General features: G+C 39.2%; 4 protein-coding genes across 7 annotated transcripts in view; 2 read left to right on the forward strand and 2 right to left on the reverse strand.

The window, feature by feature from the left end:
- Positions 1-18,996: 18,996 nt before the first annotated feature.
- Positions 18,997-22,508, reverse strand: LOC126822363 (leucine-rich repeat-containing protein 40). Its single transcript, XM_050551227.2, has 2 exons — positions 22,355-22,508; positions 18,997-21,616 (listed from the first exon to the last, which is right to left on the reverse strand). Exon 2 carries the CDS (start codon positions 21,572-21,574, stop codon positions 19,814-19,816), a length of 1,761 nt encoding a protein of 586 aa, XP_050407184.1. The 5' UTR covers positions 21,575-21,616; positions 22,355-22,508; the 3' UTR covers positions 18,997-19,813.
- A 396-nt stretch (positions 22,509-22,904) lies between these two features.
- Positions 22,905-34,447, forward strand: LOC126822368 (leucine-rich repeat protein SHOC-2). Of its 2 annotated transcripts, none has more exons than XM_050551234.2 (2): positions 22,905-23,056; positions 32,017-34,447. In XM_050551234.2, the coding sequence occupies exon 2, from the start codon at positions 32,147-32,149 to the stop codon at positions 33,734-33,736; it is 1,590 nt and encodes a 529-aa protein (XP_050407191.1). In that variant the 5' UTR covers positions 22,905-23,056; positions 32,017-32,146; the 3' UTR covers positions 33,737-34,447. The 2 variants fall into 2 exon arrangements, with proteins under 2 accessions (XP_050407191.1, XP_050407193.1); XM_050551236.2 differs by lacking the exon at positions 22,905-23,056 and adding an exon at positions 30,610-30,763.
- Positions 34,448-34,915: 468 nt separating this feature from the next.
- Positions 34,916-43,837, forward strand: LOC126822365 (leucine-rich repeat-containing protein 40). Of its 2 annotated transcripts, none has more exons than XM_050551232.2 (2): positions 34,916-35,184; positions 41,836-43,837. In XM_050551232.2, the coding sequence occupies exon 2, from the start codon at positions 41,860-41,862 to the stop codon at positions 43,474-43,476; it is 1,617 nt and encodes a 538-aa protein (XP_050407189.1). In that variant the 5' UTR covers positions 34,916-35,184; positions 41,836-41,859; the 3' UTR covers positions 43,477-43,837. The 2 variants fall into 2 exon arrangements, with proteins under 2 accessions (XP_050407189.1, XP_050407188.1); XM_050551231.2 differs by lacking the exon at positions 34,916-35,184 and adding an exon at positions 40,798-40,964.
- Positions 43,838-47,476: 3,639 nt separating this feature from the next.
- Positions 47,477-72,089, reverse strand: part of LOC126822339 (dual 3',5'-cyclic-AMP and -GMP phosphodiesterase 11A) — a 147,416-nt gene continuing 122,803 nt past the window's right edge. For both annotated transcript variants that reach the window (XM_050551180.2, XM_050551179.2), the window contains 9 exons: positions 70,313-70,459; positions 68,580-68,687; positions 64,618-64,727; positions 63,521-63,611; positions 60,988-61,088; positions 57,855-57,996; positions 53,015-53,089; positions 51,806-51,889; positions 47,477-50,715 (listed from right to left, as the gene is read on the reverse strand). In XM_050551180.2, the coding sequence (XP_050407137.1) occupies positions 50,590-50,715; positions 51,806-51,889; positions 53,015-53,089; positions 57,855-57,996; positions 60,988-61,088; positions 63,521-63,611; positions 64,618-64,727; positions 68,580-68,687; positions 70,313-70,459 (984 nt within the window). In that variant the 3' untranslated portion in view covers positions 47,477-50,589. The remainder of the gene's footprint in view (positions 50,716-51,805; positions 51,890-53,014; positions 53,090-57,854; positions 57,997-60,987; positions 61,089-63,520; positions 63,612-64,617; positions 64,728-68,579; positions 68,688-70,312; positions 70,460-72,089) is intronic.

Consider the following 72,089-nt stretch of genomic DNA (forward strand, 5'->3'; position numbering starts at 1 on the left):
AAACAGCATAGTCTCGATTATCCATTTAATCGTTTAATCGAGAAGGAAAGTTATGCAGTAAATCGGCCCACAATCCACTTAAGATCGCAGGCTAGCGATGCCATCTAGAGTTGATTATGGTCTGGATAAGTTAATTAATGTCTAATTAACAATTTAGATAACATTTCAGGCCTAAAGAAAGACCTGAAATAGGCAGATTTAGCTCTTGCATAATGTTTGTTTAAATCACGACTTGATGTTGTTTGATTTATTTTTCAGAATCTCCCAATAGACTTTCTATAGAGTTAACGAGTTGGCCGAATGATATCATTATTGTTTTTTTAGTTGTATATATGGAATTTGTCAAGAAGTATAATAAATGTTTTATGTCTGTTAGTCTTTGTTTCTGCCAGGTGAAACTCACGTCATGTTGCTGGTGGTGGAGTTTTTGTGTTGGTCCTGATGATGGCTGGCCAGGTGCTGACCACAACAATAGCAGGGGATTAAACGGTAGCTTGTGGTCTCCCTTATCATAATCCACATATCAGGGTAGATTAGCTCTAATCCTTTAATGGTCATTTTGTTCTCCAAACATCAAGTATAAAGTCGACCCCCTGACCGAGTTGTCTAAGCTTACATTGGACAATTATTCTTATTTGGTGGTGATATTCCAGGGGACGCGTCAACTATGGACGTCAGCACGGGACCATCTTCAATCGTGTAATGAAATGGGTGAACAGTGCATTACGTAGTTCATTTTTAAATTTAAACCGCGTCCTTCTGAGAGAGAGAGAGAGAGAGAGAGGGTGTTAAGGGGTTAAACGTCAACTTAACACAAGCTAAGTTATTTAGAGACTGACATGGTACAATTTTGTTTTTAAAACTTACGTAGGAATCCTTTAGCTGTGGTAGGAAATCGAAAGACCCAGAGAAAACCCACGAGCTTAGGAAGCTGACCCCACTCCGTGTCACATGCACGCTTGGGATCGAAACCACACCGCCTGACTCAACATAAACTAAGGTTTATAGAGACTAACAAGGTAGAATTTTATTTCAATAATTCGCTTGCACATACATATGAGCCTTTCGCAGTGGGGGATAACCGGGGGATCCGGCGCAAACCCACTAGGCTAGTGTGGGGTCGACACCACGCCACTTGACTCAATGACAGACCTAACGATATAAAGGGCACATGCGCCTTTCGCAGTGGGAGGTAACCGGGGGACCCGGCGCAAACCCACTAAGCTAGTGTGAGATTAACACCATGCCACTTGACGCCATGGTAGGCCTTATGATGTAAAGGGAAAACACGTTAGACCCCACCCCACCACCCCGGGGCGCTTACTACCCCACCACCCCAAGAACGGTTGAAATGCAGAGCCAATATGTCTATTCAAACAAAGCAATTGGTAAATATCACCAATGATATGTCCCTTCAATACCTTCACCAAATCCAGACGATCTATCTGAACCTCTGACCCCTGTTTCTCAGTATAAGAGAAAACATCCCTAACGAACGAACAAAAAACTCCCAGAAAACACTCACAGTTACATTACAAGTCTGATCAGATTTTTTTTCTCCATTTGAAATAAAAAGTCCTTCTATATATTCAATTATCTATAAGAAACGAAACGAATAAAAAAAAACTGGACATGGAAGCCAGATGATGAAATTGCATTAGGGTCGATTTATTGATTGTGGACAAATTAAATTAATTTGATCTCTATTTATTAGTTAATCATATCAGATCAATCTTTGTTATATAATTGAGACGCATACAAACTTCATAATAGCATAAAACCCAGAAAAAATATCTCAGCAAATCCTATTACACTCGATGAAACAAATATACAAAATTCGCTTACGTCCACATTATTTTAACTCCCCAGTGGAAAGACCCGGTGTCATCGATTTTTGTCTAACTTCATTTCGAAAAGACATCAGTTCTTTCAGCGGTATGCCGTGGTATTTCTTTCGCATAGTGGCTACGACTGACGAGAAGACATGAAACTTATTAGGGAAAAAGAATATATTTCCGGCTACCTTCAAACTCCTGAAGAGTTTCAATTAAATGATGAGAATCGACTGAGACCACCTTCTTTCATTCTTAAAGCCGATTTCCGGTCCAGTTGGGTCGATGGAAATATTCTAAAGTTTAGCATAGTAAGGTGTAATTTGTTTTGACCAAATTTTTGTTATTTTTGAAATGCTGTATACAATTTTGTGGTTGATATTCAGAGTTGGGGTTCGTCAAATTTCTATCAAATTGCTTCATTCTAAGCCGAGAAAAACTTATTTTAAAATATCTGTAGCTTCGATTGTCTGGTTAGCGCTGTCACGATAAGTAACAAAGTCTCGATTATCCATTTGTGTGTTTAATCATCAACGGACGTTGAACAGCAGATTGGATTCAAATCCATTGAAAATCGGGCAGATAAGATGGCATCGAGAGTTGATTATGGTCTTTTCATGTGAATAAATGTCTAATTAATAATTTAGATAACATTTCAGGCCTAAAGAAAGACCTGCAATATAGCTCTTGCATAATGTATGTTTAAGATTATAATTATTCATGTTGCAAGACGCACGTTTCATCCAGGATTTAAAATTCGTCACCGAAATGCAATGGGATTTAATATCATGTCCGTTGCATCATATTTAAGGTCTGTCATTGAGTCAACTGGTGTGGTTTCAATTCCCCGGTTGTACGTGACAATGAATAGGATCGCCTGTCCTACCTCGTGGGTTTTTCTCCGCGTCCTTCGGTTTCCTCCCTCTGCTAAAGACCCCTACGCGCAAGCGAATTACTGAAATAAAATTGAGCCATATGTTAGTTCCGAAATGACCTAGTTTGTGTGTGGGTGTGCGTGGGTGTGTGTGTGTGTGTGGGTGTGTGTGTGTGTGTCTCTCTCTCCCTGTTACGAATTGCACATTTATAAAACAATATGACATATGGCATTATGGGAGATTGGGTAAAGAGTTGACTGGTCTCGCTATAATAGTCAAAAAATAGATAAAGTAAATAGAATATTATGTTGAAAATATCTGGACTTATAAAGACAGGTTTTGGTGAAAAAAGATGGTTTGATGAGACAAGCATGACCTCAGAATTTCTTCCTTAAAGGCTCAATACCACTCTTGTTGTAACTGAATAAAATGTCCCAATCTTTATTCTGGTCAACAAATTGTACTATTTTACAATATTCCAATTAATTGATGATACAAATTTCATCTTAACACACCTAATTGTAAAAATTGGAAAAATTCAACTAAATGATTTGAAAAGCCTGACGTAAAGCTTTTCAAATGTGACTTGGATTTAAAAATATTTTTGAACCCTTTGGACAAGTAAATGGATTTAATGGATAATTTACACAACAGGTAGGACACTAACACATCTAGTATACAGAATAAGTGTTATTGTCCCTTTAATAAAATGATATTATATGAGTTATATGACATATCTATAAATCATACATTTAGTCTTGGTCGTGGATTTTATATACAGTTCATCCAGTGTAAGTTATAATTCTTCCCCGTCGGTTAGTGCAAGTTATAGGCAGAGGCGGATCAAGGCTCTTGTGGGCCCTAGGCAGTTCGACCAACTGGGCCCTTTGCGGAACTGGTTTGTCGTAGTAAAACTAAGACCGCTTAAATTGCCACTTTTTTCAGCATTTCAGCTTCATGTTTTTTTTCTGTTCTCTCTTCTCCCATCCACACTTTTGCCTTTGGGCCATATCAACGGCGACTCGGCCTACGTCGAAATGATGCGGCCTTCACGTAATGAAAGTAAATTAAGACAAATTTCAAGAGAAAATCGCAAAAACTTTTTTTAAAATGAAAGCGAAACCGGATGCCAGGCTAATGCAAGGCGAGCGAGTGACCAGTCTCCCAGCTGGAGCGATCGATTACACTAAAGCTCATCTCGAGCGTTATGGTGCCACTGACCGTGTGGGCTTCTTCCCTCAAAGTGAACGGTCGGTTCGTGAGGTTCGTCAAATTTAAAAAAGGTCGTTAAAAATGTTATGGGCCCTAGGCAGCTGCCTACACTGCCTATGGGGTAATCCGCCTCTAGTTATAGGCCTACCCCGTCGGTTAGTGTAAGTTATAATTATCCATTATTTTGCACTACTTATGGCGCTTTTGACAAATTAACACTCTGGCCTGTTCTTGTCGGTGATTAGGAGGAGCCAAAACAGGGGCCTGGGGTCAGGGTTCATATTCCCCATCAATGCAACATTAAATCCGTTAACATTTTGTTACTTTGCCCTAAACTCACTTCTTTCGGAATTTTGCCCGACGTCCAAGGTCTTCAAAACAGAACAGAACATATAATGTAATATTTCGAAATTTTACAAATCTATTTATAAGATTAATTTATTTTTTCAGCTCTTGCCATGGCCGGTTTAAATTCGTACGGATTAAAAAGAGGCGCATGAAAAGAAAGAAGTTAGCCAACATTGTCTTCAAGGGATATGAAATACTGCGATATTTTCAATTCATCATGGGGGTTGGGGGGGGGGATGGCCGAATGGTTAGCGCGTGTGCGTTTATTCATAAGGTCTTTCATTGAGTCAACTGGCGTGGTTTCGAATCCCCGGTAGTACGTGACAAGGGATAGGTTCGCCTGTCCAACCTCGTGGGTTTTCTCCGGGTCCTCCGGTTTCCTCCCACTGCTAATGACCCTACGCGCAAGCGAATTATTGAAAAAAAATTAAACCATATGTTAGTCCCGAAATGACCTAGTTTGTGTCGAGTGGACGTTAAACCCCATCTCTCTCTCTCTCGCATGACCCGTCAATATTGCACAAGGGTGTGATACAACGGGATATTATGTAATATAATCATTGTTTGGTGTTAAAATGTAAATTAAGCCAACACTTCATCTTATCTGTTGAACAGGATATAGAAGAATTATCAGAGCATGTTAAAATGGCGGTGTTTATAATCAATATTACAATAATTAACTGTCTGTCTGTCTAGGCTAGTCTGTGCATGCATAACAAACCCTATATCTGATCTTGACAAACAAACAATTAATAGTCATATAATATAGTCTAAACATTCAATGAGCAAGGTGTTGCCAGGAAGTCCATTTATTTCATATCTAAATCGAACTTGTTAGTCGACAGAATCAATTCTTGCCATCATGTCACGTGGTTATGAATTAGCAACCTGCAAGTGGAAAAATACTTGATCGGTTTTTGACCGCACGGATAAGTGAGAAATCAAATTAAAGCGCAAATTGATATTATCTATAGGTATGGATTGTTTATGAGTTGATGTTGCTATGGTAACGATGAACATGTAATATATATGATTTGGTCATTTTGAAACTAACATATCACAACAGGATAGGAAAAAGAGAGAGGGAGAGATCTGCGGTAACTCGCTGCAATGCTGAGAGGGAGAGAGAGAGAGAGAGAGAGAGAGGGCTTAACGTCCACTAGACACAAACTAGGTCATTTCGGGACTAACATATGGTTCAATTTTATTTCAATAATTCGCTTGCGCGCAGGGGGTCTTTAACAGTTAGAGGATAACAGGGGGTCCGGAGAAAACCCACGAGGTTTGACAGGCAATCCTACTCCTTGTGAAGTACAACCGGGGAATCGAAACAACGCCAGTTGACTCAATGACAGACCTTATGATGCAACGCGCTAACCATTCGGCCACGCCCCCCCCCCCCCCGCAACATAATAGGAATATGCTCTATCATAGAGCCTCTATTTCGATAAATTGAAACATGAAAAGGGCAACAACAAGAACATTTCAACATACCGTTAACTTATCCTGGAATCCGCTGCCTCAAAGTTCCCTACGCGCGAGCTAGTTATTGACATAAAATTGAACCATATGTTAGTCCCGAAATGAACTAGTTGTGTCGACTAGGCGTTAATTCCCCCCCCCCACACACACACCCTCTCTCTTCTATTTGTGTTTAACGTCCGCTTCCATCGATGGTGATATCGCAGACAAGTTGTGTCTTATTTTATTAATATGCTTAGCGCACCCGAAGTAAACCCACGAGGTTGAGAAGGCCCCCTTTCTCCTACCCACATACGCGTACATCGGGGATCGCGCAGCCACGATCGCAGGCCAGAGATGACCGGTCAGCTATAGAAAAAACCCCAAAAAACCACACACACACTCTTAATACACACGGGGGGTTGGATGGCCGAATGGTTAGCACGTGCGCGCTGTATCATAAAACCTGTCATTGTGTCAACTGGCGTGGTTTCGAATCCCTGGTTGTACGTGACAAGGAGTAGGGTCGCCTGTCCAACCTCGTGGGTTTTCTCCGGGACCTCCGGTTTCCTCCCACTTATAAAGACCCTACGCGCAAGCGAATTATTGAAATAAAATTGAACCATGTGTTAGTCCCGAAATGATCTAGTTTGTGTCGAGTGGACGTTAAACCCCATTTCTCTCTCTCTCTTTAATACACACCCACGCACCCTCGTAATTTTTATATATCGCATCATAGATTGAGAGTAAGCACAGGAGAGAATTTCCATTAACGTTCTCCAGTAAAATATAGAACAGGCCAACAGGGACAAAGTTTTGTTTTTCACCGATTTGCCCTCAGATTATTTAGCGTTATTTAATCTGCCTGTCAGAAGAAATAAGCCTGATGTCAATTTCTGACGAACGGCTGGCAGGTGCGGGGCTTTCCACGTCCAAGATTAAGCCAAAAGTTTGTCAGATTCTGAATAAGATATTAAAAACAATTCCATCCCACCGGTATACGATCTATCAAATATATAAAAATATTAACGAGGTAAGTTTAAATCTATTTGATAACCTTTATTGTACATAGATTAGACATGAAATGGGGCAAATGGGGTTTAACGTCCACTCGACACAAACTAGGTAATTTCGGGATTAACATATTGTTCAATTTTTTTTCAATAATTCGCTTGCGCGAAGGGGGTTTTACTGTGAGTGGAAACCGCAGGACCCGGAGAAAACCCAGGCGATCCAACTCCTTGTCACGTACAACCGGGGAATCGAAACCACGCCAGTTGACGCAATGATTTCACGCGCACGCGTAAACCAATAGACCCCCCCCCCCCCCGCCCGCGCGCCTCCCAGAAATGAAATGAAATGGGGGTTTAACGGCCTACTGTTCTGCTCCGACTGGGCTATTGAAGACGGGAGGTTTTTATGAGTCAGTACTAAATATTATTGTCCACTATATATTCCTGATAAAACGGTATTAAATGACAAACATTGCAGATGTATGTAATTCGCGAATTTATAAAATAAAAACAAACAAAAAAACAAAGAGAAAAAAACTATAAATACGCCCCCCCCCCCGAAACAACAAAACAATTAAATAAAAATAAATATTTACTACTTGTTACACGCAGTCTCTCTCGTTCCCCCTCCCTCTCTTTATCTCTCTCTCTCTCTCTCTCGTCCCCCTCCCTCTCTTTATCTCTCTCTCTCTCGTTCCCCCTCCCTCTCTTTATCTCTCTCTCTCTCGTTCCCCCTACCCTCTTTATCTCTCTCTCTCTCTCGTTCCCCCTCCCTCTCTTTATCTCTCTCTCTATCGTTCCCCCTCCCTCTCTTTATCTCTCTCTCTCTCGTTCCCCCTCCCTCTCTTTATCTCTCTCTCTCTCTCGTTCCCCTCCCTCTCTTTATCTCTCTCTCTCTCGTTCCCCCTCCCTCTCTTTATCTCTCTCTCTCTCTCTCGTTCCCCCTCCCTCTCTTTATCTCTCTCTTGTTCCCCCCTCCCTCTCTTTATCTCTCTCTCTATCGTTCCCCCTCCCTCTCTTTATCTCTCTCCCTCTCGTTCCCCCTCCCTCTCTTTATCTCTCTCTCGTTCCCCCTCCCTCTCTTTATCTCTCTCTCTCTCTCGTTCCCCCTCCCTCTCTTTATCTCTCTCGTTCCCCCTCCCTCTCTTTATCTCTCTCTCTCTCTCGTTCCCCCTCCCCCTCTTTATCTCTCTCTCTCTCTCGTTCCCCCTCCCTCTCTTTATCTCTCTCTCTCTCTCGTTCCCCCTCCCCTCTTTATCTCTCTCTCGTTCCCCCTCCCTCTCTTTGTCTCTCTCTCTCTCTCTCGTTCCCCCTCCCTCTCTTTATCTCTCTCTCTCTCGTTCCCCCTCCCCCTCTTTATCTCTCTCTCTCTCTCGTTCCCCCTCCCTCTCTTTATCTCTCTCTCGTTCCCCCTCCCCCTCTTTATCTCTCTCGTTCCCCCTCCCTCTCTTTATCTCTCTCTCTCGTTCCACCTCCCCCTCTTTATCTCTCTCTCTCGTTCCCCTCCCCCTCTTTATCTCTCTCTCTCGTTCCCCTCCCTCTCTTTATCTCTCTCTCGTTCCCCCTCCCTCTCTTTATCTCTCTCTCGTTCCCCCTCCCTCTCTTTATCTCTCTCTCTCTCGTTCCCCCTCCCTCTCTTTATCTCTCTCTCTCTCTCGTTCCCCCTCCCTCTCTTTATCTCTCCCTCGTTCCCCCTCCCTCTCTTTATCTCTCTCTCTCTCGTTCCCCCTCCCCCTCTTTATCTCTCTCTCTCTCGTTCCCCCTCCCCCTCTTTATCTCTCTCTCTCTCTCTCGTTCCCCCTCCCCCTCTTTATCCCTCTCTCTCGTTCCCCCTCCCTCTCTTTATCTCTCTCTCTCGTTCCCCCTCCCTCTCTTTATCTCTCTCTCTCGTTCCCCCTCCCTCTCTTTATCTCTCTCTCTCGTTCCCCCTCCCTCTCTTTATCTCTCTCTCTCGTTCCCCCTCCCTCTCTTTATCTCTCTCTCTCTCTCTCTCTCGTTCCCCCTCCCCTCTTTATCTCTCTCTCTCTCCCCCTCTTTATCTCTCTCGTTCCCCCTCCCTCTCTTTATCTGTCTTTATCTCTCTCTCGTTCCCCCTCCCTCTCTTTATCTCTCTCTCTCGTTCCCCCTCCCCCTCTTTATCTCTCTCTCGTTCCCCCTCCCCCTCTTTATCTCTCTCTCGTTCCCCCTCCCTCTCTCTCCCTCCTTCTCTCTATCTCCCCATCCTCTCTCTCCCCCCCCTCCCTTCCCCACTATTTACTACTTGTTACTCTCTCTCTCGTTCCCCCTCCCTCTCTTTATCTCTCTCGTTCCCCCTCCCTCTCTTTATCTCTCTCTCTCTCGTTCCCCCTCCCCCTCTTTATCTCTCTCGTTCCCCCTCCCTCTCTTTATCTCTCTCTCTCTCGTTCCCCCTCCCTCTCTTTATCTCTCTCTCGTTCCCCCTCCCCCTCTTTATCTCTCTCTCTCGTTCTCCCTCCCTCTCTTTATATTTCTCTCTCTCTCGTTCCCCCTCCCTCTCTTTATCTTTCTCTCTCTCTCGTTCCCCCTCCCTCTCTTTATCTCTCTCTCTCTCGTTCCCCTCCCCCTCTTTATCTCTCTCTCTATCTCGTTCCCCCTCCCCCTCTTTATCTCTCTCGTTCCCCCTCCCTCTCTTTATCTCTCTCTCTCTCTCGTTCCCCCTCCCCCTCTTTATCTCTCTCGTTCCCCCTCCCTCTCTTTATCTCTCTCTCTCTCGTTCCCCCTCCCCCTCTTTATCTCTCTCTCTCTCTCGTTCCCCCTCCCTCTCTTTATCTCTCTCTCTCTCTCGTTCCCCCTCCCCCTCTTTATCTCTCTCTCGTTCCCCCTCCCCCTCTTTATCTCTCTCTCTCGTTCTCCCTCCCTCTCTTTATATTTCTCTCTCTCTCGTTCCCCCTCCCTCTCTTTATCTTTCTCTCTCTCTCGTTCCCCCTCCCTCTCTTTATCTCTCTCTCTCTCGTTCCCCTCCCCCTCTTTATCTCTCTCTCTATCTCGTTCCCCCTCCCCCTCTTTATCTCTCTCGTTCCCCCTCCCTCTCTTTATCTCTCTCTCTCTCTCGTTCCCCCTCCCCCTCTTTATCTCTCTCGTTCCCCCTCCCTCTCTTTATCTCTCTCGTTCCCCCTCCCCCTCTTTATCTCTCTCTCTCGTCCCCCTCCCTCTCTTTATCTCTCTCTCGTTCCCCCTCCCTCTCTTTATCTCTCTCTCTCTGTCGTTCCCCCTCCCTCTCTTTATCTCTCTCTCTCTCTCTCGTTCCCCCTCCCCCTCTTTATCTCTCTCGTTCCCCCTCCCTCTCTTTATCTCTCTCTCTCTCTCGTTCCCCTTCCCTCTCTTTATCTCTCTCTCTCTCGTTCCCCCTCCCTCTCTTTATCTCTCTCGTTCCCCCTCCCCCTCTTTATCTCTCTCGTTCCCCCTCCCTCTCTTTATCTCTCTCTCTCTCGTTCCCCCTCCCTCTCTTTATCTCTCTCGTTCCCCCTCCCCCTCTTTATCTCTCTCGTTCCCCCTCCCTCTCTTTATCTCTCTCTCTCTCGTTCCCCCTCCCCCTCTTTATCTCTCTCGTTCCCCCTCCCTCTATTTATCTCTCTCTCTCTCGTTCCCCCTCCCCCTCTTTATCTCTCTCTCTCTCGTTCCCCCTCCCTCTCTTTATCTCTCTCTCTCTCGTTCCCCCTCCCTCTCTCCCTTTCCCACTATTTACTACTTACATTACTCGCGCAAATTTTAAAAATAAAATTGCACCATGTTAGTCCCTGAATGACTTAGTTTACCCCCCCCCCCTCTCTCTCTGTCTCTCTCTCGGAGATCAACATCTTCCTGTATGATAGAAGTCTGACTAATGACTATTAATTCTTCCGCCTTACACTACGATAAAGTTATTATTAACCAAAAATCCTCTCTTTAAATTTATATTGCATTTTAAAATAATTTATAAATATTTATATATCTTCCCTTCGATGTATATATTTTGTAATAGGGGGACTTATGCACGAAATAAGTTTAGTTTCCTCATAAAATAAAGTTTGTATTATTATTAGTAGTAAATAAATGTTTAAAAATATAATAAAAATAAGATATATTGTTAGCCTGAGTTATAATAGGCCCAATATCATTTAACACAACATATTTAATACGAATACACGCCATATTAACTATTGATATTCATATCAAAATCAACAACACCCATGTGTTTTTTTCTTTCGTTTTTAATTCAAGTCAGACATAAATAATTATGATGTTTACCGTAAAGCGATGATGCGTTTCACACACGTTCTCTCAGCATCAGTGATCACAGCTCGGGCTATTCCCAGCTATTACGTCTGTATATATAATGAACTCTGACCCCTTATAACCTCATGACATACATTTTCCCGCCAAAGATTGACGGTCCGGTTTAATCCCCACGTGACAGTAACGGATGTTACGATTTGTACTTTTCTTAGGTTGGAACTTTCGGCTTGTTTCTTTTGATACCGTATCGCGAGAAGAAATCTACGTCTGTCACTCAAACATAACGACCTGTCATAATTAATATTCATACCAACGATCAGACATGCGCTCTCAAGTTTCAGTGACCTCCGTTAGGTTCAACTACTAACGCTCAAGAAATTTGAGTCTTGTTATATGTTGCCTATAAATACCGAAATATCCTCCTATGTTTTTTATTTTTTTTTTAGTTTTTATATTCCCCAAAATTAATAATAATTTTCTTTTATTTCTGAAATCAGATATCGGCAATCAAACCTCACGTGACGGACATATATGCGGTTTTATTTTAATTATTATTCGTTTAAGTTAAGTTAAAAATAGAAGCCGGATCTTCGTTGAATGTTGCGGGTAGGATGTATCATATTACATAACATTACGTTAACAGAGAATCAATGGAGGAGTAGTATTTAGATAGATAATAATAGATCACAGTTATTGACCGTTGAGCAATATTCAGCGTGTTGCTGCACATCAAAACCCGTCATTCGAGATATGAGTCAAATAATTCACTGTTGGACTTGTCTGTACCCTAGAGAAAAGCCAAGCTACCGATTGAGTAAGAAAGTAATACTGCACTGCAATTAACTCGGCGTTTCTCTTTCACTTGTGACTGACAGCCACCGTTCGACCCAACTGTCAGCTTTCTCGCGAGCATGTGCGCTGGAGCTTGCGAAGGGCGAGCCAATCATCGAGTGCCGACACCTCTGTGTCCTTATGAGGTCATTCATTTACAGTCCACTTGGGTTGCGCAAATGCTCTCCGGTAGGGTCACTTTACCGACGAGTCCATTATGTAAGTCAGGGTAACAACTGTCGATAAAACAGGTCAATGGCGTAACTGGGCGGGCCGCGTTCTTTCTGCTTAGTTACGTAATGGCAGTTGTAAACCATTAAGCGCGCGCTCGCTCGCGAGTCAATGAAGAGTTCATGATATAACTGCATGCTGTAGCTCGCCATTTACCTACAAGGATGGCCAGCAGTTGTGTTAATGTGATTAATCAGTCTTTGAGATATACACATAAAAAAACTTTTGTTTTGCGTCTTTGATAAATGAAATGGGGTTTAACGTTCTACTGTTCTGCTCCTATCTAATGAAAACGGGCATACGCCATACAGTGTGCTAGACGAGGTGAAAATTTTCCCGGGCAGCGGCAGTATGGTCTACTCTTATATCGAATTCCAACTGCCAAGGGGTCTTTCAAGTGCACGTCAATGTATACACGAAATCTCGATTTTTCGTCCCATCCGAATGACTTCACAGCTGTCTAGTCGTTTTGCACCACAAACAAGGAGAAAACACGTTAGAGAAATCCGATGAACTTTCTCGGCCAATGCAGGGATCGAACACGCGACCTCCAGGCTAGTAAGCCAGCGTCTCACGCATCTATCCACCGTGGCTCCCTCTTAATAAACACTAGGATAACTGTCATAACAAAAAACAGATATGGCAAACAATACAATAATATACCCATTTGGAACATCAAAGACACACTAGCTACCATATACCCACAACAGCCACAGTAGATACACAATTATTTCAGAGGAGGAAACAGAAAAAGATCTGGAAAAATATATTGATCAACGAACAAACGAATATTGTCGATATCACAGAGAGAGAGAGAAAGAGACATAATTCTGTGGCGCTGTGACTCGATCGTGCTAGTAAGAGAGAGAGAGAGAGAGAGAGAGAGAGAGAGAGAATCACGCACGGATTAATTCTGTGACGTGGCTCGATCGTGAAATACATGAGACCTCGGTTTTTCGTCCCATCCGAACGACTAGACAGCTGCCCTTGTCAGGCCCACCCTCCTGCATCAATGACAGGGGGAACCACGTCGGAAAACTGGATGAACTTTCTCGGCCAATGCAGAGATCGAACACCGACTTCCTGCAGTCTAGCGAGCCAGTGTCTTACCCACATAGCCACCGTGATCCCAGAGAGAGAGAGAGAGAGAGAGAGAGAGGGGGGGGGGGGTAACGTCCCTTCGACACAAAATTTCCCTCATAGCACACTGTATGGTGTATGCCCGTCTTTATTAACCCAGTCGGAGCAGTACAGTAGGACGTTAAACCCCATTTCATTTCATTTCATTTCATTTCGACATCCCCTGAAGACAATGTTCGCTAAATTCTTTTTAATCCGCATGAATTTAAACCGGGAGATTATGTATTATCCATACATTGATTTTATTTTGGGTGCCTTGCAAGGCAAAGTGTCTAGTCCTTCGGATGGGACGAAAAAACCGAGGTCCCGAGTACATGTTGGTGTGCAAGTAAACGAACCATTGTCAGTTGGAATTCAATTGCTATTCGCTAAAAAGTCGTTCGCCGATCGGAGGGAAAGCCGAGGTCCCGGGTACACGTTGGCGTGCACGCAAAAGAACCATTGGCAGTTGGCGTGTCCGTTTTCATTATCTCGGATGGGGCAGAACAATTGGACGTTAAACCCCATTTCATTCATAAAATTAAAGATGTCAGTATGAAAACCCCAGGATACTCTTTTTAGCACATGTCCTTAACCTCCTGCCAATTAGGACCTGCACAGGTCCACAAAATGGACAAAGAAAAAAATGTAAAGAAGAAAAAAAAACACATGCCTAATTTATGGTCTCGGGTATCAGACAGGCGACATTTTCGTTTAATTTGAGTGTATGTTTATCTAATAAGAAGGTTAAAAGAAATTTATCTTGGGTTTGATCAAGCAGGTCTACTAAATGCGGCTATGTCAATTAGATGAAGAAATTCACAAATAAATGGGTGGGACTATTAACGTCCTACTTTTCTGCACCTACCGGGATAATGAAGGCACTAATGAGAGAGAGAGAGAGAGAGAGAGAGAGAGAGAGGGGGGGGGGAGATATTACTAAGGTTCTTGGTACCCTAGACTGGAATACAAGTCTCAAAATTTCTTCTTTTAATTTGAACACTCGACACAAACTAGGTCATTTCGGGACTAACATATGGTTCAATTTTATTTCAATAATTCGCTTGGGCGTAGGGGTCTTTAGCAGTGGGAGGGAACCGGAGGACCCGGACCCTAGTCCTTGTCACGTACAACCGCGGAATCGAAGACACGTCAGTTGACTCAATGGCAGACTTTATGATACAACGAACACACGCTAACTACCCCCCCCCCCTCCTTACAAGAATTAGAAAAAGAATACCCATACTAGAAATGGTAATTGACATGTGTTAATGTACAAATATAATATTATACTTTATTATTCTATAAACTCTTGTCAGTGATAACAACTGTCTAGTCGTTCGGATGGGACGAAAAAACAAGGTCCCGTGTACATATTGGCGTGCACGTAAACGATCCCTTGTCAGTTGGAATTCGATTTAAGAGTAGGCCGTAGTGCCGCTGTCCGGGCAAAATTTCCTTATGCCCGTCTTTATTAGCCCAGTTCGGAGCAGAACAGTAGGACGTTAAACCCCATTTCATTTCATTTTCACTGATTCTATAAAGATTAATAAATCTGTGCAAACTATTCCACACCATCTTATCATGCCACCATCTTGAATTTGATATTTAAAATACCCTTAAACATAGAACGAAAAGAAAAGTCGTCCATTTTATTTTTGATCAAGCTAATAGATGTCGTATAAAGCCTTTGTCCACCAATTGTATCGCTGTGTTGTCAAATGTTTTTAACAACAGTCACGTGACGAAGAGTATGTAAGAGTGATATATTATAAGCTCACTACCCCTTTTGGCTAAATACACCCCCTCCCCCACCCCCATCACATCAGAAAAAAGACAGACAATTCGTTTTAGAATTAATTCTTTATAATGATTAATAGCATAGACAGTGTATAGGCGGACGTAAAAGCAATATTAAAAAAAAAAAAAACAAATCCAAAAAAAAACTAACGAATTCTTCATTTCCATTTCAATGTTTTCTCTTAAAATTGTTTTAATGTATTTTATAATATGTTTCAATGATAAAATATGAAAATATAACAAGACAACATATACATGTACACAACAATACTTGGTCAATGCTGATCAAACCAGATTTACCGTTCTAATACTATACCGGCATCCCATCCATCGCGTTAAAGGCTCAATACCACTCTTGTTGTAACAGAATAATATGTCCCAATCTTTATTCTGGTCAACAAATTGTATTATTTTACAGCATTCCAATTAATTGATGATACAAATTTCATCTTAACACACCTAATTTAAAAATTTGGAAAAATTCAACTAAATGATTTGAAAAGCCTAACGTAAACCTTTTCAAATGTGGCTTGATTTAAAAATATTTTCGAACCCTCTGGACAAGTAAAATAGGATGTAATGGATAATTTACACAACAGGTAGGACACATAAACATCTAATACTTAGAATAAGGCTATTATTTATTTACTGGAGCTGTCAAGCCAGCAAGAATGTTATTGTCCCTTTAACTAAAGATAAAATCCAAATATTAGTAGATATTTCAATTTTGATTGGCTAAGCACTAAAATCAATCTAATATTATCCAATCAAATTAAGAAAGTAATATTGGTAATAACCCTCTGCTTTTCGTATTTTGTAATTGACCTTGCCCCGAATTCACAAAGCATTCTCAGACTTAAGTTAAGAATTTACTCAACTTTCAATCACTGTTTATGAGAAATATCATTGATCCAGAAACACAAAACTTTGCACAGAGTTTCTTAGAGATGTATTTGATACACTAAAACAATAAAAGTTTTATAAAGGGCTATTGTTTTAGTTAAAATAAGGCGAACTATTTTGAGTAAATACTTGACTTAAGTCTGAGAATGCTTTGTGAAACCGGGTCCAGTATTCCAGTTCAATTACTAAATGCTATGGAAACAATTTATCATACATTTGTATGGAGACGTGGCAGTAAAACTCATCGATCAAATACGAAAAAAAGAAGGTAAATATGTACATGTATGTAACAATCATACTTTCTTAATGCGGTGGTCCTCCGGTTTCCTCTCACTGCTAAAGACCCCTACGCGCAAGCGAATGATTGAAATAAAATTGAACCATGTGTTAGTCTCGAAATGACCTAGTTTGTGTCGAGTGGACGTTAATCCCTCTCTCTTTTTGATTAAATGAAAAGAAAAGTCCACCTATCTGCACCGACTGGGCTAATAAAGATAGGCTCCTTTATTTTGATTAAAGAACCAACAAAACTATCTATTAAATATGTCTATTAACACAATTTTGGGCCACCAAGTCCAACAATATCTCTCTCTCTCTCTCTCTCTCTCTTAGACAGAATTAAAAGTTATATTAAAAAAAAAAACCCCAAAAAAACCCAAAAACAAAAAAACCAAAAAAGACTTGTCTAATCCAATTTCACTATTTTCCCCTGGAATGTATCTTTCTTAATTGTTTTGTCTCTTTTGTATTATTAGTCAAAACTGAGTCACTCAATTTTCTGACGGTATGTTATAAATAATGTATGGATTGTGGTTTTTTTTACCGGTATAATTATTTATGAAATGTGCTTTCCTTACTTTCTTCATTTTCAAACAGAAAACACCATGTGGTATCTTGCAGGTTTCGTATTACAGGGGAGATAACTCCAGTTTTCAAAGTCAAAATACAACTTTTGAGGATTATTTCACATGTTTAATTTAATCAACAAGGAAAGAAATTGAACGGAACTCATAGCTGCAATATTGTTGCGGCGTCTTGTCTAGTGAAGAGTGGAGCGCTGAAATAGTTACCAAACAGTTTTTCTACATTAAATCGCGAATTTATGTGGTAAGGTTTCTGCTTTATTTCAATGGGAATCTGTTTATTATACATTAAGCTATGTGTAGTACGGTTTGGGGTCAGTTTATCTGGAAATTAAGGGAGTTATAGGTCAGTGATTACAAAATCCTTATAACTATCCACTACTGTGGCTACAGCAAGACGGAAATGAAGAAATAAAATGGGGTTTAACGTCCTACCCCGACTGGACGAATGAAGACAGGCATACGCCATACAGTGTGCTATGAGGGAAATGTTGACCGGGCAGCAGCACTATGGCATACTCTTATATCGAATTTCAATTGCCAAAGGAACTTTTACGTGAATGCCAATGTATACACGGGTACTCGGTTTTTTGTCCCATCCGAACGACTAGGGGAAACCACGCCGGAAAATCCAGATGAACTTTCTCGGCCAATGCAGGGATCGAACACTTTTCCATCTCCAACAATGATAAATTACATTGCAAGGCCAAGTACAAGATGAAAGTTTTTTTAGGCTGAGTGAGACACTGTTATTGATTCTAGAAAGAGAAATGAGTTTTAACGCCCGCTCAACAAAAACTATAATATAATTTAGAAACTCAGTTCACTTACTGGTAGCTGTCTTTAGCAGTAGGGGGGTTGGATGGCCGAATGGTTAGCACGCGCGCGCTGTATCATACGGCCTGTCATTGAGTCAACTGGCGTGGTTTCGAATCCCCGGCTGTACGTGACAAGGAGTAGGGTCGCCTGTCCAACCTCGCCAGTTGACTCAATGACAGGCTTTATGATACAGCACGCACGTGCTAACCATTCGGCCATCCACCCCCCACCCCCCCTCGTCCAAATCCAAGCCACCTTGACTTAAAGATACATTGTCAAGAAAGTATTTATCGGGTTGTTAATTCCAATAAAAGTATGGCAAATTTGGTATATATGGAAAGTATAGACATCCAATCTTACTAGACAAATACTGGATTACCCGAAAAACATCAATGGGGCAAGCACCCGACGGCTTATTGTATACCAACTTGACTGAGGGAGTGGTTGTTTTTTCCTGATCGAATGGATTAGACGTTTTGGGGAACATTGAGGGGTGTAAACGTATAACAGACTGCAATTAAACGGCAGATAAAGAAGTTGACACAAAATAATTCAAGAATTTACCTAAGTCTCAATATATAGGGTAAATAGACAGTAAGTAATGACATTCTGAAAAAAGGACCCTCCCTAAATCTAAAAACAGATTTTGTCATAGATTGGGGTATCTACCCGCGAATACAAAGTTTTGAGAGCGATTTGAAGCAAATTTTTGATAGATTAATTAGTTTGAATATGTTTTTAGTCCAAATATGTCATCAAATCACCCAGTTTTACGCAGGAAAGTATCTTTAATAACAGACGTTATAATCCAAATCGACCGAAAGTTCCTCACCGGTTGTACGTGACAATGGTAGTGTCGCCTATCCAACCTAGTGGGTTTTCTCCGGGTCCTCCGGTTTCCTCCCACTGTTAAAGCCCCTACGCGCAAGCGAATTATTGAAATAAAATTTGAACCATACGTTAGTCCCGAAATGACCTAGTTTGTGTCGAGAGGACGTTAAACCCCATTTATCTCTCTTATATTATTTAAAACTGAACATGAGATCGAAAACAGGTTTGCCATACAAGGGAAATAACTCCTTTTATCGACGTTTCTTAAGACCAGAATATGAGCGGGCCGGTGGAGAGGTCATTTTCATCCATCATGAATTCTGGATCAAGATCAACAATACATGTCCCTAATTCTTGTGGGAAATACCAATCTACTCAAAAAATTGAGAAAGGGAGACATTTTATATATGTATAAAAGACGAAATAGCCCTTTTATTTAGCTTGAGTAGGGCAGCATGTACAAGAAAGTTATTATAATTTTACTCTTTGATGACATCCCCCCTCCCCCTCCTGAAATGGATGCCAGGGAACGTCGCCACCTCTGCCCCACCCCTTGTACATTCCCATAGAGATAAAAATATTGTTTTCTTTAATAAATATTTTTATTAAAACAAATAAAACGACATAGTACATTGTTAACATTGCAGTCACCGCGTGTAACAATATATCTTAAAGTCCCCCTTGTCAGTGGTGCAGGACGGAGGGCCTGGCAAGGACAGCTGTCTAGTCATTCGGATGGGACGAAAAACCCAGGTCCCATGTACACATTGGCGTGCACGTAAAAGATCCCTTGACAGTTGGAATTTGATATAAGAGTAGGCTGTAGTGCCGCTGCCCGGGCAAAATGTCTCTCATAGCACTCTGTGTGGCGTATGTCCGTCTTCATTAGCTCAGTTCGAAGGAGAACAGTAGGACGTCAAACCCCCATTTCATTTCATTTCATATCTTAAAATCACATTAAAATCTAAAACTATTAATCATACAAAACAGAAATATAGAAATTGAGTCTATTTGTCTTAAATCTTTTTTTTAACACATTGCCCTTAATGTAAAATCTTGCTATTTTTAGAATTATATAAAAATAAATACAGTAAACAGATTACTTGACCTACTGTCTCAATTAGCCCTGGCTGGATGGCCGAATGGTTAGCACGTGTGCGCTGTATCATAAGGCCTGTCATTAATTCAACTAGCGTGATTTCGAATACCCGGTTGTACGTGAGTAAAGAGTAGGGTCGCCTGTCCCTCCTTGTGGGGTTTCTCCGGTTTCCTCCCACTGCTAAAGACCCCTACGCGCAAGCGAATTATTGAAATAAAATTAAACCATATGTTAGTCCACAAATAACCCAGTTTGTGTCGAGTGGACGTTAAACACCATTTCTCCCGCTCTCTCCATTAGCCCAGTCGGTGCAAAAAAGTAGGACGCTAAACCACGTTTCATTTTATGTGATATTTATATATTTTCGACAGTGTGTCAATACATACTCTACGTCATAGTCTGTGTGACATTCATGCATTTTAAAATAAACTTCACTGGAGAAGTTCTTCTGACAAATATGGCATGAAATCATTTTGAAAACGTCTCTTTGGGCCACTTCCTGTGTGATAAGTCTTTTATACAATGGCGGCATTGACGTCATCTGTGTTGGTAAACTCATTTTATACGTCAGTAAAGTTTGGAGACACAATGATTTTAAAGAATTAACCTCCAAATTACAGTTAGCACCTTCAGCATCATCGTACCAGGCTTTGAGAAAGGCATCTTTATTTCTTCGACACGAACGCAGTAGTTTTAACTCTGTGAAAATGGCGGATAAACCAGACGAACAGATCTCCATTGATGGTGACGTCATGTTGGTTCCCGATACGTCGAGTTCTTCAAGTCGTGGTAGATTTAAGAACGACATAGGTAAGTGAGTTATATTGTTCGAGGCTAGATTTAATCGCCTTAAAGATGATAAAAACCCGACACAGGGTGAAACTCTGCAGATGAAATTATTAGAAACATCTAGAATTTCGAGTTTTTGGAGATGAACAATTTCTTGTGGTATGGATGCGATCTGATTGTCCTGAAAGTCAGCCATTCTTAGATTAAGACATCGACCAATTGATTTTGGAATTGCATAACATCTGATGCCGCGAATGCAAAGTTCTTGGATTATTTCTGGATTTAATCTAGTCCGCAAATAGCGATCATAATCCTCATGGGCCACAACCCTAGGATGCATTTCTGTTCTTTCTGTGGTCCCTTCGGTCACCACCGTCATGTAGGCACCGTAGGCACCGCCGCTTTCTTTCCCGGTGCAGAAATATTCGTTTTGAGCGATAATTCTGCGTTGACATTCAACGGTTTCCGAGACAGTCTTGTTATCTGCAGTTATATAGTCTCCTGTGTTGGTTTTTTGTTTCGTTTCGTTTGTCTGTCTTAGAAATTTTAATATTTCTACAACCCCTTTTGAACATATGGATGGACCAGGAGAGGTCAGGGGATTACCATCAACATTTAGTTCTACTAAATAAATCATCTCCAAGACATCAACAGGAATGATTTCAATCTTATTATTCTTCAGAATCAATCTCTCTAAACGTAGAAAGAATAATGTCTGAGGAATTGATTTTAACTTATTATCAGAGAGATCCAAAAATGTTACATGCTTCAGATCACTGAAACAGTCTGGCAATTCTTCTATTTGGTTTCCACGTAAAATCAAAGTAGATAAATTAGGAAATCTGCCAATAGCATTTGAAAATATTGGTAAATTTCCGCCAGGTGGAACCAAGAACTTTAGTAAATTTTCTGGAAGTCCCACCGTGTTGAGAATTAACGTGAGAGTCTTGTCGGAGCTCATGACGGATTTTAGTTTCCAATAAATTGGTTCGTATGGAATTAAAACACAATTTGTACTGCCGCAAGTAAGACATTGCCGATAATTGGAATCGTTACATTCTTGGTACGAACCACAATACAATCTTTTCTTTTTACAGAATTCACATTTAAACATTAGAGAAGTCCCCCAGACGTGAGCCAACTCATTATTGTCAGTATCCATCAGTTGATTACATTGCTCGTCTAAATGAAGAAAATATCGGTGCTGATTAAAACGAGTCAATAGATCATCTGGGAAATCCATTTCTAAATCTGGAGTGGCATTTTTGGAACGGCGGAATAAGGATTTGATTCTTTCCAGAAAAGACGAGGACATCTTTGAGGAATTATTGACCAGTACTCAATCGAATCGAAATATCTGAAACAAGGATGATAACAGGTGATTTTTAAATTATTTTTGATCAAATGTTTGATCTATCAATTTTTTTTTATTTTGACTTTTTAGAATTCTAAAACTGTTGTTTTTGTGATTAGGGCCACGGTTGGTAAGTGGGTAAAACGCTGGCTCGCTAGCCTGGAGGTCGGGTGTTCTATCCCTGCATTGACCGAGAAAGTTCATCCAGATTTTCCTGCGTGGTTCCAACTTGACAGTGATGCAGGACGGGAGGGCCTGACAAGGATAGCTGTCTAGTCGTTCGGATGGGACGAAAACCCGAGATCCCGTGTACACATTGGCGTGCACGTAAAATATCCCTTGACAGTTGGAATTCGATATAAGACTAGGCCGCTGTCCGGGCAAAATTTCCCTCATAGCACACTGTATGGCGTATGACCGTCTTCATTAGCCAAGTTCAGAGCAGAACAGTAGGGCGTTAAATACATTTCATTTTGTTTTTGTGATTACAAAATTGTAAATTGCATCGTGAAGCGATGTGGTCTGAAACCTACTGCAATGTAAAAGTTGTTATTTCCCTTTGATTAGATCGACGTCAACCATATCGTTCGACATGCAGAACTTCACAATCAATTTGAAAACATTTTTAAACAGTTCCCCTCGCTATGTTCTTTGATAGTGGGAAGGCGTAAAATATACTGTGGTCTGATTCCAACGACAGAGTGGAGCTATTTCCCTTTAATAAAATTTGCGTTAACTTACCAATTGTACATTCAGACTGCAACCTGCTACCCTCTCTGCGTTCCCTGATAGTAGGGTGGCTTCAAGAAATGTTCTAGGGGTAGAAAAACGTATGTAAACTAAACACATTTAACAACACATCACTGTCAACGTAAACTTTGGAGTCACCATCTATTTTTAGACCAACGTTGTCCACACACATAATAATATATAAATAGTAACGTGCGTTTCAGTCGGGGTTATCCAGTATAAAAAACCCCATAAAAATACCGGATGTCCTGGACTAAACATTAGTTACTATAAATAATACCAATAGCAACTATCTAAATGGATGTTGACCTCGGCCTCACTGAGCATGACGATCAAACTGGACTGAATCAACGAAGTGATGTAAAGCATGTACCATATAATATTAATTGTTTCATTTGTTGATGGATATAGGGTACGATTTAGCAGAGGAATACATAAACATTTACAAATTTTGTAAATAACTAACGGTAAGCAGATGTAAGATCGAGTCGACTATAGTGCCACTGCCCGGGCAACTATCTAAATGGATGTTGACCTCGGCCTCACTGAGCATGACGATCAAACTGGACTGAATCAACGAAGTGATGTAAAGCATGTACCATATAATATTAATTGTTTCATTTGTTGATGGATATAGGGTACGATTTAGCAGAGGAATACATAAACATTTACAAATTTTGTAAATAACTAACGGTAAGCAGATGTAAGATCGAGTCGACTATAGTGCCACTGCCCGGGCAAATTTTCTCTCATAGCACACTGTATGGCGTTTGCCCGTCTTCATTTGCCCAGTATAGGAGCAGAACAGTAGGACTTTAAACCCCATTTCATTTCTTTTTCTATTAATAAAGGGGAATAACAAGGTAGAGTGACACTGGAATCAGACCACAACTGTTTCCATTGCTTATGTTTTTGTTGGGCAAAAGATTTTCGTCAAGTGTTTTATTAGACATTACATTTACTGCAATAGGAAAACAAATATAAACATACCATTATCTGGTTCAGGAGCCATTGAATATATTTTTTTTTATAAACAATATTTTATTCACAGAAAAGGATTGGGAAACAGGCTAGGCCTATATTACCTCTTTCCTATATGACAGAAAATATATACAAAAAGACTATATAACCATGTTATGATAAATCAATCTAAATAGTATAAGAATAAAATGAACAAAAAAAGGGGGGGGGGGGGCTATGTACATATTTACAATTTCAGGTTTGCCATATTCATATATTTAGCTACTGGATAATTTTTTTATTTAAACCTCCCGGAGATGTCTAGAAATCTATGGACTTGTTTAAAGATAATACTTGAAATACTAATATCGTTAGTGCCTTTTAATAATGTCTGTATTGAAATCACGTTTTGGGGTAAGGTAAAAATTGAATGTTTACGTGCATCGAAATGTAGAGGACAGGTTAAAAGGTAATGTTCGGTATCTTCAAAATCATGACCACAAGCTCATACAGGGCTGTCTGAGATGTGCCTAAAGAACTTATGACCATTTAAGTCACTACAGGAAAGACGAAGTCGACAATGTAAAATCTGATTTTTTCTTTTTCCTAAACTTAAGTATGATGGCGCTTGTGTGTCAAATTTTTTCAATTTACTTTTAAATATACTGATAGAGGGAGATGATTTAAAAAGTCAGAATGTCGGTTTCATTCCTTAATCGTAGATGGTATATATGATTTCGAAAATAAAGATGTTCTACAAAAGTACTCTGATAAATTAGATTTGTTACGAAGGTTATAAGGCTTTTCCGGGAATAATATCATTTCATGAAGATAAGGTGGTGTAAGATGATTCATAATTTTGTAAAAGAGTATAAGTTTATGACGCCTTCGCCTCTCCTGTAGTGTGATAAAACCGGTTTCTTCGTATAAAAGTCTATGGCTGGTCCCCCTAACAGCACCACATATCGTTTTGAGTGCGTCAAGTTGCAATGATTCTAGTTTGTTAGTTAGTAAGTTCGTCGGTGCACCCATCCCATATGACATCACAATAGTCGAAATGCGGAAGAATATATGATATGTACAATATTTTCAAAGAATTTCTATTTAGTCTGTACTTCAGAGAGCGGAGAATGTTTACAAGCCTAGAAGTTTTCGTCAAGATATTGTCGATATGTCTATCAAATTTACAGTCATTTTGAAAAGTCAGCCCCAAATGTTTGTGCTCGAATACTTCCTTTATTGCAGTGTGGTCTAGTGACAGTGTTGGCAATATTTGGTCCTTTTTAGTAGATACTGTAAGTGTTTCAGTTTTCAGTGGGTTGAAAGAGACCAGCCAAGTCTTGGCCCATGTATTGATCTTATCTAGGTCTTCATTAAGGACAGCCGCGCATGCAGTTGGGTCATGGATTCTCAAGTACAAGCTGGTATCATCTGCAAATAATCTAGCATTAGAATTAAGGTTTTCAACAATATCATTTATATAAATAAGGAAGAGGAGCGGTCCGAGGACAGAGCCCTGTGGAATACCAGCAGGGACAGTCAAAGGAGAAGACGAGGTACCACTGACAATCACAGATTGGCTTCTATTGGTTAAATAACTTCTGAACAAGTCAAGTAGACCTCCTCTTATCCCCACCGCCCCAAGCTTATGACAGAGTCCTGCGTGCCAGACCCTGTCAAAAGTCTTGCTAATATCACAGAACACTGCCCTCGTGTACTGGCCTTCATCAATGGCTTGACAAAAGAAGTGTGTAAGATCAATTAATTGATAAGTCGTTGATTCGCCGTGCAAAGAACCGCTTTGCAGATTAGTTATAACGGAGTGTGCCCGAAAAAAGTTAAAAACATGCTTGTATACACATTTTTCAAAAATTTTAGCAACTATACTCAGAAGAGAAACAGGTCTATATAATTGCCACATTTCGCTGGGTCACCTTTTTTTCAAAATAGCTATGACATTAGCCGTTTTCCAAATAGAGGGTACTGTTTTAGAAGATAAAGATAAGTTAAATAAATTACATAGTGGTACAGAAATTTCAAAAATTATAGACTTCAAAAGTTTACCATTGATTTTATCTGGCCCATTTGCTTTAGAAACATCAATAGATAGAAGCATGTCTTTAACCTCCTGAGGTGTTTGCTTAATATTGCACAGTGAAGATGGATTTTGTTTAAGAATTGAAGAAAGATGTGCATTGGCTGTGTCGAGCTGTGATTGTTTGATTAAGAATTTGTTAAGAGTGTTTGCCTTTTCAAGGTCAGAAAACGCCGTGACTCCATTGTTGACAATTGGGGGTAAATCGATCTTTGTGGAGTGTTCATCCTTAAAAATGATTTGACAAGATGCTTCCAATCTTTACTGCCAAAGTTTTTGGGATCGTTGATTTTATCGTCAAATTTTTGAAAATATTCTTTCTTACATTTCCTAATTAAGTCAATATATACGTTTCTAATTTGTCTGAAGTTTTGCCAATCATGGTCGGAATTTGATTTTACAGCACGCTTGTGAATTTTGGTTTTCTTTCTTGCAAGTTTTCTAATACTATTATTCATCCAAAATTCATCACGTGGTCTAATATTTACTACTTTATTTGGAATATTTTTTCTTTGCAATCTTTGTCAGTTCACATGTAAAAGCAGCACAGGAAAGCTCCACGGAATCATCAACAATGGACTCCCAGTCATATGTCAAAACGTCATGTCTCAACCCGTCATAGTCAGTCTTATCATAAAGCCAGATAGTACGTTTAAAACATGATCGCTTGGGGCGTTTAAAGTCAAATCGACAGTATTCAGGACAGTGATCACTACAAAAATTATCAAGACAGCAAGATTCGGAAATAAAACTAGAACAATTACATAAAATAAGATCAATTAAGGTATTAGTGCCCAGTTTGTTGTAACGCGTAGGGTCAGAAATTAATTGATTAAAATCAAAAAGAGACATAACATTATGAATAAAAGTATTACGTTTAGTTAATAAATCAAGGTTAAAATCCCAAAAAATTAAAATCTTGTCAATATCGCTTGATGCTGCTGCACTAAAAGAATTAAATATATAGTTATCCACGTCAATTTTAGAATTAGGTGGTCTGTAAAAAGTACCGATTAGAAATTTGTTTTTATTAATGTTTGTTTCAATCCAGATGCCTTCTATACTGTCGACTTCTAAATCAAATCTACGTTTTAACATGAATTGATTTTTAACATAAAGAGCTACTCCCCCACCCTGCCCGTCCTTTCGTATGGTGCATTGAAAATTTGGGATGGATAGTGATTTAGAAGAAATGCTTTTGTCAAGCCACGATTCTGTAATAAAGATAAAATCATAATCAATAGCAAGTTCCGCAGTAATAAGATCAACTTTGTTTCGAAGACTCCTTACATTGAGATGCACCATAGCATCAGTATCAGTGGGACCTAGATTTTGTTCGACATCTCCGGAGAGAAGTACGAGTTTAAAGCGTACGTAAGAATACTGTATATTATCAATCTGAAATAAAATATATATGCTAGTTTTCTTGAAAATACAATATGAAAAAACTTTTTTTCTATAAAGCCCAAAGTGGGAATAAAAATAGTTGGTAATAGTTTTGGCAAATCTGAAAACAAATACATAACAAGAAGTAAACAACATATATACATTTCAATCTCCTTGAGTTATGCATACAATGATGCACTTAACCGGCAGAACATAACTATAATTTACTTCATTTTACAGTAGATGTAATGTGAGTAAAAAATACAATTTCAATTATATAATACAAAATTAAAAAAAGGATGTTTAAAAATGATGACCAGTTAATGTTAGATACAGTTAAGTTCAATATTTTCAAATAATCTATAATCTATATATACTTCCATTCGTTATTCCATTTAATCTATAATTTATATAATTCCATTCGATTAAACATATTTGTAGTTGTAGTTATTAAAACAGTCTAGAATAATAGATGAATTGCTGTAAATTCCAAGGGTAGGTTATAATTTCTTTCATAAAAACAGGTGATCAATACAATATATAACTATTTGGAATGCTGTGATGTTTGAAGGTAAGTAAGTTTAGTATGATATAGAAACTATTATAAATACTGTGATATTTAAAGGAAAGTTATATAAATGTAATCGTTCAATATGATATAAAACTGTATTGGTACATTGTAAATAATTAGAGTTAGGGTATAAAATCAATCATTAAACAAAGTTTAATATATTATAAAGCTGTCCTATGTATTAACTAAAGAAAAGTTTTATACAATGTAATCATTTAATCATATGATATAGATGTATTTTGAAACAATGTTTGATATTTAAAGGTAACATCATATTTGAACTTTGTTTAAATGAATAAATTAATACATATTTAAAGGTAACTTGTATTAATTTATTCATTTAAACAAAGTTCAAATATGATGTAGAACTATTATGATTCACTGTATGATATTTAACCACAAGTTGTATAAATCCGATCATTAAACAAAATCTGATTATTAAACAAAATACAATATGATATAGACCATTGTGACACTGTATGATATTTCAAATTAAGTTGTATATTTTTTTCATTTAGATCAAAGTTCAATATGGAATAGATCAGTAATGAACACTCTATAGTGAGGTGTATGCTTTAAACATTTAAACAAAAATCAATGTGATATAGACTTATGAAACACTGTATGGCATTTGAGGTAAGTTGTATTAATATAATTCTTTCAAGTAAAGACTAAATATGATATAGATCAGTTATCAATCACTGTATTATATCTAAAGACATGTTTAACACTTTAATCATATAGCCATAGTTTAATATATAGAACTATTGTGCAAAGCTGTGTGATATTTAAAGGTAAGTTGTATAAATTCATTCTTCAAAACAAGCCTTAATATGGTAGAGACTATTATGAAACACTGTATGCTATGTAAAGGTAAGTTGTTTAAATCTAATTATGTAAACAAAGTTCAATGTGATATTTGATATATAGCTGTTTTGAATATTGTATGCCATGTAAAGGTGTGTATAGGTCTAATCATCTAGACAAAAGTTCAAATATGATATAGAGTTATTATGACACTGTAGCAGTCCATTTGCTGATTACACTATTTTGCTTGAATACACTATTTTGCCTATAACGTTTTTTAGGACTTCGAATTCTGTCTTATGGTTTGGATTGTTCGTACTTGGTTTTATTTTAATGAAAGACAAGATAAATAACTCTATTGAATCAGAGCTCAATATAAAATAGAAACTATTTTGAAATCTGTATAATATTTACAGGTAAGTTGTGTAAAGTTCACTATGATATAGAAACTAGTATGAACACTGCATGATATTTACAGGTAAGTTTGATAATTTAAAACAATGTTCAATAAGATATAGAACTATAAGTATTGAAGGTAAGTTTAATAATTTAAAACCATGTACAGTATTAAATTATGAAACTGTGTAACTATTTAAAGGTAAGATGTATAAATTTAATAATTTCAGACAATGTTCAATATGAAATGAAATGAAATGAAATTGGGTTTAACGTCCTACTGTTCTGCTCCTATGCTAGGCTAATGAAGACGGGCATACGCCATACAGTGTGCTATGAGGGAAATTTTGCCCGGGCAGCGGCACTATCGCCTACTCTTATATCGAATTCCAACTGCCAAGGGATCTTTTACGTGCATTCCAATGTATACACGGGACCTCCGTCCTGCATCACTGACAAGGGGGAACCACGCCGGAAAATCTGGATGAACTTTCTCGGCCAATGCAGGGATCGAACACCCGACCTCCAGGCTAGCGAGCCAGCGTCTTACCCACTTAGCCACGTGATCCCCATGTTCAATATGATATAGAACTTGTTTGATACACTGTAAATATTTAAAGGTAAGTTGAATATATTCGATCATATGAATACTATATGATATTCAAAGATAAATTGAATACAATAAATCCTTTAAGACAAGCTTTATAAAAAAAAAAATCATTTAAAGTTACAATTTCATATTTTTAAGTTATATTTTTAAAATGAATTAAAATAAAGCCCTAAAATAGATGGTATCTATAAACAGTCCTACCATGTTAAAGAATAATCCTATTAATCCTATAATTCACTATTGCCAGTTGAGAAATTGGCAAAAATATCATTTTCAACTTCAAATTCAAACGTTTGAAGATATATTCCATGGTGGGGAATAGGAAAACAAGGGAGGTAATTGTGTTATTATTTCCGGTGTGAAGATTTTTAAGTGTGAGAAAGATAACCTATGATCGTATAATAGAGAGTTGACAACCTATTGAGCAAAAGACATAGAAATAATTATGTTTTGACTTTCTTAGAAAATATGAAATTGTAACTTTCAGCAAGGTTCAATATGATAAAGAAACATTTATTAACACTGTATGATATTTAAAGGTAACTTGTATAAATTTAATCATACCAACATAGTTCAATATAATGATTATCATGAACATGGTATGATATTTAAAGAGATATTTTATCATTTCAATCATTGAAGTTTAATAGCAAATATTAAAATTTTGATTTTTGTTAGATAGAGGTAAGTAGCAAATTTTCAATCTTTAGATCAAATTTAAATTGAACATTACTAGTTTGAAACATTCTATGATACACAAAGGTAAATCGTGCGATTTAAATCATTTAACAAGGGCTGTATAGACTGTCTTATTTTATATGAGTGTTCTATTACCTTGATATTTCATGCTTATCAATGTGTGGTATATAAAGATAAGTTTCTATAATTCAATGAAGCACACATTTATTCGTTCATGTAGCTCTTCCAGTTGTGAACATTGTTCAAAAACTAATAGAGGCTAATTGATTTTGTTTCTTTATTTTAAAATCTTTCACTTAGTGTCCAAAAGACATACCACAATTTTGAAACGTGTATTTAAAAACTATATATGGAACTTGTATAATTTCAATTATAATTACAGGGTTAAATATAATATCTGATTATTGTGAATACAGTACAAAAAATAGGGTATGGAGAACTATTAAGATTTGTTAGATTCACTATTTAAAATACCTATGTGTTCTCTTGTCGTTGAGTTCCATGTAGTAATAAATCTGTAGGTTCTCTTAGGTGATTTGTTGTTTCTGACATATCTCCAAAATCTAACATGGAATTTTGTCTCGATTCTGATAGTGGTGCCTGTGTTTCCGGTGTACTCACTTGGTTTTGTATTCTCTGTGTTGTTGAATCGCCAATTGCTCTTTGTTTTGCTCCAAAGCCTAAAATAGAACTTTGTTTCATTTGATATTTAGGAAGATGTTTAGCAGCCGATCCGCCAAACGCTTGAGTAGCGCCAACACTCCTGGATTTTGGGTGGGCTCTTTTATCTGTGTGTATGAACTGCAGTAGATCAGTTTCTGTCAAAATATGTGTGCTCCTATCATCATCCAAGTTTTGAACGTAGATGCGTCCATCGTGAGTCCAGCAATTTTTAATCATCTTTTCTCTGAATAATTGTCTTGTCTGCCTAAAGAGAGACAGAGAAATGGGGTTTAACGTCCACTCGACACAAACTAGGTCATTTCGGGACTAACATATGGTTTAATTTTATTTCAATAATTCGCTTGCGCGTAGGGGTCTTTAGCAGTGGGAGGAAACCGGAGGACCTGGAGAAAACCCACGAGGTTGGACAGGCGACCCTACTCCTTGCCACGTACAGCCGGGTCTGCCTAAAGAGGTTTGCTCGTCTTCTTGTCAGAGTCTCGTTTACATAGATCTTTGATTGATTTCTGATGTTGAAATCTTTCAACTTTCTCTTGTTTCTGTAAACCGCAGCTCTGTCTCTGTAAGATATGAATCTCACAATAATATCTCTCTGTCTATTCCCGTCCTGGGGGGGTTGGATGGCTGAATGGTTAGCGTGCGCGCGCTGTATCATAAAGTCTGTCATTGAGTCGACTGGCGTGGTTTCGAATCCCCGGTTGTACGTGACAAGGAGTAGGGTCGCCTGTCCAACCTCGTGGGTTTTCTCCGGGTCCTCCGGTTTCCCCCCACTGCTAAAGACCCCTACGCGCAAGCGAATTATTGAAATAAAATTAAACCTTATGTTAGTCCCGAAATGACCTAGTTTGTGTCGAGTGGACGTTAAACCCCATCTCTCTCTCTCTCTCTCTCGCTCTGATTCTCGAGATCTATTATTCTTTTCTCCAGCTTATTTGTAATTTTATGGGGCACTAATCTGGTTAGAATAGCCTCTCGTTTGTTTATTTCAGATATCAGATGTTTTAGAGAATCTTCGTCCTTTAGAACTGTGTCAAGGAAATCACTTATGCTTGTTGAATTTGATGATTCGTCCGGTTTCGATCGCTTATTTCTGTTTTTAGGCATGTTTACACTGGTTTTTAAGCAGACGATCAATTTAGACACAAGATAGTTAGATGATATTGTGTTCACTCGGGTGAGCTGTTTTCAGGTCGTCTATGATATCGAAGTCAAAAACATCAAAAAGTTCATAATCTACACAAATTTCCGTCAATTTCAGATTAAGAGTCTATAGGGCCTGACAAGGATAGCTGCCTAATCGTTCGGTTGGGACGAAAAACCGAGGTCTCGTGTACACATTGGCGTGCACGTAAAAGATCCCCTGGCAGTTGGAATTTGCCGCTGTCCGGGCAAAATTTCCCTCCGGAAACTGATAGTTATGCTAATGTTTATAATTATCGTTTCAGGTATTCTGATTGGATAAACTTCACATTGTCACGAATTCCAAGATAATCTGTCAGAGGCCTTTAGAAACTGGATAGAGCAATAAACTAATTTATTTGGGCGACCTTTCAATCTTATCACGTTAGTTCAAAGATGTTTTCAGCCATTCTTGAAAGAATAAGGGCTTTAATCAGACGACCACAAAGTGCTTATGTCGATTTTGAAGAAGAATATGGTGGTCGCGGATATTTTCTGCACTTAAATAGGGGGGAATCGGATTGTGCAGATTATGAGGTCTTACCGGAGTCGGAGCGTAATATGTTTAATTGTCGCAGTTGTAAGCCGAAACGGGTACCTTGCGGTTCGCTCTTGGCATGTAACGTCTCCGGTTATAGACATTGTCTAAGCTGTGGCAGTTGCAGTTGTTTTCTAGTAAGATTCGAACCAATTTACTGGAAGATTAAAGATCGAATGTATTCGCCCGAAACTCTGACGTCGATTCTCAACTCTGTTGGGGTGCCAGAAAAGTTACAGAAATTCATGATTCCACGTGATGGTGTTTTACCAATATTTCCAAATGCTATTGGCAGATTTCCTAATTTATCTACCTTGATTTTACGTGGGAACCAAATAGAAGAACTGCCAGACAGCTTCAGTGACCTGAAGCATCTAACATTATTGGATCTCTCTCATAATAAGTTAAAATCAATTCCGCAAGCACTACTCTTTCTACGTTTGGAGAGACTGATTCTGAAGAATAACAGGATTAAAATCATTTCTGTTGATGTCTTGGAGATGATTTATTTAGTAGAACTAAATGTTGAGGGTAACCCCCTTACCACTCCAGACCCTTCTATATGTTCAAAAGGGGTTGATGGAATATTTAAATACCTAAGAGAAGTATCTGGAATGGTGCCACAGATCGGATCACAATCAAGCGCCTATATGACTGTGAATATTAAGAAAGATGTCATGGAGACCATAGAATTTCATCCTAGAATAATTGCTCAAAACGAATATGATTGCATTTTAAGTTCTAGATTCTTTCCAGAAACACTTCAAGAACTTTGTATTCGTGGTGTCAAATGTCCCGCCATTCCACTATCAATTAGTCGTTGTGTTAATTTAAAAACGGCTGACTTTCACGATAATTGTATCGTTATGATACCAAAAGAAATAGTTCATCTCCAGAAACTAGAAATTCTAGATCTTTCTAACAATTCTATAACCACCATTCCGCCGTACGTCGGGTTTTTAAAATCTCTTAAGCGATTGAATCTAGCCTCGAACAACATGACTCAGTTACCACTCTCGTTCTTAAATTTAACAAAACTTGAAGATTTGGACGTGTCGGGAACCGACATGACGTCACCACCAATGGAGGTTTGTTCGTCAGGAATATCGGCCATTTTAACTGAGCTGAGGCGTCTCCGTGCTTGTCGAATTAATACTTGTGCCGTGGTCACGCCCTACTATGAAGAATGTGACGACAAGTCATTAAAGACCCTATGTGTTCATACTTTATTAAAGTACAAGATCAGTATACCAACACAAATGGATCTAGCTCCGCCATTTCTGAAAAGGCACATGATACAAGAAGTGGAGAAAAGAAGCGTTTTGAAAATGCTGTCATGCAATGTTTGTCGGAAGATTTTCTCAAGTGAAATTTATTTTAAAATGCATGAATGTCACACAAGTTATGACATGGATTTTGTACTGGGCGTATTAAATACCAGCAGCTAATCTCGGAACACCTAATACCACAATCTTCTATTAGAGGCAGGAGAGAGAGAGAGAGAGAGAGAGAGAGAGAGAGAGAGAGAGGACCTTAAACCCCTTTTCATTTTCTATAATTTCGAAACACCTTGCTGTGAGAGAGAGAGGGAGAGAGATATGGGGATCAACGTCCACTCGCTGAGAGAGAGAGAGAGAGAGAGAGAGAGGCAGAGAGAGAGAGAGAGGTTTAACGTCCACTCGACACAAACTAGGTCATTTCGAGACTAACATGTGGTTAAATTATATTTCAATAATTCGCTTGCGCGTAGGGGTCTTTAGAAGTGGGAGGAAACCGGAGGACACGGAGAAAACTCGCGAGGTTGGACAGGCGACCCTACTCCTTGTCACATACAACCGGGGAATCAAAACCACGCCAGTTGACTCAATGACAGACCGCATGATACAGCGCGCACGCGCTAACCATTCGGCCACCCAACACTCAACCCCCATCTTGTCAACACAATTCTTACTAACATATTATTGTTATTATTGTTTATATCGTCACGTGGGCATGAATATGGAGGACGGTATTTCCACATACTCTTGATTTTAAAAAGGAGGGGCGGGGCAGGGAGTAACCACCAAATCTGTATACATCTACATTTGTGCTGATTTTCAATTTTTGATACGTAAAAGCAATTAATAAATGTACCTTTGTTTTGGAGTAAAAGGTAAAAGGTAAAAGAACACACTGTGTTGTATTTTGTTTACAATAATAAATGATATAAGGTAATTTATTTTTATATGGTAATTTATTTTTATATGGTAATTTATTTTTTCAAGCAACTAAGTCGCCCGATATTTTCAAAAACCTGTCACAAAATAGGAGCTGTGACGGTTTTGCCTCTGAGAGAGAGAGTTTAACCTCCACTCGACAACCCTTGCACGTAGGGGTCTTTAGCAATGAGAGGAAACCGGAGGACCCGGAGAAAACCCACGAGATTGGACAGGCGATCCTACTCCTTGTCACATACAACCGGGGAATCGAAACCACGCCAGTTGACTCAATGACACACCTGTTAAATCATTCGGCCATCCAACTCCCTGGATCATGTGGTAAACAGACATAAAAAAGTCCCAAAAAGTTGAAGCGGTCACCTACCCTTCAATATCTTTATAAGATGGTTGTGACATGATTATGGGCTCTTTGTGTTATAAAGATTAAGATAAAAAAAAATCCAACAAGAAATGTCATGTTTTGTTAAAAAATTGAAGTCAATGAGGAAGAGAATTACTGGTCTGATACCTGATGTAATATCACTAGTTATACTGTTTGGTTATACGGGACTAAATGTAAGTTACTATAAATAAAGTCTAACGATCTAGAAATAGATGTTGACCAAACCAAGCTTAACTTGTCAAATGAAGTAAATCAACGAAATGGGTCAACACAAATGTTTACTAAATAACTAACGGTAAGCAAGATATTTTATTACGACATGTGTAGGGGGATAACCACTGTATAATATAGGTTGGATCAGACCACAACTTTTCTTAATGTCTTACAAAAATGCACGTCTTGGTCGGTTTTAGTATTTACGTAAGGTTCTTATTTGACATTACACTTTACCTGCTCTCTCTTTATATGTGGCACATGACAGGGGTCTGGCAAGAAAAAATTCCTAGTCGTTCGGATGGTAAAAAAACCTGAGGTTCCGTTTATACAATTGGCAGCATATTTAAGATGCCTTTACAGTTGATCGGCGATGGGTAGCTGAATAGTTTAACGCTTGCATGTCGTCTAGTGGCGTTGTTTACATTTTATGGCATGTCGCCTAATGGCGCGGTTTAGATTATAAGGCGTGTCGCCTAATGGCGCTGTTTTGATTATAAGGCGTGTCGTCTACTGGCGTTGTTTATATTATAAGGCACGTCGTCTAATGACATTGTTTACATTATAAGGCTTGTCGTCTAATGGCGTTGTTTCGATTATAAGGCATGTCGTCTAATGGCATTGTTTACATTATAAGGCATGTCGTCTAATGACGTTGTTTAGATTATAAGGCATGTCGTCTAATGGCGTTGTTTACATTATAAGGCATGTCGTCTTGTGGCGTTGTTTACATTATAAGGCATGTCGTCTAGTGGCGTTGTTTAGATTATAAGGCATGTCGTCTAATGGCGTTGTTTAGATTATAAGGCATGTCATCTAATGGCGTTGTTTAGATTATAAGGTATGTCGTCTAATGGCGTTGTTTAGATTATAAGGCATGTCGTCTAATGACATTGTTTAGATTATAAGGTATGTCGTCTAATGGCGTTGTGTAGATTATAAGGCATGTCGTCTAATGGCGTTGTTTACATTATAAGGCATGTCGTCTTGTGGCGTTGTTTACATTATAAGCCATGTCGTCTAGTGGCGTTGTTTAGATTATAAGGCATGTCGTCTAGTGGCGTTGTTTAGATTATAAGGCATGTCATCTAATGGCGTTGTTTAGATTATAAGGTATGTCGTCTAATGGCGTTGTTTAGATTATAAGGCATGTCGTCTAATGACATTGTTTAGATTATAAGGTATGTCGTCTAATGGCGTTGTGTAGATTATAAGGCATGTCGTCTAATGGCGTTGTTTACATTATAAGGCATGTCGTCTTGTGGCGTTGTTTACATTATAAGCCATGTCGTCTAGTGGCGTTGTTTAGATTATAAGGTATGTCGTCTAATGGCGTTGTGTAGATTATAAGGCATGTCGTCTAATGGCGTTGTTTACATTATAAGGCATGTCGTCTTGTGGCGTTGTTTACATTATAAGGCATGTCGTCTAGTGGCGTTGTTTAGTTTAAAGGGCATGTCGTCTAATGGCGTTGTTTAGATTATAAGGCATGTCGTCTAATGGCGTTGTTTCGATCCCATAATTGTGTGTGAAAAGTATTGTCGTCTGTCTAACCTTGCTGGTCCCCAAAATTCCCTGATTTGAGTTGAGTGTACGTTGCACTCCCCCACCACCTCTCGCATGTCCATAACCCCGTGGATTTTCACTGGGGCCCCCGGTTTTCCCCACCTCTAAAGATCCCTACGCACATCCGATATATTGAAAGAATATGTTAATCCCGAAACTGCGCTCACCAGAAAAATTCTGGTTATGTTAATTTTTATGGTAATCGTTTCAGGTATTCTGATTTGACACGAATTCAAAGATGTTTTCAGCCATTCTTGAAAGAATACGAGATTTATTCCGACGTCCACAAATTGATAATGTCGATTTTGAAGAAGAGTATGGCGGTCGCGTACATATTACTCACTTAAATAAGGGTGAATCTGGTTGTCGAGAATATGCTGTCTTGCGAGTGACTGAGCGTAATACGTTTGATTGTCGTAACTGTAAGCCGAAACGGTTACCTTGCGGTTCGCTCTTGGCATGTAACTCCTTCGGTTATAGACATTGTCTAAGATGTGGTAGTTACAATTGTTTTCCAATTTGATTCGAACCGGTTTGCTGGAAAATTAAAGATCGAATGTACTCGCCTGAAACCCTGACGTTGATTCTCAACTCTGTTGGGGTGCCAGAAAAATTACAAAATTTCTTGGTTCCACGTGGTGGAGATTTACCAATATTTCCAAGTGTTGTGGGCAGATTTCCTAATTTATCTACTTTGATTTTACGTGGGAATCAAATAGAAGAATTGCCAGACAGCTTCAGTGATCTGAAGCATCTAACATTATTGGATCTCTCTGGCAATAGTTTAAGATCCATTTCTCAAACATTAATCTTTCTACGTTTAGAGAGATTGATTCTGAAGAATAATAGGATTGAAATCATTCCTGTTGATGTCTTGGAGATGATTTATTTAGTAGAACTAAATGTTAAAGGTAATCCTCTCAGAGCCCCTAATTCATCCATATGTTCAAAAGGGGTTGATGGAATATTTAAATACCCAAGACAAGTATCTGGAATGGTGCCACAGATCGGAGCACAATCAAACGCCTATATGACTGTGAATACCAAGAAATATGTCATGGAGACCATCGAATTTCATCCTAGAATAATAGCTCTAAACGATTATGACAGAATTTAAGATTCTAGATTCTTCCCAGAAACACTTCAAGAACTTTGTATTCGCGGTGTCAAATGTCCCGCCATTCCACTATCAATTAGTCGTTGTGTTAATTTGAAAATGGCTGATTTTCACGATAATTGTATCGTTACGATACCAAAAGAAGTAGTTCATCTCCAAAAACTACAAATTTTAGATCTTTCTAAAAATGCTATCGCCACCATTTCGCCTTACGTCGGGTTTTTAAGATCTCTAAAGCGATTAAATCTAGCCTCGAACCACGTGAGTGACTTACCACTCTCGTTCTTAAATTTAACAAAACTTGAAGATTTGGACTTATCGGGAAGCGACATGACGTCACCATCGATGGAGGTTTGTTCGTCAGGAATATCGGCCATTTTAACTGAGCTGTGGCGCCAACGTGTTCCTCGAGCCTACTGTGAGGAACAATGTATGGAGTCATTACAAACCCTGTGTGTTCGTATTTTAATAAAACACAGGATCAATTTACCAACAGAAATGGATTTAGCGCCATCTATTCTGAAAAGACATATAAAACAAGAAATGGACAAAAGAAACGCCTTAAAAATACTGGCATGCAATGTTTGTGGACAGATTTTCTCAAGTGAATTTTATTTTATAATGCATGAATGTCACACACACTTTGACATGGATTACGTACTGGCGGTATTAAATACAAGAAGGTAATCTCGGAACATCCGAGACCACATTCATCTGTTAGAGACATGTTGAGATTTGACTACTTGTGGTGAATAACTGTTTTGAAAAGGAATGCCAAGGACGAGAAAAGAGGGAGGAGCAACGGATGCTATTGAAGAGAAAGGAATACTAGCTAGGCGAATGGAGGAGAACAAAATGCCGGGGGAGAATACAGGAGAGAATGAGGAAAGGAAGACTGGAGTGGGGAAAGGAATGCTAGGAAGGTGAAAGGAAGGAGAGTGGGAGGAGATAGGCATGCTTGGAAGCAGAAAGGAATGGGGAAAGGAATGCTAGGGAGGTGAAAGGAAGGAGAGTGGGAGGAGATAGGCATGCTTGGAAGCAGAAAGGTATGGGTAAGGAATGCTAGTCAGGGGAAAGGAATGACATGAAAGGAAAAGGAATGCTAGGGAGGTGAAAGGAAGGAGGGCGGGAGGAGATAGGCATGCTTGGAAGCAGAAAGGAATGGGGAAAGGAATGCTAGTCAGGGGAAAGGAATGACATGAAAGGAAAAGGAATGCTAGGGAGGTGAAAGGAAGGAGGGCGGGAGGAGATAGACATGCTTTGAAGCATAAAGGAATGGGGAAAGGAGTGTTAGTCAGGGGAAAGGAATGACAGGAAAGAGAAAGGAATGCTAAGGAAGATAAAGGAATGCTAGGGGGAGAAAAGCATGCTAGAAAGTAGAAAGGAACGCGGGAATGAATGCTAGTGAGGGGAAAGGAATGACAGGAAAGAGAAAGGAATGCGAAGGAGGATAAAGGAATGCAAGGGTGAGAGAGGCATGCTACGAAGCAGAAAGGAATGCGGGAAGGAATGCTGGAGGAGGGGAAATGGATGCTTTTTCAATGTAAAATATTTATTGAAATAAAATTAGTCTCGAAATGACCTAGTTTTCGTCGAGTGGACGTTAACCCCCCCCCCCTCTCTCTCTCTCTCTCTCCCCCCCTCTCTCTCTCTGTATAAAGCATGGCATTAGTAAAAAATATGTACATTGTTATTTACATACATTGTATTTAATAGTCTATAATTATAACAATGAGAATCTACTGCACTGTTTACGTCAGTGGTTACTTGTATAGGTAATTTTTTACTTCAATATATGTGGCGTATAACAGATTATGACTCATACTACTATTACAGTACGTTTTTCTCTGGGTTTTATTCCTGATTGTTAGTTTTCATGTTTGAGTTCAGTCTGTATCACTACAGACCCGGGACTGTACATCGCAGTAGACGCTTACGGCTAGCGCCCGGATCTGATATTTACGTTTTTTGGTGATTTTTGTGTGTTGTGTCTTTCCGAAGATTTGTTTTGTGTAATTGTGTGTGGTGCAGTCTCCCTGCACTTACTATTAAGTATTATACTATATTTGTTATAGGTGAAATAATTGTTATTCTTTGTAACTATTTTATTTTAAAAAAAACACCCATAAAATGTGTTTTAATATTTTTAAAAGCTGATACTAAACTAAGGATTTAAATATTTATTTGGGATTTATGATAATTCCAAAGTCTAGAAGGACGTGTCTCCTTTTTTTTATATAGATAATCTTCCTAAGGATAGAATAAGGGCCTGACAAGGACAGCAGTCTAGTCGTTCCAATGGGACGAAAAACCGAGGTCCCGTGTACACATTGGCGTGCACGTAAAAAATCCCTTGACAGTTGGAATTCGTTATAAGAGTAGGCCGTAGCACCGCTGTCCGGACAAATTTCACTCAAAGCACACTGTATGGCGTGTGCCCGTCTTTATTAGCCCAGCAGGACATTAAACCCCATTTCATTTCATTTCATTTCGATGCATATACATGGACAACTAAATAACTTATGACAAATTGTTTCAACTTCAATTTTACATGGAGGACAGAGATTATCTCCCGTTTTCTCGATCCTGTAGAGTTTATCTTTCGTGTATACAATGTTATGAATAATTCTGAAATCCAATTCTATCGCATCAGTATGTTTATATGATGAAATATACATTTTTGTCCCCCGCTTTCGAAAAGTATCCCGTGCTATTAATAATTCTGCATAGAATTCTTCATTTGCGTTCGTGACTTTCGTTTCTTGAAGTCTTCATAACGCATCTATCGTAGCGCGATGATCTCTGTGTTAAAATTATATTTGGAACGTGTTGAACCAGTTCTATCATATATGTGATAATGACTGACACCAATATTGTTCTTTAACATTGAAGTCAACGGGACAGAGAATTACTGGTCTGACTCCCGATGTGATATCACTAGTTATACTGTCTGGATATACGGGACTAAATGTAAGTTACTATATATATAAATAAAGTCGTAACGATCTAGAAATAGATGTTGACCGAACCCAGCGGAACTTGTCAAATGAAGTTAATCGACGAAATGATGTAAATTATGTACCATATAGTGTGTTATATTGTTTCATGTGTTGAAGAATACAGGTAATCATTTAACAGAGGAACATGGGTCAACACAAATGTTTACTAAATAACTAAAGGTAAGCGAGATATATTATTACTAAAGGGGAATAACAACTGTATAATATAGTTGGAATCAGGCCACAACTTTACTTAATGTCTTACAAAAATGCGTAATGTTCTTATTTAATATTATATTAACCTGATTTCTCCTTGTATGTTGCACATGTAGGAGGCCTAGAAAGGAAAAGTAGACTACCATATGTTAGTCCCGAAATTACTTAATTTGTGTTAAGTGGGCGTCCCACCCCGCTATATTTCCCTTTAGCCTAACCTGGTGGGTTTTCATCGGTTCCCCCGTCTTCCTCCCACCGCTAAAGATCCCTACGCGCAAACGATTCATTGAAATTCAAATGGAGTAATATGTTAGACCCTAAATTGCGCCAACCGGAAACTTCTGGTTTCAGGCCATAGGCGCAGTTGAAAATTGTGACAAAGTGCTTCATGAAGGGTATATCTCTTATTTGAGAGGGGTTGGATGGTCGAATGGTTAGCGCGTGCGCGTTGTGTCATAAGGTCTGCCATTGAGCCAACTGGCGTGGTCCCGTTTTCCCGGTTGTATGTGGCAAGAAGTAAGGTCGCCTGTCCAACCTCGTGGACCCTCTCTCCCAGGTTGTACGTGACAAGGAGTAGGGTCGCCTGTCCAACCTCGTGGGTTTTCTCCGAGTCCTCCGGTTTCCTCCCACTGCTAAATACCCCTACGCGCAAGTGAATTATGGAAATAAAATTGAACCATATGTCAGTCCCGAAATGACCTAGTTTGTGCCGAGTGGAGTTAAACCCCATTTCTCTCTCTCTCTCTCTCTCTCTCTCTCTCTCTCTCTCTCTCTCACCAAATGTTCTCGCGACAGAAATGATATTTTTCTAATGTTTATATGTTGATTGTTTCAGGTATTCTGATTGGACAAGGTGTACATGAACACGAATTCAAAGATGTCAGCCATTCTTGAAAGAATCCGACGTCCACCAAAGGCCAATTTCAAAGAAGAGTATGGTGGGCACCTATATTTTCTGCACTTCAAAAGATACCGCTCGGATTGTGCAGATTATCTGGTCTGGGGAAAGAATAAGCGGTTCGATTGCGGCTTTTGTCGGTCGAAGAAGGTATCTTCTGGCTTTTGTCGGTGGAAAAAGATGTCTTGTGGCCCGCATGTTATTTGCAATCCTACCATTTACAGACGTTGTTTAAGCTGTAGCAGTTATAGTTGTTTTTTAATTAGATACGAACCAGTTCGCTGGAAAATTAAAGACAAGATAAACGCGTCTAATGTTCTGACGTTGATTCTCAACTCTGTGGGGATGCCAAAAAATTTACAGAAATTCAAGATTGCATCCGGTGGGAAAATACCAATATTTCCTAGTGTTGTGGGCAGATTTTCAAATTTATCTACATTAATTGTACGGCGAAACCAAATAGAAGAACTGCCAGATTGTTTAAGTGATCTTAAGAACTTAACAGTACTGGATCTCTCTGACAATAGTTTAAGATCCATTCCTCAAACATTACTCTTTCTACGTTTAGAGAGACTGATTCTGAAGAATAATAGGATTGAAATCATTTCTGTTGATGTCTTGGAGATGATTTATTTAGTAGAACTAAATGTTAAAGGTAATCCTCTCAGAGCCCCTAATCCATCCATATGTTCAAAAGGGGTTGATGGAATATTTAAATACCTAAGACAAGTATCTGGAATGATGCCACAGATCGGAGCACAATCAAACGCCTATGTGACTGTGAATACCAAGAAAGATGTCACAGAGATCATAGAATTTCATCCTAAAATAATAGCTCAAAACGCATATGACTGCATTTTAAGTTCTAGGTTCTTCTCAGAAACACTTCAAGAACTTTTTATTTGCGGTGTTAAATGTCCGGTCATTCCGCTATCAATTAGTCGTTGTGTTAATTTAAAGATGGTTGACTTTCACGATAATTATATCGTTACGATACCAATAGAAATAGTTCATCTCCAAAAACTAGAAATTCTAAATCTTTCTAACAATTCCATCACCACCATCCCGCCGTACGTCGGGTTTTTAAGATCTCTAAAGCGATTGAATCTAGCCTCGAACAACATGACTCAGTTACCACTCTCGTTCTTAAATTTAACACAACTTGAAGATTTGGACTTATCTGGAAACAACATGACGTCACCATCAATGGATATTTGCTCTGGAGGAATATCGGCCATTTTAACTGAGCTGAGGCGCTTACGTGTTCCTCGAGCCAATACGTTCGCCGTGGCCACGCCCTACTTAGAGGAGTATGAGGAGTCATTAAAGACCCTTTGTGTACATACTTTATTAAAGTACAAGACCAGTTTGGAACTGGATTTAGCGTCGCCATTTCTTAAAAGACACATAACACAAGAAGTGGACAAAAGAGGTCCTGTGAAAATAATGTCATGCAATATTTGTCGAAAGTTGTTCTCAAGTGAACTTAATTTTATAATGCATGACTGTCACACAGACTTTGACATGGATTACGTTCTGACAGTATTAAATTCAAACAGTTATTTTCGGAACAGCTGATACCATGTACTACAGGAATCATCTGTGACAAGTGACTAGTTCAGGTAACCAACAATTTAGGAAATGAATGTCAGGGAGGAGAAAGGAATGTTAGGGTCAGTTAGGGAGCAGTATGGATTGATAGGGAGGCGAAAGGAATACTAGGGTAGGGGGAGAAAAGAATGCTATGGACAGAACGTCATGATAAGGGAGGAGAAAGGAATTTCAGGGAGGAGAGAGGGGTTCTAGAGGGAGGATAAAGGAATCTGTAAAGGATTGTTAAGGGAGGATAAAGAAATGCTACGCAGGAGAAAGGAATGTTAAAGGAGCTAAATCGCTAACATTTGGGACCTAGAAATTCACAAAAGTGGGTCGCAACGCATATAATACTGTAATATGAATCTATATAAACTGATTTACATTTAATGGTTTCCGTTTTTACTCCAATTTCAAATCACTATGTTCGGCGAAATAAGTCAGCAATCTCAATCGAGTGCAAATTTCTAGCGTCTAGTTATTCTAGTCTACATAACTCCATTTGATTTGGTGCAATGTGTCTAGCCTCGTCCCTCGAGTCTCTCAATACAACTGGGGCTGAAGCGCATTATGGTACAGGATTCGTGTACCAATGTTAAAAAAATTATTTTATATTAAATATCGGATATCAGAAGCTCATCTTTTCCCGGTAAGTTTACATCATCAATGTTGATTAAAATTGACCAATAATTCGTGTTTTCGATGTCGAAGTTTTTGGAGGATTTTGAGTTACGGACTTAGGTCCTTTAAGGGAGCAGACAAGAATGTTACGGAGCACAAAGGGTTGTTAGGGAGGAAAAATAATGCCAGGGAGGAGAAAGGAATGCTAGGGAAGAGAAAGGAATGCCAGGGAGGATAAAGGAATGTTAGGGGCAGAAAAGGTTGATAGGGATGAGAAATGATACTAGGGGGAGAAATGAATGCTAAGGAGGGTGGGGTGGAGAAAAGAATGTCAGGGAGAAGAAAGGAATGCAAGGGAGGAGAAACGAATGTTAAGGGAGGAGGAAAGAAAGTTAGGGAGGAGTAAGTACTGGAGTTTAGCGTCTCGTCAACACAATTGTTCGTTCATTTTTAGACTAACATATTGTAATTATTGTTTCTATCGTCACGTGTGCAATAAAAGGGAGGATAATTTTGCCCACCTCCCTCCTTCGTCACCGACCCCATATGTCAACGATTCTTTTACGTGCACGAAAATGTGTACGAATAGACACTGCCTTACTTGTCAACCCCTGTGTTTTCCAGCTTTTAATGTTAACACCCATTTGTACTGAGATTTAGGCATACTGTGTGTGTTCGTTAGGCGAAGAGGCGTTTTGATTCCCGATAATATCTCTCATAGTTATTGCCTTCGTTTTACTATGAAAATACTCGTGTTACCTTTAGCGGCTGAATTTATAATAAGATGATCTCTAAATTCCTGAAGTGCTCAAGTAATATTAAAGTTTGCACCTGTGGAAACAAAGATGTGACCAGAAAAGTAATGGAGATGTTAATCGCACAAATATAGTAGGATGTTGATAAAGCCATTGTACAACTTGATTAATATGTATTTACATTAATAATCTGTCGAGTCATAAATTGTAAAGGGGGTGGATGGCCGGATAGTTAGCACGTGTGCGCTGTATCATAAGGTCTGTCATTGAGTCAGCTGGCGTGGTTTCGATTCCCCGGTTGTACGTGACAAGGAGTAGGGTTGCCTGTCCAACCTCGTGGGTTTTCTCCGGTTTCCTCCCACTGATAAAGGCCCCTACGCGTAAGTGAATTATTGAAATAAAATTGAACCATGTGTTAGTCCCGAAATGACCTCGATGTGAAATGAAATGAAATGAAATGGGGGTTAACGTCCTACTGTTCTGTTCCGACTTGGCTAAGGAAGACGAGCATACGCCATACAGTGTGCTATGGAGGAAATATTGCTCGGACAGCGGCGCTAAGGCCTACTTTTATATCGAATTCCAACTGCCAAGGGTTTTACTTGTACACTGGACCTCGGTTTTTCGTCCGATCCGAATGACTAGACAGCAATCCTTGTTAGTCCCTCCACAAATATAGTGTATGGCAATGAGGCAATTAGTGAATTACCTACCGTTCAATTTGAAATGTAGTGATTGAAATCGAGATTGTGGTCTGATTCCTATTTGTTTTCATATAAATAAGAGTCATTTCCCTTACTCCGCATCTTTGGATAGTCAATCAAACGCAATACCTCCGTTTGTTCTGACCGACCTCATGACAATCGGAGCAAATTAGGCTATTTTAGGGTTAACAACAAAGTTAAAAAAAACAAATTAGGCGATTTTATGGGAACACCCCCAGCCTCCACCCCACAAAAAAACAAAACAAACAAAAAACAAAAACAAAACAAATTGGGCGACTTTAGATTCTGGGCCCTTGTATGCCACTGATTAAACGGGTCTAAATTCTCTAGATTCTGGGCCCTTGTACACTACTGATTAAACGGGCTTCGATTCGCTAGTTTCTGGGGACCGGTATGATACTGATTGAACGGGTTTCAATTCGCTAGATTCTGAGCCCCTGTACCTCATTGTGTCATGGAGTCAATTGGCGTGGTCAGTACCTGTCAGGTCATTGACCAAGGCCCACACAAATACGCGCCGAAGGCCCGTCACGAGCGCACCGAAGGCGCGCGAGCGTCTGAGGGGGGTCTGTGGGGTGGGGGGGAGACCCCAGGAAAATTTTGAAAATTGACAACCGCAAACCCATTTTTGATTTCCTGATACAATTAGATAACAGAATGACCTAAGAGAACTTTCATTAGATGAATTTGAGAATTATCTTCAGTGTCAAAAAAAACCCTTTTAATCTCCGTGATGAAAATAATGCAAATTATAATATACATACAGTACACGTATTTGACAGTTCTGTTGACGCACATCACAGAATATAGCGAGAATCTTCGAACTCACAGAAGTAAACGAATATCATCATACGCTCATGAACCTCACGAGCTTATGATGATATTTGTTTACTTCTGTGATAATAACTGATAATTGTTCTGTAAAGAAGTAACCATTTATTCATGTCTTCTCCTTCCTTCTTTCTTTTCTTTCCTCCCCCTCTCCTTTCTTTCTCTTTTGTTTTTTTCTTTTTTTTCTTTCTCTTTTTTCTTTTTTCTTTATAGGTGGGCCCAGTCCGGCACTGGGCGTGGTTTCAAATCTCCGGTTGTACGTGGCAAGGAGTAGGGTTGCCTCTCCAGCTTCGTGGGTTCCCCCCCACTGCTAAATACCCCTACGCGCAAGCGAACTATTGAAATAAAATTAAACCATGTTAGTCCCGAACTGACTTAGTTTGTGCCGAGTGGGCGTTTACCCCCATTTCTGTCTCTCTGTACCCCACTGATTAATCGGTTCTCGATTATCTAGTTTCTGGGTTCAGGTATCTCACACGTCAAACGGGCCTCGATTATCTAGATTCTAGGCCCTTGTACCTCATTGATTATACGGGATTCTCTAGATTCTGGATCCTTGTACCTCACCCATTAAACGGGCCTCGATTCTCTAGATTCTGGGTCCTTGTACCTCAATGGGTATACGGGCCTCGATTCTCTAGATTCTGGGCCCTGTAGCTCACTGATTAAACAGCTCTAAGGGTTCTCTTGTGCGCTTTACACTAGTTTTTCTCGTACCACGCCATCATACCGGAAGTCGGCTTCAGGCCACCATTGCTAACATGGGGGATACTCGATTGAACGTTCCGGAATTAAATTTTCTCAATTCCAAAAATAGTGTCAATCGAGTGAAAAGGAGATTTTCGGAGTACAATGCATGTGCCGATTGCATAAAAAATATCTCAACCAATCTTGGCAGCTGATTCTACTCACACCACCTCAGCTGTTGGACTGGCAGAACTGTGACAGGGTTGAATTCCGTATCACGTGATTGCAATTCTGTCAATTCGGGACGTTCTTGACTGACAATCAAGCACCGTCATGTAGTCACGTGTCCCCGTGAAGGATTGAACAGTCGAGATAGAGAATGGTGTTTTTGATGTTTTATTAAGATATGTTAACAATTGTTGAACTAAATTAATATTTACAAGAAAGAACATATTATGATATATTTTCATTTACAAACAATACACAATAGATCTACCCACCCAGCTTCTGACTGTACGTCTATTATGGGAGAGTTAATTCCCCTTTATTTGAGCCTTAGCCTTAGCGCTTGTCCAATAGCAACATGGATCCAGGGTTATGGCGCCTACAGTGTTTTCTAATGGTTAAGTTGAAATTTTACGTACATTTTAATGGTTACTAGCTAGTATTATCCAGTGATCCAATATAGATATTGTTCTATAAATGCAAAGGACGATTGATGGCTTAATGGGTTTGGAAATACTGACATAATACAGGAAAAACAATCACAGGTGATAATTTTCTGATCACAGCTAAAATCTGTGTAAATTTAAAAAATCTTTCAAAAACACATATAAAGAATGCCACTTGATTTATAGTACGTAAAGCGTTACATAACATTTGCGACCAAAAATCGGTTAATTCGCAACTGTAGAAGATTTTAATCCCATCTTTGGTGCTGTGCCGGATTGACCAAGGCTTGGCAGGCTGAGGCCTAGGGCCTAAAGATCTAGGGGCAGGGGTAGGGCGGTGGCGGGGGGGGGGGGGCACTAATTTTGATACTGCCATAATCCGTTGTTAAATGCACTGTAGTCTTAAATATCCGTCTTCGTCATTGGCTTTGGGCTAGATCTATTTGTTAAGGCCAGCTCAATTTTCGTCAAGTTCGCTGAGATGTAAGTAAAGTTAGGGCACGTGATTGTTGGTGAGATTGTAGGTTAGGGTTAGGATTGTGATTAGCGCTAGCCCTGTTTACATCTCGAGACCTTTGACCAACCTTGACGTTGGCCTTATCAATTAGATCTACCCCTTGACTTTGTTTAATTGTGTTCACAATACTGTTTCATCTTCCACTAGTCGTGAAGGTGGAGAATTGAGAGGGGCCTCAGAAGTAGAATATTCATTGAAAACCGACAACGTGCCGGTTGTTTCAGGATTATTGCAAGTTAATTATTGTCCTTGTTTATTGCTAAATATAGCAGTTTGGTACATTATGTCATTGCTTTTGGTCCAGAGAGTAAACAATACGAAATTAACTGTGCCAATTAGCCTTTAAGTTACAGAATGATGTAATAACAGTAAGCACGAAACATTAAGTATATTGAACTTTATAAGCAAATTCAAAGTCACCCATTCGGTAAACCTCGGCAGTCGGCAGACTCCGGTACCCTACACCAAACCCCCACTCGGCAAACCTCAGCAGATTCCAGTACCCTACATCTAGCCTCGGCTGTATGACGAAGTCCGCCATTGAAACTACTTTCAAGTTCCCGGATTACCAACGGCGTTGCCCATGACGACGCCTTTGAAGAATGTTTTATCATACAAATATTTCAAAGTCTGAAGCTGTTTTTCTTTGAAGGTTATTCTATTTTCTTCAAACAAGGAAAACTTTGCACTAAAAATTCTACACACTCTTCGAACGACGCAATTTTGATAACTTCTTTTTAAAAGCGACAAGTTTTCCTAATAAGTAAACCGGTGCCGCATCGCAATTGTATAGGCGTAGGTACATATCAATTACCGTCATACAGCCGAAGCTAGATGTAGAGTAACGGAATCTGCCGAGGTTTGCCGAGTGGAATTCAACCATTGGAACTACTTTTAAAAATGGCGGCGCCGATGAAGACGCATGTGAAGAGTGTTTTATCTCAAGAAACTGGATATTGTTTGTTATGTACGTCCGATAGCAAACGCTTACATTGCTAGGACAAATTTGAAATAAAAAAACAACTCTACACACTCTGCGAACGACGCAATTTTGAGAACTTCTTTCTAAAAGCGGCTAGTTTTCCGAATAAGTAAACCGGCCGGTAGCCGCATCACAATTGTATGAGTGTAGCTACACATCACTTACCGCCATACAGCCGAGGTTAGATGTAGGTTACCTGAGTCTGCCGAGGTTTCCCGATGTCTGACAAGAACGCATTGTTGACCAAGAAGGAGTCAGTGAATGTGGTAGGCTCGGGGGGGGGGGGGGGGCTAAAAAAAGTTAATGTGGACCTAAAGAAATTAATATTTTTACATAGTTTAGAGGTTCTGTTACGTCTTTGATCAATTGGTAAGATTGTCCGTATATAGCCACATTTAAAACCCCACGTGGACCAAATCCACTGACTGAGGAGTCATATTATAAAATTTGTAAACGCTCATGCACTATTGTGCTTGATAGTTATATGTTATATAATAATATTAAAATCGTTTTGTTTCTTCAGCAATATTGCGTAGCGTCTTGTGCGTAGCGTATTTAACAACCCCTTCCGCGATAGGAACACATCAAACAAATCCCACCATATGACGTCATCAGGGTAGGTTCATTCAGAGGCACCAATGGCCTATAAAACGATCCCTTGCCGCGAATAGAACTTTCACGCAATATCCTTAACATTTAAAATAGTCTAGTTTGTTATGGTGCTTTAAAATATAATATAAAGCCTTTAAATTAACATGAATGGACAACCTTTGATCTGCATTTGTTTCCTGTTGTTTTGGTTGAAGAATCGAGGTCCAGTAGTCCTTCAAAAGACTACAACGATGTCCTAAATGGCATGTTCACCTGCGCTAGTTTCCGGAAATAGAACGAGAAATGCATTAAGATACGAGTAGCTACACAAAGAATGGTTACGTATTTATCGCTGAACTTTACACGGTGGTTTCTAAAACAGCTCTTTTTTGCTAGTTATTACAGTCCAGTTTCTAAAACAGTCTATTTAGTTAGTCTTACACGCCTGTTTCCAAAAAGCTTGTTTTGCTAGTTTTTACACACAGTTTCTAAAACAGCCTGTTTGGCAAGTGCTTACACTCCCTTTGTGTTAGTCTTAACACGTCAGTACTCCAGTTTCTAAAACAGCTTGTTTCGAAAGTCCTTACACTCCAGTTTCTAAAACAACTTATTTAGCGGTTCTTACAGTCCAGTTTCTAAAACAGTTTGTTTAGCGGTCTTTACACTCCAGTTTCTAAAACAGCTTATTGAGATTAGAAACAGCTTGTTTAGTTAGTCTTTACACGCCAGTTTCTAAAACAGCCTGTTTAGCCAGTCTTTCTGCGTCTAGTATTTCCCATCTGTCTCGATTAGCCAACACACCTTTCAACATCGGTTCAAAATTGGTATCCATTTTAGCTAATTTCTGAAAAGTTAAAACAGAAACAGTGAAAGTTATGTTTCATCTGATACACATAAAACTATAAGGACCCGGCAAGAGACAACGTATAGTCGTTCAAACCCTTGTCAGTTGGCATTCAAAATAAGAGTAAGTCGTATCGCTGCTGCCCGGGCACAATGTCTTCATAGCACACTGTATGGCGTATGTCCGTCTTAATTAGCCCAGTTGGAGAAGAACATAAAATATAACGTTATCGACCTACATTCCATTCCTCAACGAATACTATAAAGAAAACGGAACATTTGTGGCATATCCTCCCTCTCCTCGACTAGCTATAGGTGATGGGGAGATATCGGCCTGCGCTAGAGCCAGAAAAAAATGATCAAGATCTTCTAAATTGTGTCTTGTTTCTGGGATATTGCATCTGGGATTACTGTTTCTGGGGTTATTGTTTCGGAGGTAACAGTTGCTGGGGTTGATGCTTCTGTAGGTATTGTGTCTGGGGGTTACTGTTTCTTGGGTTAATGATTCTGTAGTTAATGTGCCTGGGGGTTACTGTTTCTGGGGTTATTGCTACTGTAGTTATTGTGTCTGGGGGTTATTGTTTCTGAGGTTATTGCTTTTGGGGTTATTGGCTATTGCATCTGCGGTTTGGGATTATTGTTTCTGGGTCATTGCTTCTGGGATTATTGTTTCTGACGTTATTGTATCTGGGATTACGGCTTCCGGGATTGTTGTGTCTGGGGTTTTTGCTTCTGGGATTACTGTTTCTGGAGTTTTGAAATTATTGCTTCTTGGGTTATTGCTTCAGGCGATATTGCTTCTGGGGTTATTGCTTATGGGTTTATTTTTTCTGGGGATATTGTTTGTAGGATAGTAGCTTATAGTATTGTAGGATAGTAGCTTATTGCGTCTGGGGGTTATTGTTTCTGGGGTTTTTGTCTTGGCGGTGTGGAATGGTTCAAAATCGGAATCATCAGCATCTTACGTCAGGGGATAGAGTTGGATATGTGTGAAATAGTTTTATTTAACGCCGCTTCCTCTGGATTGATATCGCAGCCCATTACATTATTACAGTTATTAATATTTTTAAAAGATGATAGAGTTAGATTACCTTATACAGCGGTAAACAGATGCCATCAATCCACGACATTTGTAATTTGGCTATTTCATCTTGTTTCTCTCTGTCCATACATGCCTGTAGAATACACAACGTGGATGAAATAATATGGGGTTTAACGTCCTACTGTTTTGCTCCTACTGGGCTAATGAAGACGGACATACGTCATACAGTGTGCTATAAAATTTTGCCTGGACAGCGGCGCTACGGCCTACTCTTATATCGAATTCCAACTGCCAAGAGATCTTTTACGTGCATGCCATTGCCAATGTGTACACGAGACCTCGATGGTTTGTCCCATCAGAACGACTAGACAACTATTCTTGTCAGGCCCTTCGTCCGTGTGGGCTAATGAGGACGGACATACGCCATGCAGTGTACTATGAAGGACATTTTGACCAGGAAGCACCGTTTCCATCTACTCTTCATCGAGTTCCGAGTGTAAAGGAGTTCTTTCACGTGCACGCCGAATTTAATGAAAAGGACGTGACGTTATGTGTTCTGCACAGTAATATGCCCTTGCTTTGTGAGCCGAAAAACTGAATTTATTACACCTTGCAGGCTCGGTTGTGTGGGACCGGAAGTCGCAATGGTAAAGACTGGCAAATCGTATACAGGTTACACAATGTGTAGAATCGGATTGCGAGAGAGAGAGAGAGAGAGAGATAGAGAGAGAGAGAGGGGAATGAGTTTAACGTCCACTGGACATAAACTAGGTCTTTTCGGGAGTAACATATGGTTTTTATTTCAATAATTCGCATGCGCGTAGAGGTCTTTAGTAGTTGGAGGAAACCAGAGGACCCGGAGAAAACCCACGAGGTTGGACAGGTGACTCTACTCCTTCACACGTACAACCGGGAAATCAAAACCACGCCAGTTGACTCAATGACAGACTTTATGATACAGCGCGCTCGTGCTAACCATTCGGCCATCCAACCCCGCAGAATCGGATTGCCCGAATATCATCAGTTTTATGATGCTAATGTCTTTTCATAAAAATTATTCTACATAATCATTCGAAACCCTTTTTACTCAGAATTTTATAAATTCTATCTTCAAAATATAAAGATAATTGACGCCCATCACCTAACAACAGCCCTTGCATCAATCATTGTAAATACTTAAGTGGAATTTAACACAAATATATTCACGATTACCCAGACGGATCAGCTTTAATATTTAAATAAATAACAAAGTGTTTACCATTGGTTGAAGTTTTAACTCATTCTTTTCTTTATCACCCTGATCAAAAAATTCTGTAACAACCAAATCAGCAGCCTGAAAGAGAAATTAATCAATGAATAATAACAATTACGGACGAACTACGGACAAGTAACTAATCATGAAGCAATCGCCACCATCTTGAAATTCTGACGTCACATCAAAAATGGAAGTACATCAATCGATGCGAAACTGTACACGGGGCGCGCATGTCAGGCGTCAAGTTAATCGTACTTCAATTGGTGGAACCTTTGGCTTTTTTTCGAAGAACAAGAACAAGAAGAACAAGAAGCAGAACAAGAAGAAGATGAGATGCGCTTTCTGTCCACTCCTGGTCCAAAAACATCAAACACAATCGTAGTTATCTCTATTTTGTTTATGCAAATCAAATCAATGATTAACAAAAATATGAATCGTAATCGCAATTAAGTCTTTTACGGGTGTACATTTTGCGCAATTTGTCATGCGCATAGATCACTGATGAACTAATAGCGCCCATGGTGGAACTGGAAATTCCCGAGAGAGAGAGAGAGAGAGCGAGAGAGAGAGAGAGAGAGAGAGAGAGAGAGAGTCTCGATTATCCATTTTTTGATTTAATTATCAATGAGGGTTGAGCAGCAGATCGGATTCTAATACAGTAAATACCGCAGGCTAGCGATGTCATCGAGTGTTGATTATGACCAGGATAATCTAATTAATGTCTAATTAATAGTTTATATAACATTTCAGGCCTAAAGAAAGGTCTAGAATAGGCAGATTTATGTCTTGCATAATGTATGTTTAAAACGAGCGTGTTGCAATACTACGGTAGAAATAATTGACAGTAGCCATCCAAGCATCAATGTTAAGTGTCAGTAGTAAAAAATAAATGACATAAAAAACTGAAACTCATTCCTCAAAATGAATTACATCAACTTCTAGATTTTTTTTATGGAAACCCACCATTTCCATAATAAAGACATATCCGGTAATCATGGCAACACAATAAAACACGACATGTAGAATTCTCATTGATAACTATTCCCGTTTAAATTATTCTCACACCAGGCCTCACGGTGGCAAGGTGGATAAGATGCTGGCTAGCCTGGAGGTTCATTCAGATTTTCCGGCGTGGTTCCCCCTTGTCAGTGATGCAGGACGGACGGCCTGGCAAGGACAGCTGTCTAGTCGTTCGGATGGAACGAAAAACCGAGGTCCCCTGTACACATTGACGTGCACGTAAAAGATCCCTTGACAGTTGGATTTCGTAGTGAAACTGTCCGGGCAAAATTTCCCTCATAGTACACTGTATAGCGTATGCCCGTCTTCATTAGAACAGTAGGGGGTTAAACCCCATTTAATTTCATTTCAATTCCTACTGTTCTGCTCCGACTGAGCTAATGAAGACGGATCTAAAAAATGAAATGAAATGGGGTTTAACGTCCTACTGTTCTGCTCCGACTGGACTAATGAAGACGGGCATATAGTGTTCTATATAGAATTTAATCTGCCAGGGGATCTTTTACGTACACATCAACATGAACACGGGACATCGGTTTTTTTCGTCCCACCCGAACGACTAGACAGCTGTTCTTGCCAGCGAATTATTGAAATTAAAATTAAACCATATGTTAGTTTATGTCGAGTGGAACTTACCCCCCCCCCTCTCTCTCTCTCTCTCTCTCTTGGGAGTTGGAATTCGATATAAGAGTAGGCGACTCATTTGATAAATAACACTAGGCCAAACATAACCTGTCAAGATTCTAGATTCAAATTTCGAAAGTCGTTGATTCTCAATTTAAAAACAAACCCAAACCTTCTATTAAACTACCATAATGATTGATGTCGGTGGCCATGATACCCAATGTTTATCTTGTGCATCACGCTATTGCATCATTATAGAACTTAATACCGATATCCACACAACACCACGACACAACCTTGGTAATAAGATATTCAAATATTGCTAAACAGTGACGACATTGTATAATATAGCAATAAATACTCGGGGTTTGGCTTTGCGAATAATTAACGCGTGCGCGTTGCATCATAAGGTTTGTCATTGAGTCAAGTGGCGTCGTTTCGATTCCCCGATTGTACGCCTTAAAGATTTAGAGCAAAGAAAAATCAAGTAAAAGTATGAGCCGACCTTGATCCCCACTGTCAGCGAGCTCCAATGACGGTGAAGTGAATATGGCTAATTTTACTTGCTTGTCATGCAGATCAGTGCAATTATGAGTCTAATCCATGCCACATAATTTAATCAATGTCATGTCTAGTTCTGTAAATCAGTGTTAATGAGCCTTTATGCCAGAAGAAAATCCACATAATTCACGACATATGGATATCATGGAACTGTCTGTATATGGCCATGCTGGTTCTCGAGTCTCTTTGTACTGATGTGCGATCAAAATACTTTCCAAGAATCACTAAGGACAAGTTTGCAAAATCTTTGCCTAATATGAGATTAAAATAGAGATCTATATTTCGTTTCGTTTTTTTATACTTTCGATGGCCGACACTAAATGAACATCTGACCAGTTGTAGTGAAAGGTCGCGTCAGGTGTCATACGAGCGGCTTTTGACCTTATGACGTCAGGCATTTGTCGTTTCTAGTGGTTTATCCACAGCTCCGTGCACCTCGCGCTAAAAACTCGCCGTAACAGACCGTTTCATTGGCTAATCCCTCATATCATCCAGAACGCGGGTTATATAACAACTCTTCCAGATCTTAGTGTAGTAAAGACAAGTAAAACAAAATTTTGAACTATAAAAAACGAAACGAAATAGGATCTATGTTTTAATCAGATTGTGAGATTTTTGACTAAAACAGAAAAATAAATCACGAAACAACGAACTCAAAGCGTTGGTAATACTTTTGGCTAGTATAATGTAAATAATTACTAGAACAAGAGAGAGAGAGAGAGAGAGAGAGAGAGAGAAATGGGGTTTAACGTCCACTCGACACAAACTAGGTCATTTCGGGACTAACATATGGTTTTAATTTTATTTACATAATTCGCATGCGCGTAGGGGTCTTTAGCAGTGGGAGGAAACCGGAAGACCCGGAGAAAACCCACGAGGTTGGTTACTAGAACAAACACGAGTGCTTACGAACATACTATAGACAAGGAAACGTCATCGCAGCCATCTTGAAATTGTAATCTAATCTACAAAAATCGAAGCCCGTTGATCCATGGGGGCATATTTTTTCTTTCTTTTTATAAACAATATTTTATTCTCAGAAAAGGATTGCGGAACAGGCTAGGCCTATATTGCCACTCCCCTAGAGTTCGCCAATCAATGCGCCATTGACCGAGGAACAATCATGTCAAGTGTCATGTCCATCGTACTCCATCATTTCGGGACTAACACATGGTTCAATTTTATTTCAATAAACATTTCCCTCTGTTTTTGTATTTCTCTGCCTCTGTCGCCCTCTTAGCACCCAGCCCACCCATGACCTAGCAGATCTTGAAGGTTAAGGTCGGTACATAATACATGGTAATACATGTAAATGATTGCCTTCAACATGAATAGATAAAGACCACTTAAACGGCCTGTTGAGAAGTTAAGGAGACGAACTTAAATTGAAAGTAGGATACTTCTATTTTTATTACCACCATGTTTACGAAGACATTCCATCATTAACCGAATTAATGTCTATTGTATTACGCGTTTTACATCTAAATTAGACAAGGAATGTTGAAAAAAAAGACTGGAAGAAAATGAGGAAAATGGCCGATAAAGGAGAGAGTGATTGCCAAGCCAATAACTTAAACGGTTCTGTCTTGCTAATGGAATTAAATTAAACCAAACCATCCATCACGAGTCCATGGCACGAAGTTACTTAGAATCCACGGTGCACTCGAAATGATTGTTTTAGATCACCCATGAACGTGATCCATGGAACATTTCATTCAATTGAAAATTCCAACGACTTGATATCACTCGAAGAAATCATTAACTCCATGCCACTTTTCTTGGCATGTTATTTTGTAGAACACTTGATATAAAAGACTACGTAATTTTAAGGACACTTTCGTTGACGAATATAGCCATGTTATCAACACAAAATAGCGTCAACCTATAAGATATGTCCGTCTTCATTAGCTTTGGTGCGGGAAATTCAGGGTTTAATAACATGTTCATTTTAAAGAAGTGGGTGGAAGCACTTTTGTCGGCTCAAAATTCTCACTTTTACATAACACACGTGGGGAGCCAATGTGACTCAGTGAGTAATACGTTATCTCGTGTTCGATCCCTGCCTTCCTTCTTGTCAGTGGCGCAGGCTAGAGGACCAGACAACGACAACTATCTAGTCGTTCGGAAGGTATGGAAAACCGAGTTCCCGTGCACACATTGGCGTGTGCGTAAAAGGTCCTTTGGTAGTTGGAATATGATATAAAGTAGACCATAGCGCCGCTGTCTGGGCAAAATTTCCCTCATAGCACACTGTATGGACGCATTGTGTTGACAAGACGTTAAATCAAATTCCATTTAACGTCCATTCGACACAAATTAGGTCATTTTGGGACTAACATATGATTCAATTTTATTTCAATAATTCGCTTGCGCGTGGGGGTCTTTAGCAGAGGCAGGAAACATGAGGACCCGGAAAAAACCCACGAGGTTGGGCAATCAACACTACTCCTTGTCATCCTTCAACTGGGGAATCGAAACCACGCCATTTGAATCAGTGACAGACCTTATGATGCAATACGCACGCCCCAACAATTCGGCCACCCAGTACTCCACCATTGATGCAACGGCCCGAGTAACATGTTCAGCCAGGGTCCCCATGGAAACTTAATCCAACCCGGCCAAGGATTCCCGTACTTACCCGTCTTTGTATATCCCAGGGTTTAGTAATGGCTGCTATATCACAGGTAGTCATAATAATACTCCGATAGATTTCTTTAGATTCACGATCATCACATATCTTTATACCAGCATCAACTAATGAAAAGAACTTCTCACGTAATCTGTAAAAAAAAAAGACAACATGAAGGTTAACTAGTATCAATATGTAAAAACTGAAGGCTGATCACGAATCCGGAACTTCCGCAACTATATTCGCGGAGTTATCTCCCCGTGTATATTTTAACCACGGTGTAGTAGTTTTAGAATATATTACTGGGATGGGGAATGCGCAAAAGTTTTTTTTTGTCGGTAATAAGGAGGCCTGCGCGGCAAGCCTTCTCGTATGTTTGCAGTAAGCCACAGGAGCTCAGTGGAAAGGCTGTTGGTTCGATCCCTGTGTTGACCAAGACAGCTCATCGGGATATTTTACTGTGGCCTCCTCTTGTCTGTGTTGTTGGGCGGAGAACCCGACATAGAAGAATGTCCAGTCGTTCGGATCGGATCAAAAACCGATATCCGCGGACACGTTAGCTATTATTCATAAGAACCCTTGGCAGTTGGAATTGTCAGGGCCCAATTCCCCTCATAGCACGTTTCATATTGTATAGCCCAGTCGGTACAGAACAGTTTGACGAAAAACCCTATTTTATTCCAAAAAATGTTGCTCTGGTTATATCACATTATTGTTAACCCAAGAGAAATGAAATGGGGTTTGACGTCCTACTGTCTGTACCGATTGGGCTAATGAAGAAGGGCTTACGCCATACAGTGTGCTATGTGTGAAATTTTGCCCGGACAGCGGCAACTGTTAGGGGATCTTTTACGTACACACCAATGTGTACACGGGACCTCGGTTTTTCGTCCAACCCGAACGACTATACGATGGGTCCTGCACAACTGACACGGGAGAGCCACGCAGGAAAATCCCGTTGAACCTTGCCGGTCAACGCTGGGATCGAACACGGGACATCCAACATCTTACTCACCGAGCCACCATGACTCCGGGCTGTTAACCCCAGTCAACTTTGATGTGATAAATTTAGTTGGAATAAATCAATACAGAAACCAGTAATGATATTAGTAATTTGAGCTTCATAAGAATCTTAGGTCTGCAATCCTATTATTGACTTAATAAGTCTTATAACAAACTTAGTCAGAAAGTACGTATAATTGAACCCTTATCTTCTTAGGTTAATTCGGTACAGAACTAATGAAGATATTTTACGTTTTAACATCCAGTGATTACGTTTCTAGTGTAAGGAAAGATTTGTAATATAAGAATCTTCAATGAAAAAAATGGAATTAAACAGTTAGAAGGTTTACTGGATCCATGTGATTTAAAGCGTTGACACATGGATCCAAAATGGCAATCTAATTAACATAAAATTTACGACATAATGGATTCTTCAATGTTTTGATGGTGATCATGAAGAAAATAGGCCTACATCTGTTCTCAGGAATCCGATAAGATTTTCAAAAAATAGATCAGTAGAATTATAGATTGTTATTCCACAAAGTCGAAAGGTATGTTAGATTTTTAATTCAGTCAAGTTAGAGCGAGTTTATTGCCGTACTTTGAGCTCCAAACCCGATAGAAATGAAGGTGGAAGTGGTCATAATAGTTTTAGAGATCACTACGTGATGGCGCTCCTGCGTCGCGACAAACGGGGCCGATTTGTCAGCTTGGGGACAGTTTGTTATCCTCTTCCAATATGATTTAGTTCATTTGCTAAGGAAAGTTGAAACTGCAATAAGAACGTGATTAGAGAAAGATAGGCCCTTTCAGGCCACCGCAGGTGTTCCAACGGGGTGTTAACGTACATAGTAAAGAGAGCGTGTCTTTAGCAAAGGATATGTGAGACGAAGATGATAAAAGTTTACGGACGGCAAAATATGTAGCTCATATAGATTATACTCACTGTACATTATGTGTTATATGACATATACTAACTTAATATGTTATGATAATATGACTTATATTTACTGCATATGTAATGATAATATGACTTATATATACTGTATATGTAATGATTACATGACTTATATTACTGTATATGTAATGATAATATGGCTTATATTTACTATATATGTAATGATAATATGGCTTATATTTACTGTATATGTAATGATAATATGGCTTATATTTACTGTATATGTAATGATAATAGAACTTATATTTACTGTATATGTAATGATAATATGACTTATATTTACTGTATATGTAATGGTAATAAAATGAAAGAAAGAAAGAAATGGGGTTTAACGTCGACATGAACTAGGTCATTTCTGGACTAACACATGGTTCAATATTTTAAAAATTCGCTTGCGCTTAGGGGTCTTTAGCAGTGAGAGAAATTCGAGGACCCGGAGAAAACCCAAGGGGATGGACAGTCGACCCTATTTCTTGTCACGTACAGCCGGGGAATCGAAACCTCGCCAGCTGACTAAATGACAGACCTTATGATACAGCGCGCACGTGCTTACTATTCGGCCACCCCCACCCGAAATGATAATATGGCTTATTGGAATTCTATATGTAATGATAATGTGATAATATGTAATGATAATGATAGTATGTAATGATAATATGACTTATACTTATTGTATATGTAATGATAATATGGCTTACACTTACTATATATGTAATGATAATATAACCTACACTTACTTTACGCATATTTAATGGTAATATGTCTTATACTTACTGTATATGTAATGATAATATGGCTTACACTTACTGTTCACATATGATATGATAATATGTCTGATACTTACTGTATAGTTAATGATTATAAGACTACACTTACTGTATATGTAATGGTAATATGGCTTATACTTACTGTATATGTAATGATAATATGACTACACTTACTGTATATGTAATGATAATATGACCTACACTTACTTTACACATAATAGTATGTAATGATAATATGAGTTATACTAACTTCATATGTAATAATAATATGACTTAAATGTATTGTATATGTAATGATAACATGGCTTATATGTATTATATATGTAATGGTAATATGGCTTATATGTATTGTATATGTAATGATAATATGGCTTATATGTATTGTATATGTAATGGTAATATGGCTTATACTTACTGTATATGTAATGACAAATCTGTGGCTAATATGGCTTGTTTTAACAAATTAATAACTTCACTGTAGTCTTCAGATGAAAAATTGCTGAATATATTATGACCCTGAAAATATCATAAAAATAAAATTCAATATTTTTTTTATTTAATAGGGCGACATTGATTGATAGTAAGTTTCTAATGTTTCTTACTTCGAGTACTTTACACTTTATTCTGTCAAGCTGTCAATGTGAAAAGCTTTAAGTCAATATTACCCAGTAATAGTACACCCGTTGAATTACCCCAGTATTTAAAGGGGTAGAGAGATAGAAAGAGAAATGGGATTTTACGTCCACTCGACACAAACTATGTTCCAATTTTATTTCAATAACTTGCTTCTGCGTAGGGTCGTAAGCAGTGGGTTGAAACTGGAGGACCCGGAGAAAACTCACGATGTTGGACAGACGACCATAGCCTACTCCTTGTTCCGTACAAGCGGGGAATCGAAACCACACCACATGACTCAATGACAGCCAGCTTGACCAGCACACACACGTTAACCATTTAGCCACCCAATCTCCCCAGTATTTAAAGGGAGTATAGTCTTAACTCAATATTATATAGAGTCTTCGACATTGCAAACATAATTTATTGGTCCATTAAATAAATAGTAATGTACTTTGTCATATTCTGTGAAAATATGGGATCCTAACATCCTATTTTAGGCAGTATGTTATATTTTAAAATCAGTCGACCAGTGCCATTTGTAATGAGGCGCCTTAATGAACGAGGCAAAAGGTCAGTGCGTAAGTAAAATGTCAAACCGTACTTCCGATGTAGACTGGGTCAACCAGCCGGGAGCGACTTCAATCCAATTTAGTCTGCTCACGTATTTCGATATTACAATATAATTGTAAAGAAAATGAATCTAAATCAGCTCATATACACCAATATTACAATAAGATGTACCTTGTGACCCTTTACGTCCATTTGGTTTAAAAAGAACAGAGCTATAGCTTCTTTAGCGCGTATTATAAGTGGACGGATGCCCTTAAAGCTAAATCTTGCATGCAGCAAACCTTGTAAGGTATGAGTAGAAAAGGAGAAAAAAAATCAATCCACTCACGCACTTTATTTCCATACAATTCACCATATTATTATGGTGTTAAGGAATACGACGCACAGAGAGAAGAAAAAAAAAAAACTCTGTTCACTTGACATTTGTTCGCGTACCACCCATTATCCACGTATTCAAAATACAGTAATTGTTATAAATTTTATAATGAACACGTCGATAATTATCTCGCAAAGATTTCTATATAACGACATTTTATACAATTTTTGTCAATTGTGGCATATTTTATAGGTTTTCTTCAGTTAATGATCGAACAATTGAAAAACCACGATCAATAGAGTCTGCCGGGAGGAAAAATATTATGTTTAATAAAATAAATTCCCCCTTTTAACATTTCACAAGATGATGTATATAATTGTTAGCTTTTATCTCTAGCCCGAACAACCGGAAGTGTTGTAAGAAAAATAAAATAACAAAGACTGACCAATCACACGTAGTGTCTCATAATAAATAGGAAGTAAATATCTGAGCCCAATTATTGACAATTATGGGTGGGAGTTATATACAATAATTTAAAGCACAATTATGGGTGAGAGTTACGGACAATAATTTTAAAGCACAATTATGGCGCTTTCTGATTTTAGAGATCATTTCACGTTTTACTTAATATAAGCGTTCACCTTATATGGGTAACAATAATTTATAAATAGATGGCATTGAAATAAAAAGGGGGCCTAACCTCGTGCGTTTCTGCACCAACTGGGCTAATGAAATGGGGTTTAACGTCCTACTGTTCTGCTTCTATGCTGGGCTAATGAAGACGGGCATACACCATACAGTGTGCTATGAGGGAAATTTTGCCGGGGCAGCGGCACTATCGCCTACTCTTATATCGAATTCCAACTGTCAAGGGATCTTTTACGTGCATTCCAATGTATACACGGGACCTCGGTTTTTCGTCTCATCCGAAGGACTAGACAGCTGTCCTTGTCAGGCCCTCCGTCCTGCATCACTGACAAGGGGGAACCACGCCGGAAAATCTGGATGAACTTTCTCGGCTAATGCAGGGATCGAACACCCAACCTCCAGATTAGCGAGCCAGCGTCTTACCCACTTAGCCACGTGATCCTGGGCTAATGCCTACAGGTATAGTCGTGAAGTATTCTGGGGGGAGGGGTGCACCATATTAAAAAATACCGAGGATCCTCCTCGAGTGACCCCGGAACCTACCGTTTACTGTGACAGCCTCTAACCCACGGGGCTTACAGGAGTTGTCAAGTCGCTACCATTTTATTAATTACCTATTTTTCAATAATAGTTTCAAAAATACACGACCCGAAATACAAATACATTCCAGCTTAAATTACCACAGATATGGCACTTCATTGTCGTCCGGTGCTGACCGAGTTTGAAAGTAGTATCGAGGGTTCACACAAGGTCCGGATTTTAACAAATTTATATAAAAAAAATAGTCAATACTTACATCACTGTTCAATATCATAATGGCATGATTAAAATGATGATGTTCTAGCGTAGCTTTTGTACCGTATAATTGTGCTAGAGGTGAGCTAGACCTGTCAATAAACGATTAAAATGATCATAACAAGCATTCTGGGAAAATTACTAAACAGATACAATAGATTGATAGCGCGAAGTTTAACGTCCACTCCTCGACACATACCAGGCCATTTCCAGGGGTATTTAAATAATTAGCTTACGCGTTGAAGTCATTAGCATTGGGTGGACCCGGAGAAAGCCTCCGAGGCCGGGAAAGTGACCTTACTCCTTGTCGTGATGTAAAGCTAACGTATTGACCCCTTTGTCCCGAGGTGGATATCGGGGGTCGTTTGGGCCCCTAGTGGTTGGAAATCGGGGACAGTAGACAAGAAAGATTCTTGGAACAGTCTTGGCAGTTAGACACGGTGACTACCAAATAGCATGTGCAGGAGAAACCGGACTACGAAGAATGCAAAACCGATAAGACAAACCAGCGGACAAAACAAATTACACAATTTCAGTCAAACTACTGAAATGAAATGAAATAAACTGGGGTTTAACGTCCTACTGTTTTGCCCCTAAACTGGGCTAATGAAGACGGGCATACGCCATACAGTGTGCTATGAGGGAAATTTTGCCCGGGCAGCGGCGCTACGGCGTACTCTTTTATCGAATTCCAACTGCTAAGGGATCTTTTACGTCCACGCCAATATGTACACGGGACCTCGGTTTTTTGTCCCATCCGAACGACTAGACAGCTGTCCTTGTCAGGCCCTCCGTCCTGGATCACTGACAAGTGGAAATCACGCCGGAAAATCTGGATGAACTTTCTCGGCCAATGCAGGGATCGAACACCCGACCTCCAGGCTAGCGAGCCAGCGCCTTACCCACTTAGCCACGTAATCCCCTCTCAAACTACTGAGTTTAGGATTTTTTCGATAGTCAAAGATCATTGCCAAGATCATTGATACCAGAAAAATGATCCACGATGGGCAGATTGAACGCTTACATAATGCATCTTTAAATATATATTGGCAGTGGAGAGAGAGAGAGAGAGAGAGAGAGAGAGAGAGATGGACTTACTTCTGTTGAAAAGCGTTGTTAGTACCTCTATGATCTAGATCATGACAGAGACAGGCCACAATTAGAGCTAGAATTTCTTTATCATTAAAATATTGCCGTGTGTTACAATTCTAAAAATAAAAACATTTATTAAATTATCTTAACATATATTGGCGGCAAATTCAGCATTTGTATACATCTTATTAAAGAACGCAGACAGTTAACTGAATGGGCTTTAACGTCTTACTGTTCTGCTCCGACTGGTCTAATAAAGACGGGCATACGCCATGCTGTTTTCTATGAGAGCAATTTTGCCTGGACAGCGGTAGTACGATCAATCTTTATATCGAATTCCAACTGCCAAGGGATCTTTTACGTTCACGCCAATGTGTAAACGGGACCTAGACTTTTCGTCCCATCCAAACGAATAGATAGCTGTCCTTGTCATTTCCGATCAAGTAGAATTCAAATGTCGGTTAATTTCATCAATCCAAGTGTTGGCCGAGCAGGTTCAGCGGGATTTTTCGGAATGACTTCCCATCGTCAGTGGTGTAGGACAGGGTGCCTGACAAGGAAAATGTCTAGCCATTCGGATTGAATGAAAACCCCAAGTCCCATGTACATATTGACATACACGTAAAATAACCTTTGGCAGTTGGAATTTGATATAATAGTAGATCGTAGCTGTCGAGGAGTGATTTCCCTAGCACACTGTATGGCGTACGCCCGTTTTCATTAGCCCAGTCGGTGCAGAACAGAAGGACGTTAAACCCCATTTCATTTCCCTCATAGCCAGTGGCGGCGCCAGCCGTCGGTGGTTGGAGGGGCAAAGCTGGGGCAAAGTCCAAGGTTAAGGGGGCAAAGCCACGAGCTTCAACTAGAGGTAGGGGGCCTCCCCCAGAAAATTTTGAAAAACAGGTTGCCGGAAATGCAGCCTGGCAGTATTTCAGGCATTGAACGACGAGGTAAAGTGTCAAACGAACGGACTTGCGAATTACGACGAAGCCCACTCACGAGCGTCAAATTAGGGAGTCCTCCCCCAGAAAATTTTGAAAAATAGACTGTAGGAAATGCTGTCTTACAGTATTCTGTCAGGCACCGATCGTCGAGATAAATAGATCTGACCAGATTCCGTCCGTCGCCTGATCACTAGTTTATCCGACTAGAGAACAAAATGTCAAACGAACGGACTTGCGAACCTCAACGAATTCCCTTGTGAGCGCCAAAGTAGCGAGTCCATTGGGGGCCTCGCCAAGAAAATATTGAAAAACAGACTGTCGGAAATGCTCTACAACATGAAAGTTTATGACTGAGTGTGGATGTGGGATTTATTCAACGTAGAAGGTATTGATTACCGAAACGTATCACAAATACTTTTTTTTATTTTCTAAAATTATTGGAGGGGGGGGGGGCAAACAGAGGGCAGACCAGAGGGCAAATGCCCCCCCCCCCTTGCCCCCCTCCCCTGGCGGCGCCACTGCTCATAACACACTGTATGACGTATACCTGTCTTCATTAGCCCAGTCGGCGCAGAACAGAAGGACGTTAAACCCCATTTCATTTGATTGCCGTTATTAGTATGGGATACCTGTAACGATTTGCCCACAGAAGAACTAGAATCAGAATCGGAGCCAATAGTTAACGAAGGCAAATTGCTAATCTCCTATGGAAGACCAAACAGCTCTATATTCAGTGTTGTTAGTCCTTATTTCTTAATTCATAGTTCTTGATTCTTATTTCTTCATTTGTTGTTGTATTTCGACATTTGTACACTAAAATTAACATTTGTATCTTAAAATCAATATTTGTTTTACAAATCAGACATTTGTCATATCAGATTTGTAAAATGTATTTTTGTTTAATTTAATTTTATTTTAATATAAGGATAAAATTTATTTTATTAAATCAAAAAAATAATCTACATTTACATTTCATCATAGACATACAACGAAAAACAAATCTCGAACAACAAATTTCTAAATACAAATCTCCAAATACAAATCTTGCAAAACATTTCTTCAAAAACATTTCTTCAATAACATTTCTCCAAAAACATTTCTCGAAATTCATCAAACCGGAAATTATGACGACATGAACGGAAATCAACCTGGCATACAATAAGTCACCATACAACAAAGGAGAATCGTGCAAACATATATACAATAGGAAAAATCGCTCGATCACCGCGACTTTAGTGAAATCGCGTGCGTGTTATCTCTCTCTCTCTCTCTCTCTCTCTCTCTCTCTCTCTCTCCCTCGTTGCTGGAAATAACTGTCATAAAGAAGACAATATCACTTTAACTGAATGAAGTCATATTGTATAGTTTGTCTTAATTTTATCGATGATACGCGTCTTGTTTTATGACATCCGGAATATATACAATAGGAAACATCGCTCGATCACCGCGACTTCTCTATCTCTCTCTCTATCTCTCTCTCGTATTAACTTATATATATATATATCAGTTAATCTGATCTAGCATTAAATAAAAAAAATTGAAATTAGTCTATTAAGGACTATAAATTAAGAACTAAGAATTAACAACACTGAATAAAGAGCTGTATGGTTTTCCATAATCTCCGGGTAGAATAATAAGATGGTGGGTGGCCAGTATGTCGTAAATTAAATTCGAGGGAGCAGACATTGTTCTGCGCCGTGATTTAGTTGTTAAACATATAAGCATTCTTATTAAAATGGAATTGCGTGCGGTATAAATGTCCATTATTATTTTCGTGATAATATCTATAATTCCAAAAGATTCCCGACGCCATCTTAAAGGTCAAATTATCGTTTTCAATAAGATAAGAACATATTTGCCGAGTTTTTGTCAATTTCAATAAATGTAAAATACTTTGGAAATCTGTCATAGTCTGGCAATAAATCGCTGTATCAGAATTGCAAAGAATTCCGCAGGCCAAGTCACGTGATATCTAACACTTTAAGTGCTATTTTATTAGCTTTTGGAAATGAAATGGGGTTTAACGTCCTACTGTTCTGCTCCGACTGGGCTCATGAAGATGGGCATACGACATACAGTGTGCTATGAGGGAAATTTTGCCCGAGTAGCAGCATTATGGCCTACTCTTATATCAAATTCCAACTGCAAAGAGATCTTTAACGTGCACGTCAATGTATACACGGGACCTCGGTTTTTCGTCCCATCCGAACAGCTGTTCATGCCAGGCACCACTGAAAAGGGGAAATCACGTCGGAAAAAATCCTGATGAACTTTCTCGGCCAAAGCAGGGATCGAACCAGCGAGCCAACGTCTTACCCACTTAATCACCGTGGTTCCTTTAGCTTTTGGATAGTAGTGGTTGTGATTGGGGAACCCGGGTTTTTTAACACCCGCAGAAATTAGCCGAGGACTGTTATATTATTTATATACAAAAGTACAAAGAACAATTTTAACTAGTCCACATCTCAAATGATATGTGTTATCAAGTATTCTAGAAAGAGTCTCAAATCAACGATAATTTTCGAAATGATTCCGCTGAAAAGTTGGACCTTAACATTTTTTTCACATTTTTCATGATTTAGTTGAGAGCGACCTTTAAATAAAGAGAGAAAGATAGAGAGAAAGAGAGAGAGAGAGAGAGAGAGGGGGGTTAAACGTCCACTCGACACAAACTAGGTCATATCGGGACTAAGACATGGTTCAGTTTTATTACCATAATTCCGCTTGCATGTAGGGGTCTTTAGCAGTGGGTGGAAACTGGAGGACCCGGAGAAAACCCACGAGGTTTGACAGGCGACCCTCCTCCTTGTCACGTACAACCGGGGAATCGAAACCACGCCAGTTGACTCAATGACAGACTTTATGATACAGCGCGCACACGCTAACAATTCAGCCTTCCCCCCGGCCTTTAAATAAATGCTGAAACGTTGTTCCTTTTCAGCTGAAATAAGTTTGCACTATAAAACCAATTTTAGTCGGATTTCAGCGACTAAATGTCATTCTAAACTGAGATATATTACTTACATTCATGGAGGCGAACATAATTTGGCAAACATTAAAAGCATGGCGCCAGTTATGGTAGGCAACATTTCTATAATTCTTTTTCACTGTTAATAACCACCGAATTAAAACCTGCAATTAAGGAAACAACTTAATTTATCAATGAACACAGAGATGTGTAGGTGTCTGTGATGGGGGACGTCAATAACTATAAAAGTAAAAATCCATTAAAACATGCGGCCATTTTCCTACTGTTTCTATAACTACCATCTAGAGACTGGGCTATATCTAAACAACCGACCCGGAAGTGATATATCGTACCGGGGCGTCCATAATAACAGAAAAACTCCATTAAAATATTCACCATTTAGGGATTGGACTATAGCCAAATTACAGAATCAAAGGAAGCAAGCTATTTGTGTTACAGAAAACAATGGGGGTGCTCGATGTCAGCCCGGAACGTTCCAAATAGACAGAATTGCAACCGAGTGACGCGGAGTTCTGCCAGTCCCGACAACGGAGGCGGAGTGAGTAGAATCATGACGTAACTAAGCACAACCAAATATGTTTCAGCTATCATGGTTGGTTGGGATAGTTTCTAATGCGTTAGGCGCATGCGTTGTCGCTATTTTGGGGATTTAGATAATTCAATTTCAGAACGTCCAATCGAGTATGCCCAATATATCTAACCAGCTATCAGTAGGAGAGCTTAATCAATTGCAAAGCCTAAAAAAAAACCCAAAACAAATGTCCAACGTTTATTTGCTTTGACCGGCATTTAGCAATTGACATACGTAATAAACACAAAAACATAATATGGAACACAAATGAGGTAGTAAAATCAGTGAATTTAATTGGTAAGTTAGAAGGAAAATATAAAAGCAAGTAACAATCTGACGTTTCTGTTACGGTGTTGCGATAAGAACATCACACCTAATAAGGGCCTAATATATTTAATGGTTTCCCTATTGATTAATGGGTCGCCTGTCCAACCTCGTGGGTTTTCTCCGGCCCTCCGGTTTCTTCCCACTGCTAAAGACCCCCTACGCGCAAGCGAATTATGGTAATAAAATTGAACCATATGTTAGTCCCGAAATGACCTAGTTTGTGTCGAGTGGACGTTAAACCCATCTCTCTCTCTCTCTCTCTCTCTCTCTCTCTCTCTCTCTCTCTCTCTCTCATTTCTAAGAAACAAGAAAATCTCTTTTACCATATAAATCAGTCATAAAAGAAATTTTCCGCCATTTTGTAATTTCTATTTTCGGTGGGGTCGAGTGATTGCCACAGCCGCTGCATTTCCACGCACACTTTCTTCACACTGCAACTACGATGGAATTATTTTCGTCGACCAGACACATTTTTCTTATCGAAACCGACCAGTAATATTTTCTTTTTCATTTTTCGATTGCAATTGAGAAAGACCAAATAATTGTATTAACAGGAAGAGAGAGAGAGAGAGAGAGAGAGAGAGAGAGAGAGAGAGAGAGACATGGTTCAGTTTTATTTCAATAATCTGCTTGCGCGTAGGTTTTTTTTAGCACTTGGAGGAAACCGGAGAACCCGGAGAAACCCACGAGTTTGGAAGGCGACCCTACCCCTTGTCACGTACAACCACGCCAGTTGACTCAATGACAGACTTTATGATACAGCGCGCACGTGCTAACCATTCGGCCAAACAACCCCCCCACCCCCACGGGAAGAGGGGATGGTGCAAGTAAACAAACGTATAACTATATACGGCATTGATGAACAGTTACCTCGTAGTCGATTCTAAATTTCCTAATAAGGCCCAAATCTTTAAACATTCTTATTCCAGCTAAAATCATCTCATCACCATGGAGACTGAAATCGTTGAAATCGAATCTATGGAGTTTCCACACGGAAGCTTCAGGCACTTGTTTGCACTGTAAAATGAAACAAACATTGATTTCTTTAGTTTTATATCTGAATGGCTTGATACTTTATAACTTCCTCAATGTTTTTTTTTTTAAAAAAAAAGACGTAACACTACGAACACCACCTAGCAAGACGCCATTAATGGATAATGTAATCAAAATGGCCGTAGATGGTGCAAAACAATTTTAATCAGCCTAGTTAAAATATTTTATTGGTCGACACTTCCCATACATAAAGATCTCACACCGCATTGACAGTTATTGTTATGTTAGAATACTGATTTATGATCAGGTCTAAATATCAAGGCCGTCTGCAGATTTCGTCATGGTCCCGAGATATAGATAGTCTTAGGGCACGTGGTTGACGAGATTGTGGGTTATAGTTATAGTAAAGGTTAGGACTAGGTCTTGTGGCCTTGACGACATCTGCAGATGCCTTAATATTTAGACCTCACCACTGATTTATAGCAAATGACATGGGAATTAAATCCTATTTTCTGCACCAAATGGGGCCAAAATACGTGATAAAGCAGTTAAACCTCAAAATAAAATACTGAATTAAAGTTACAATTTCATATTTTCTAAGAAAGTTAAAACATAATTATTTCTATGTCTTTTGCTCAATAGGTTGTCAACTCACTATTATACGATCATAGGTTATCTTTCTCACACTTAAAAATCTTCACACCGGAAATAACACAATTACCTCCCAATTACCTCCATTGTTTTCCTATTCCCCACCATGGAATAGCTATCTTCAAACGTTTGAATTTGAAGTTGAAAATGATATTTTTGCCAATTTCTCAGCTGGCAATAGTGAATAATAGGATTATTCTTTAACAAGGTAGGACTGTTTATAGATACATGTACTATCTATTTTAGGGCTTTATTATAATACATTTTAAAAATATAACTTAAAAATATGAAATTGTAACTTTAAGCTGATCTGATAGTGATCGACCGAGATCGATCTGCTTGAAGTAATAATATTACGGTGAAGTTGATTTATAAACTGTTTTTAGTTCCGTTTTGGGTTTAAACTGTCGTCTGTGGAACGCATAATAAATGAAATAAATGCAGGGATCGAACACCCGACCTCCAGGCTAGCGAGCCAGCGTTTTAACCACGCATAATAAGTTGCGTCTGATCTGAACGGTGATTCTATTGTAGGGTGACCCACCATAAATAAATATCTCCATATATCTCGAGAATTACGCCACAATATTTATATATATGCCAAGCCTCAAATCAGTTTCACACAATTATAGTCACTAAATAAACGATCATGTTGTACTTAATAAGCTATGACCATTAATCATGTATAAATAATAGACTGAAAACTGGTTCCAAGAGTCGTCTATAACATCCAGACACTTTTGAGTAAAAGATAGGTTACGTGCCCTTGTTTTGAAATTAGTCTCGCTTAACCAGTCTATCGACCATTCTACGTCTGATTGACAGGTCGGGATAATCAAGACTACTTTTTTACGAAACATAACAGAAAGCTAGAACAAGAAATTGAATTTAGAAATAAGCACGTTAGGTAGCTCAACAATCGTTTTAAGACGCTTGTAAAAGTAAAATGAAACTACTGCTAGTATCATGTTCCTGCCTAACCCGAGTGATTCAGAGATACTAT

The sequence above is a fragment of the Patella vulgata genome, chromosome 5, assembly GCF_932274485.2.
Source record: "Patella vulgata chromosome 5, xgPatVulg1.2, whole genome shotgun sequence".
Classification (NCBI taxonomy): domain Eukaryota; kingdom Metazoa; phylum Mollusca; class Gastropoda; family Patellidae; genus Patella; species Patella vulgata.

Excerpts from the sequence above, each read along its gene's own strand:
- LOC126822363 (XM_050551227.2), bottom strand. The coding sequence starts at position 21,574 with ATGTCCTCGTCTTTTCTGGAAAGAATCAAATCCTTATTCCGCCGTTCC.
- LOC126822368 (XM_050551234.2), top strand. The coding sequence starts at position 32,147 with ATGTTTTCAGCCATTCTTGAAAGAATAAGGGCTTTAATCAGACGACCA.
- LOC126822365 (XM_050551232.2), top strand. The coding sequence starts at position 41,860 with ATGAACACGAATTCAAAGATGTCAGCCATTCTTGAAAGAATCCGACGT.